This window comes from Hakea prostrata, chromosome 7 (genome assembly GCF_041222555.1).
Source record: "Hakea prostrata isolate BN-2017 chromosome 7, UWA_Hpros_2, whole genome shotgun sequence".
NCBI classification, from domain to species: Eukaryota; Viridiplantae; Streptophyta; class Magnoliopsida; order Proteales; family Proteaceae; genus Hakea; species Hakea prostrata.
In genome coordinates this window covers 68,035,897-68,107,985 of record NC_142606.1, presented here as the reverse complement: position 1 = coordinate 68,107,985, position 72,089 = coordinate 68,035,897, and the positions used below count along the sequence as shown (strand labels likewise).

The following is a 72,089-nucleotide window of genomic DNA, read 5'->3' as shown; positions in this document are numbered from 1 at the left end:
CTATGTTGGAAGGTAGGTACAGGAGATATCATAGATCTGTGGGTGGATAACTGGATCCCAACTCTACCAAACTTTGTCAAGTATATAAAGTTTCAGACCTCATTGATCAAGTGAACAAAATGTGGAACAGGGAATTGATTTTTTCTCTAATGTCTAAAAAGGAAGCGGAGGAGGTCTTTAAGACTAATCTAGGACTATTTCCACAACAAGACTCACAGTTTTAGCAGCATCTTCAAATGGTCAATTTTCAGTTTAGTTTGCATATGACAGAAATCGTGGCTACAGGTGGAGGATGAAGTTTGGGACTCAATTTGGTCATGTAAGGCTCCCCCAAAAATTAGACAGTTGTTATGGAGGGTGTGTGGGAAAGGCCTAGCAACAGCTGAAGGCCTTTGGATCAGGAATATTGATGTGAATCCGTGTTGTCCTTGATGTGGAGCAGATGTTGAAACAGATAACCATATTTTCTTGGCTAGTCCTTTCGCATGTGCGGTGTGGTTTGGCTCTCCCTTGTCATTTGTGGTTCCTCCAAATGAAGACGTTGAAGTCCATAAAGGGATACAGTCATGGAACTCTTTGAAAAATTCTACAGAAAAAGATTTCGATCAAGTTTCCAGTTTGGTGACTTTTCTAATATGGCAGATTTGGATTTCAAGGAATGATCTCATATTTAACAAAAAGATCATCTCCCCAATGGAGGCCATTGATAGAACTGCATCACAAATGGGAGATTTCATAGAAGCCAACAAACCATTCACTAAGGGGAATCCAGATACAACAAAGGGAGAAGATATCAAACTGGAGGCCTACTGATTGTGGTTGGGTGAAATTGAATTCAAACGTTGCTATGAAAGGAAATAAAGGCAAGTGTGGGTTGGGCTTAATTATTAGGGATTCTGAGAGGCAATGGAAGCTGGCGGTCTCTAAACCAGCCCAAGCCGAAACTCCTCTTGAAGTGGAAGCCATGGCATTATGAGATGGAATGATCTACACATTAGCAGAAGCATATGATTTTGTGATTCTCGAAACTGATTGTGCCATGTTGATCAAGGCGATTAAGGCACAAAAAACTCAAGGCCATTGGACAACCTAACGGTCTGGATGATATTCTCCATCTAAAATCCAAGTTCATTAAATGTAAAGTCAACATGTTTTTAGGGAAAGTAATGCATGTACGGACGCCCTATCCCGGAAGGCGCTAACGCACGTGTGGAAGCCCTATCCCGAAAGGCGCTATCTTCTTCAAGTGAGAGATAGTTTGGCATAATTCCACTCCTTGGATCCTCTCTCTTATAGAATTGGACTCCTCAGCTGTAGCTCACAATGTTCTTCTATGAATGAAGTTCTTTCTTTACCAAAAAAAAAAAATGTTTGTCACTTTTACTTCAATGAAATTCATTTCCTTTTCAACTTATATTCTCTTCTTCAGTGTGGAAGTGCCATGACTCATAAGCTGGCTTTACTTTTGACACTCGTCTTATTTTTTACTTGCCCCTTAGACACAGCATTTTAAGCTTGCAAAATACCTATCTATTGAAAGCTTAGAACAAGTCAAAAGTAAAATTTGCTACGTATGTGTAATCAGTAATTATTCAAGTTGTCACTTTTCTGTAGTAAGTAGAATAATCATCCGACAAGTCACTTAACTTGATTTTATTGATAAAACTTCCTCAAATATATGGAATTCCAAGCATGAGCAAGCACTTTATATGTTTTTATATATTTAAGCTTGTAGGTTCCAGACTGCAACTCACGAATTACCAAAGATCTTCCCACCTTGGAGATAACTTATTTCTGCCTTTTAGAATTGAGATATCAGCTTGACGGAGTACCAGATCACCTTTCCGAAAAGTCCTACTTTGTATGATGGAGTTGTAGTACTTGGCAACCCTCTTTTCAGGAGATGCTCAAGAAGTCTAATCAACAATATCAGATCTTTTGAAGCCATCAGAGATGATCAAGAAGATTTAGAAGGGGGAAAAAGACCTCACGCACAAAAAATAATTAAACACAGCTACAACAACTAAAAATTTGGCAGGAAGATCCAAAGTGCAAGTTCATCTGTTAGTACCAAAAAATTTCCGTCTGGAAAGGTTGGCATACAACATCTTTTTGGACAATCTACAGAAACGAAAGAATGGAGAATTCTGTATCTTGCACTGCTGCCAATGATGTCTATGCCTTCTGCTATGAAGTTTTACTTTCCCTTCCAATGGCTCATCCTTAACCAGTTCCGAGCAGATGCCTTTTATGATTGGTTCCTGATTTTTCCTGACAAATAGAGCAATGAAAAAGCCTTCCATGTCTTCGATGGGATCTGTTCGCAGCAAATGTTCAGCTGCATGAACAAAGGGAGGGCAAGCCCCAAATTCAGAAACACCGTATAAACAAGTCTGTAAAATTAGTGATAACCATATCTCAGATGATGAACTTACAGCCCTCAAAGACGGGTAGCCCACGACGAGACCACTGAGGCAACAGCGTTGTCAGCTGAAAACCATAGGATTGTGCAAGAGGTAAAACTGAGTTGATCACATCCTCATTTTCTTGCTGGTGAATTGAGCAAGTGCTATAAACAATTCTCTCAACTGCCGGAACTACAAGGTAAAACAGCGATAGATGTTCATGTAATGCTTAGAGCACAACACCAAATAATATAGATGCCCTGGATGCATAACAGAAACAGAAGAAAGAAAGAAAAAGAAAAAAAAAAGGGCACCAGAGTGGCTCAGTCACTAGTAGTAAATTCTTGGTAAGAACCTACGCATAAGATTTTAAAACAAAAGTTCCTGCTGAAAACAACACAACCATCACTAGGGTAGGCTGGATTTCAGGGAACAGCGAAGGCATCTCAGAGGGATCTTGGATTTGGGTGAACCCAGAAAGAAACCTGTGCCCCCAAGGAAGGGAATATACATGTTATCGGTTAATTTGAGAGGATAAGACAGGTAGATGCTGGGTTGATTTTCGGTTTTGGAAGGAAAAACAACAAAAGTGTTTCCACAAAATTTTCAGAGCTAAAAGTTGCAAGGAACAAAATCCCATACAGGAAACTGAGCACAAGAGGATAACAAACCAACGTATCTCTTCTTAAATGAAAGAGTAGGACTAGGTCATCGACCAAACTAGCTACTGGAATCATTGGTTGACAATGCAGTTGATCTGCCTGACAGATGTATTGGCAAGATTTGACTGACAGTCAGATCATCCTCATGGAAGATATGTTACAACATAGCATCAGAGATTACTTAACAGGAAGTCTACAGAGAGAAACTTACAAGATAATGCATGTGACAGAGCCTTTCTCTGAAAAGCAGCAAGTTTTCTTACCCTCTCGGTATCAGCAGCATCCACAGAATGATCTATGCAAAGTTGAAAACATACATGATTTAAGTATTGAAGAACATTGGAGAAAGCCAAACAGAAACATGTAAAATACTTGAGTACACAAAGCTATTTAATAGGATACAAAACCATTTTCCCTGGTGAAGTGAAGCCCTATGGAGTAACTGGCATGTAGCATTCTAAGGTTTTGAATAAAAAGTTATCGAACATGTAAATGTGGAACCAGTCCCTAAGAACCAAAACCAGCTCGACTTATGATCAATGTTGACATTTAAAGCCGAGAAAACCCAGTATGCATCTTAAGTAACACATAAGGGAAGATGTATAACTGCGGTTAGCTAAAAACTGGTAGATAGTGTACTGTTTTACTACATTTCAGAGTAACAATATTCCCAGTATGACTTTATGTTGGTATCTGTATCTTCTTAATCAGACCAAGATATGAAAAGATGCAAGATGAAATTAGACTACTAATAGCTATTGGAAATGATGGCTCCCAACAACAACCTTTAGTTTGCGACGGGAGCAGATGATCCAATCTGTCAGAAGCAGTTCCAGACCCGGAGCAGGAAGGATCTAGGAGAATGGCACGAACCTGCACATGTAGACACAACTGTTAAATAACGAAGCATCCCACTGTTAACATGATCATGAAATGTTGATATAAAACACTCAAAAAAACTGGGAAGAACTTGAACATCAACTAGAAGCAATACCACATCGTCAGCATGATGACCAATCTGATAAAATGTTGCAGCTCTATTTCATTTGAATATCTATTTCTGACTCACTAATCATGAATCTCAAGAAATTATAGTACATACCTTTGAATACAAAGGATCTTTTGGGTTCAGGCTCAAGAAGTCTCCATGCAAAACTTCCACATCTTGGGATCATGTTAAGGTCCTAAAGATCATGAATCATGCATAGAAATAGACTTGAAACAAAAACTCACACGCACGGAACTTAAAAAAGTTTGTAGAGGAAAACAAAAATGAAGGGAAGGAATAAAATGGCTAAAAAGGACAAGCATACATAAAGGAAGTGCTGTAGGAATTACTGGAAGAGCCCTATTCTACTTGTATGGAGTCAAGCAAGCGAAAAGGGGTGCAGACTAACTACACATGAAGCACAGATCGATGAGGACCCCACCCACCCCCAAAAGAAAAAGGAAAAGAAAAAAAAAAAAAGACACTCTTTTCTTTTTTATTCTTTTTATATTTTGTTCTTTATGAGGTGCGTTAGGAGGTGATGAGGGGCATGGTAATTGACTTCTCACTTCTACCAATCGTTCTGCTCAATACTACTTTGGGAACCTGCTCTTCAGCAACGGTGAACATCAAAATTCAGTTTCAGCAAGACAATAGGAGACAATAGGATAGATCATTCTGATCAGAGGAAGAGTATATGATCAACATCCAATTCCAAGCGAAGAAATAAAATGCCTACAAAAGAAAAGCACATGTACAAGAAAGTGCTGTAGGAATTATTGGAAGAGCCCTATTTCTGCTTACACGGATTTATGCATGAAAAATGGGGTGCAGACTCATTACAAAAGAAGCACAGAGCAATGATGATTTCCCCCACAAACACGCTCATTTTTCTTTTTCTTTTTCTTTTTTTCCCTCAGGTGGGGTGGAGAGTGATGAGGGGCCTTTTCACCAAAGCATGGTAACGACTTCTATCAATCATTCTGCTCGAAATAGAAGACTTAGGGAACCTGGTCTTCAGCAATGATGAACATCAATTCAATTTCAGCAAGACAATAGGATACAATAGGATATTTCACACGCTAAGAGGAAGAGTATCTGATCAACATCCAATTCCAAATGTGGAAACTGGACAAGGCAGACCTAATATTAAACAGTAACAGAATACTTACTAGGAGGAAGAAAAAAATACCTAAAAAGGAAAAGCATACATACAAGAAAGGAACCTGGTAGAAATAGAACACTTTGGGAACCTAAAGGGCATTTCACCAAAGCATGGTAATGACTCCTATCAACTGTTCAGCTCGAAATAGACACTCTGGGAACCTGTCTTCACAGCAAGACAATAGGAAACGGTAGGAATAGATCACTTGATTAGAGGTAGAGTATCTGATCAACATCCAATTCCAAACAAAGAAATAAAACGCATAAGAAAGGAAAAGCATACATACAAGAAAGTGCTGTAGGAATTAATGGAAGAGCCCTATTCTGCTTACATGGATTTATGCAGGAAGAAATGGGTACAGACCCATTGCAAACGAAGCATACAGTGATGAGAATCCTCCCCCCCCCCCCCCAAACACACTTTTCTTTTCTTTCTTTCTTTTTTTTTCTTTTTTTTTTTTTTTTGGGGGGGGGGGGGGTTGTTGATGAGGGGCATTTCACCAAAACATGGTAATGACTTCTATCAATTGTTCTGTTTGAAATATAACACTTTGGGAACCTCATCTTCTTCAATGGCATATATCAACATTCAATTTCAGCAAGACAACAGGATAGAGCACATGCTCAGAGGAACAGTAATCAACATCCAATTCCAAATGTGGAAACTGATGATTGACGAGGCAGACCAAATATTAAACAGAAAAGGAATATTATAGTAGGAGGAGATGATGCCATGCTGCCACCCTCATGCACTCTCTCCTCGTCCTAACAGGTGGGCCCCTTACATGAACCATTCGGCGATTCTTCCCGTGCTCTCCTATTCACTTGGCGCAGAAGAATTGATTCCATGTGGAAGCCATGGTGAAATCCTGCTACACATATGCATGTTCCAAAATTGTTCCATGCACCCAACAATATGTTGAAATCAATCTCTCTTGTCGCTTGATTAAAGAACCACAGGACACTGCTAAAAGAGAGTTTCATTTTTTTTTCCTTTTTTTCTTTTTTTAATGAATGAAAAATATTATTACCAAAACCCCAAAAGGGGAAGAGAAAAAGGAACCTCATAGAAGTTTATTAGAGCCACAAACATGAAAGGATACTGGGAGCCCCAGACCGTTTGATGGTGTCTTCCAAATATTTAACCCTTCCCTTGTTAAGTTCACATGCTATAATCTTCCCCTTGCCTCTCATGAGAGCTGCAAGGTGAACAGTTTTGTTTCCTGGGGCTGAACAAGCATCAATAACCTTCAAAAGAAACGAAAGAGATAGATTAGACAATTGATAAGGATTCCAAAAGGGAAAAGAGCAAAGAGTAAACTGCTGAAGATATTTCATTTATTACAGCAAGGATAGAATCTCATCAGGCTGAACAGTAAAGCACTGAAGACATTTCATTAACATGAACAGCAAGGAATAAGGATAGGACCTCATCAGACACAAACTTCAGGAACTTCTTTTAGCTAAAAAATTGGTAGAACAGGGCACCCCAACATCCCTTCCACCCACCAAAAAAGAAAGATAAAAGAAGCTCACACACAAAGTAGCAAAAGCAAATGAAAACTTTTGGTTGTTTATAACCACTTCCCTGGGTCCTCTTACAGCTCGCTCAATTAACTTGTAGTTCAAAAAAGCGCTTCTCTAACCGTTGTTACTGGAAAGCAACATTCTCCATGTTACTTACATTGTTCATGAACAAAAGACTTTCCCATTGTCTATCTTGAGCTCCCACTCATCCTTGGTCGGCTCACCAATCATCATCACACACCGTTGCTCGACCATATCTGCAAGAAGCTTCAACTCTGGAAAGTTAAACTTCTCTCCTTTGCCAGAAGAGTGGTGCTCATCTGTTCGCTCCTCCACTCCTCGTGTCTCTATTGGTGCGGCATTTCCTCCATTCCCAAGGCACTATCCGTACTATGGAAAGCCTCTTTTGAGCCTTTCTTTGGAAAGGCCAAGAGTTCCCCCGCTTCCTACACCCTACTAGTTGGCCGGAAATCTGCCAGCCCAAATCTGAAGGTGGCCTGGGAATTTGCTAGATTCATGATGTCAATGTGGCCTGCTTGTTAAAACTCATCTTCCAAGCATGATCCTCTTTGGGTCAAGTGGGTCTATTCCTATCTCCTCAAATCCAACTCTTTCTAGACTGTCCCCAACCCCTCCAACCCCTCTTGAGTCTAGAGTAAACTTCTCCTTTTGAGGCCGCTCATCCTTACCACCATCATCACCCACATCTCTATTGGTTCCTCAACCTCCTCCTAGCTTGACCTGTGGCATCCGATGGGCATTCTGTTCACCCTTATGGGCCCCCACATAGTGTTTGAAACATGTATCCCTAAATCAACTCCCCTCTCCACCTTTATCTCTGCTGGTTCTTAGAAACCCCCTGGGTCTTACGCAAGCTTAGTCCTCCCCCCCCCCCCCCCCCAAAAAAAAACCTTCCTGGACTCTCCCCAAGACGTCATCATTTGGCTTTCTTCCCCCTCCAAAACACATTCTCAACCTCCTCAGCCTGGAAAATTTTTTGCTCCCATTCCCCTGCTGTCCCTTGGGCCCCCTTGGTTTGGTTCAAATGGCACATTCCTCGCCACTCCCTCAACTTTTGGAGAGCCCTTACCCTCGGCCTCCCCACCCAAAGCTTCCTCATTAGCCATTGTATCCCTATCAACCCTAATTATATCCATTGCTAGAATGGTTTAGAGGACTTGGACCACTTATTTTTCACCTGCACTTTTGCTAGTACCCTTTGGAGGAAAGCCCTTGCCTCCATCTGGCCCCATTTGAGACACTCCCATGGCTTTGCGCGAGATTGGTCTTGGATTTTGAGATCTTATTCAAGCTCCTATAATTGCGACCAGGTTGGTAAGCTAGTCTTTGGTGCCACCCATCCATCACCTACGAGGAAAGTGTACCCTTAGAAGATGGATCCCCAAATCTCACTCCATAAACATGATTTGGAAAGCCATCTATTTTGATGTTTCTTCTAAGCTCGTCTCTTCCCCATCCCCCTATTGATGACACCCCAAGGAATAGGCTCATTGTTACATGGGGTCTAGGCTTTGCTCCCATTCATTTTCTCTGGTTTTAGTGAAGTTTTTCTATTCATCCAAAAAAAAAAAAAGGAACTTGACCTACAACTCAGTTGTATAATCTGACTTACTCTTTCCTTTCAAATGCGACATATGGGCACATGAGTACTACCTATAATGTTCTTTTCAGTAATGTAACTCATTACACATAGCAAACAAATATTTTTAGTCCATACTGCTCTCTTTTCATTACTATGAGGGCAATATATACTAGCAAGCATTCTCCTATGATGAATATGCAACGAACTTCTCTGCCTAGTTATTTACAGAACATGAAATCCAGGAGCAGGTTGATCAAACCGTCCTTCCCTTCAACAGTGCCTCAAGTCTAATCACTAAAAGTTCTCCATGAGGAACGGGAATGTAGAAAGCTAGCCCCACCTGGTGCTTTTAATAAATAAAAAATTGAAACAAGATTTGTTAAGTAAAAATACCACAATACCTCTTTTACATCCCCAACCCTCCCCAAAACACACCAAATAAAGAAAACGGATTCTTACAAAAGCAAATTTGAAAGAAAAAAATAATGGTAAAGTCAAATCACTATAAACCTTAAAACATATGATTGAAGCAGCCTTCTCACATTTTTGGCTGATCTTTAGAAACTTCAGTGTGTAAAATTTTGATGAAATCAAAGTCAATTTGGATCTGCCTAGCTAGAAGTGAAAGAATGGAAATAAAATGAAACTAAAAAAGCTTTCTACATCTAGCAATGAAGTTTCACTAAGCTTCTCAACTGAACTCCTGGATTTGAATAGGAAATAAAGAAGTCACTTGAAAATTTTAATTATCATATTTGGAAAGATTTGAAATATGACAGTAATGATTACAAGAGTTTCTACACACATTTTGAGATTAATTTCAGTCCTCTCATTTCTCTTCAGTTGCAACCAGATGGAGTCTTTAACGTTGTTGATACAAGAAATGCTTTCTATGTATAATCAACTATGAAATAACTAATGTATGCAGACAGTGATAACACACCTCCCATCCTGGCCTAGGTTCAAGAGCCATTGCCACCATAGAACTTGCCCTACCCTGAGAATCATTAAAGAGGAGATCGTCATAAAAGAATCAATAGGATAATAAGGAAAGAACCTTAAAGTCAACAATTTCAGCGAAACATAATTCGTGGCACCAAATTGCTTTTTCAAAGAAAAGGAAAAAGTAGAAGGCTTGAAGTATGGGGGGGAAAAAACTTACTTGGAGAAAGACACTCCCATTTACAACCAACGGATGACTATGCAAGTCAGTGCCTGGTGGTAGAATCAATAGGTCTGGAAGTAGGTCATCCTTTCTAACCTATTCCGCATGATTAACATTGCAACCACAAAACAAAAATAAGTTGTGTTGACATCATCTCAAGATATATAAGAACACCATAGTTACTTTAAAAAGCAGCAAGACACTATAATTTTACTCGAAAATTCACTGCATTCAGGCACTCTGCAATCTGCCTTGCATCAATTACTATGGTCCAGCAAAACTACATTCAACATAACAAGCATTGGCATGTTGCTTCATTTTATAACGTTACATACTAGTAGAGTTTATTTGCTCTGTTATAAATGTAACATTAACTATGGTCCAACATGGCGGAACAGTACTCAAAGTGCATATTTTAAGTTTACTGAAGCAGTAACACGAATCCATGATCATCTTGCCCAAAACAGGGCTGACAAACTTCATTTCCAAGTTGGAACTTGATTGAAAAAAGACCATGACAAAAGCCACTTAGCATGCTGTTATGCTCCACTTTCTTTACCTTTTTTTAACTCTGGAGGGGGAATATGATCTCTTGTACAGTAGAGCAAGAGCATCAGAGAATTCCTCCTATCTTCAATAGTGTCCTCTAGGGGGACCAGTAGTGGATTAAGAAGAGACTTCCCCACAGGGTGACTTTCAAATCACTAATTTAATGGTCTGAAACCTATTTTCTTGTTATTAGCTGATGAATCTACAAGTTATGGCTCAATGGCAGAAACCATACATTTAAGTTTTCTAGAATTTCTCCATAAACCTCATCTTTCCTTAGTTTCCAATCATTAGAACCAGCTCACTGCTCAAAATTATTCCATTTGTCAGATCAATTCATCTTCATACCTTAACCTACTAAGAACCTAGTTGAACTTGAAACTATCAACCTCCATTTGGAGTTCCAAATCTTGGTTGCAGAGTGGTCTTTTAAATTACGTAGTATATTCAAGCCTTGATAAGGAAAACAATACGCTCCTACTTCCACTGAAATCACCATCAACCATGCACTCCTAAAACTTAAGTCGGTTAACCCTTATCCAAGCTTAACTGTCTACTTTCAATTTACTCACAACAGAATATGTTACAATCCATAAACCCTCAGCCAACCATTTTGATCCCTTCTCACCTAAGACTTAAACCTGATTCTATCACTCAGCAACACCACAGATCTTTCCTCCCTCCAAATATTAGACTGGTGTTTGCCATTCTCGGACAATTTAGTGCTTCGTTTAACACCCTTTGAGCACTGACCATCATGACAGCCTACTTTTACCCAAGAATTGGATATACGGTGGGGTTATCCAATAATACGACAAGAAGAAGAACTCAGCCTTAAACCGACTAAGAACGGTAAACCACATGGATCCTTACCCCAAATTCCCAATCAGATATATTCAAGATCATACTTGATACATGGTCAAAGCTCTACATATCTTTCCTCACCACTTTTCCCAGAATCACTTTAGGTCTGTCCCTGCTCTTCTAACTCCTTCAATCTGAATTAAATCAGTCCTCTCTATTGAAGCATCTAAGTCCTTCAACAAACATGCTCATCCACCTTAAACAACTTTCTCATAGCCCAAATCAGTTTAAATCATACTCTCTACAAGGTTAGCAAGGGAGCAGATAATTTCAAGTAATCATATGAACCCACAGTCAAGTCCCTGAGAAGATAGTGGGAAGTAAGGCTCTTTTCATTTCTTACTTTATCCTTCCTAATTATGCCACACATCCATATCAACATCCTCATCTCTGATACCACCTCTGTCACAACCCCAGTTCTTAAAACTTGGACCCACATTACGGATACCAACCAAGGCACGTGACATTATCAACTTGTTAAAGAGCCACAAAAAATTATGCTAAACTAAACGTCTCCAAGGACGAAGACAAATAACCTATTTGACAGTTTGACTCATATATGTATACAGTCCAAAGTCCTATTTTACTTACATTTGAGTTTTCACCTAGTACCTAATTAAATACATACAACCTCAAAGGAAATATACACATTTCACAATTTAGTTTAATAAATTATCAGTTGTAAAAAAAAAAAATCCCATCCTCTTGCTTTAACTGTGTTCTTAGGTAGTAGCACCCTTGCCCTTGTCATGTATCTGGGGATTTGTCAACATTTACAATAATGAACTTTGCGAGCCCAGTGAGCACTATAGTCAACCTTTTAAGCAAACCAAATAAATCATCATGCATCCATTTATGTAGCATGACATTATGCATTTCAGTTTTCATTTCATTTTCCTTTTCCTTAACCCAAACCCAAGCTCTACTTGTAGAGAGGGCATCCTCAGTCTAAACCACACAAGTGGTATCAGACTATCAGTCTCAGTCTCAGTCTTAAAGGTTCTCATTAAGAGATTCTCTTTTCAATCTCTTGGCACAAGGCCAGATGTTCTCCACAGTCGGCTATCATTGATCTAATTTCTCTTTTCACCTTTCAGTTTTGCTTCATGCCTTCCCATTTGGGTACACTTGGTACAAGGACTTACAGAAGATGTTAACATTTTATTTCTTTTTTTATTCTTATTATTTCCTCCCTTCTCTTTTTTCTTTTTATGTTCAATTTCAACCTTGCATTACTATATCTCTCTCCTTTATTTCTCTGTTCTCTCTGTTCTTTATCCTCTTTTCTTTGAAAACCTATGGACCTTTTCCTTTTCCAACTCTCCCACCTAACCTATGCAGGTGGAAGGTGAACAGGGAAGGGGGACGTGGGAGGTGCCACCTCCTCCTTCCTTTGCAGAATTTTGCCACCTTAATATACTATATATATAGGGGCTACAGATTTCATAACCTTGTATTGAATTATGTAAACTACGGATATTGGTATGGATCCGGGCTTCATGCCATAACCACTGGTCATGAGGTTGACGACTAAAGAATCCAATATATTTTTATCATCAAGGGATATTGTTAGATTTGGGAAATGGTTAAAGAAGATTGGTCCACGACAAAGACTTGTCTCGACCGCTTCTAAAAGGGAATCATGGAATTGGGTAAACTTTTGGTCTCTAAGGACCAAAACAAGGGAAGTGTTTGATCCTTCTTGGTGGAGAGGTTTGATTACAATTTGGACACACCCAAAACGGATGTGATTGTATTGTTGTTTAAGGTTGTGTATTGTTTGTTTGTGGAGATGAGGAATTTCTTCCAATTCAGAGGATACACGTAAGATGGATTGTTGGTGAATTTCCTATATATATAAAAGGATATATTATATATTCTTATCATACTACTATTTAAAAGGAAACTCCAAACACTTGTGGTATGTATTTTACTTGACCAAAATACCCTCCTTGGACATGTAAACATACCCTTCCCATGTACCTGCTCATAAAACCGGCGAGCTACACACCCCGCCGCTTAAAAACATACCCTTCCCGCTATACACCCTGTCACTTAAAAACATACCCTTCCCATTTACCTGCTCATAAAACCCACGAGGTACACACCCCACCTCTTAAAAACTCATCAATAACTACACACCCCACCACTGCAAAACGAGGCACCTAATCAATAGCCATCATCACCAACAAATGCACCCATCCACACTCCCGCCCACTGAAAAAAACCAAAAGCTACACACCCCACCGCTGTTAACCCCAAAAAACATTTATTATTGTTGTTTTCTAAGACAGCTTCATGTCTTTATCGTCTAGGAAGCATGCCTTCAAAATTGCCCTAAACCATGCCTACATTGCGACGACACTCTCAGGAGTCAAGAACCTCTATGGCTCTATGTACACCATCAGAAACTCAAAGTTACGAGTCGTTTTTATCTCCGATCCCAGTAGCCTCAGACCCCGTTTGAGATCCAAACTTCGGCTCCAAAGACATCGCCTCCAAAAAATCAATCTTCAATGAAGCATGCCTTCGAAATTGATCCAAACCCTGGTTGCCAAAATGCTCTCAGGAAGGTTGGATCTTTTCGTCCCTTTGTTGATATGATAGATTGGCAAGGTTTGTCATCAATGTATTGAGTTTTTTTTGTGATTCATTTCTATCATTCGGATTTGTTTCTTAGATATTTAGAAGTTAACACAGAAATGCTTCGTTTCATTTCTGCTAATTTTGAAGAATGTGGGTTTTCTTTACAAGTCCTTAGAGAGGATAAAATGTTGTTTCTCCGGTAGTGTTAGATTTTGGCAAACAAGGATTTCCCTTAATTTAGTGTCAAAAGTACCAAAGTGCTTTTGGGATATCCGATCTGTACTTGCTTGGGACTCCAACTAAATTGACCGTGTGATATATCAAGGTAGGGATGGAGAGTGCCGACGAGATAAGTAGAGTGCCTGAAATCAACGGCCTAGGTGCTGGTTCGTCCTTCTCAGGCAGAGACGCTAAGACAATGGGAGGAAGAGGAGGGCATCAAGACAAAGCTCAGGCCTCAGAAGCAGATGGCGCTCAGCAGAAGAGGGGGTAGAAAACCTGCTGACAAAAAAGAAAAAAAGATTAAAAAGGTTGGGTTTCAGTCACTGCTCCGTTTCATTTCATTGTTTTACACTAATATTCCCGCTAAGAACAATGATACTAACCATTGGACACTACCATTGTCACATATTCTCAGTTACCTTTTCTTCTTCTGCTTCTCTCTTGCTGATGTTTATCGTTCATTTCTCATTTGCATTGTAACATCTTCTTCTTTGCAGTCCCGTTTTCAAATTCTGATTTCTTCAGATACAGAAAGAGTCTCATGGACTGCTAGACTGCCATCACTTCAGGTTAGAAGCATTTTGCTGATTTCTTTTTGCAATAACCTTCTCTGTTTGGTGTCCGAAATACTTGCATATGTGGTAGAAGGTCAGGTTTAGAAATTGTGCAAGGACAAATTCCAGCAGAGATTTTGACCCATAATACGGAAGAGAAGAGGAAATTCTTTCTGGATATTTGCCCAGAAACTGAGAAGAGCGAGGCGGAGGTCCAAGTAGTTTTTTTTATTCTACAACCAAAGACTTCAAAAATTGACAGTAACTCTTGACAAGGTGCTTGCCTTTCTTCCCCCAGTTAAGCCTTCCTGGTCACATTATTGCATTATGAACTTGGACTCCCTGGTTTGGTTCATTTACACCAAAAAACATTTACCCCAAGGTTATATTGGTGTCTCATTATATTTGTTGTCTAAGGATTAATACTGCAATCCGTGCAGGACTCCACTTTTGAGTCTAGCAAAATACAGGTTTCTACCGGTTCCTGTTGCCATCTTGGGTGAAGAAGATGTTGATGCTTTCCTCTCGTGCAGCATATTTGAACCTCAGCTAGTAATGCTATTCCTGTGCTTAAAATGTCTATAGGAGGCTCTAAGACACTGAATTCTTCATCAGATATATGCTGCTATGTGGTTAGAATTATGAGTTCATTTATGTCTGCAGAGATTTAATTTCTTTTCCCTTTTCTTCCCTCGCCAGATGGACAAAGTAGTTGTTAAGAACTAATAAAGATAAAAAAAAATGTGGTGATGGAACAGAGCAACGTAAAAGGGCTAGAACTGTAAAGAAGGCCAACTTCTTAATTTAAGCAAATTGATGTTCTTCCTTAAAGTACGAGTTGAAGAGAGGGTTTACGAGGATGGAACTTCAAGAAGGACAGATAGAAGAAAGCAGCAGAAAGTAAAATAAATCTGAAAATATTATATGTAGGCTTTAAACTTAGTAGATCGAACACAGAATATTTAGTTTGTAACTTTAGTCATGATCGGCCAGATGATGAGGTGGTGATACTTGACGATAAAGAGATTTCTCAGAGTGATTGTTTTAGGTACCTAGGTTCAATCATAAGTAAAAGAGGTGATTTGGAAGATGAGGTTTCCCAAAGAATTAAAATAGGGTGGATGAAGTGGAGAGGTGCGTCCGGGGTCTTATGTGATCGGCGTATTCCATTAAAGCTTAAAGGAAAATTTTATAGGACCGTTGTTCGACCAGCTATGATGTACGGTGCAGAGTGTTGGGCTGTTAAAAAGAATCATATAGATAAACTCAGTGTAGCAGAAATGAGGATGCTAAGATGGATGAGTGGCAAAACTAGGATGGATAAGATAAGAAACGATCATATTAGAGTTGGGCTGGGAGTTGCTCCCATAAGTGATAAGCTTAGAGAAAGTCGTTTGAGGTGGTACGGCCACGTTCAACGGAGACCTATAAATGCTCCTTTACGGAGAAGTGATATAATCCATATTGAAGGAACTAGAAGAGCTAGGGGTAGACCTAAGATAACCTTAGGAGAAGTGGTGAGAAAGGATATGTATAGCTTAGGCCTTGTATCTAGCATGGCCTCGAACAGAACTGATTGGAGGGCAAGAATCCATGTAGCCGACCCCATTTAGTTGGGACAAGGCTTATTGTTGTTGTTGTTGTTGTACCAGTAACAATCCCCCCCCCCCTCTTTTTTTGTGGCTGGTTCTGACTTCTAACTGAGTTGGAACATCTAGAGACAATGTCGATACAGGTGATACTTTCAGGGCTTTTTCCTTTAAGTGCTCTAATAGGTAAGACCAATATTGGAGGGTCAAAGGAACTAAAAGATAAAGTTGTAGGATGAAGAACCCAGAAGTGGTGGGAAGATATGAATGGCTTTGGGGTTGACAGCAACATGGCTGAACATGATTTAACTGTATAGTTGGTTGTTCAGGAATTCAGTTAGTGCTCAGATTTGTGAGGATGGAACTTCAAGGATAGATATAGGAGAAAGCAGGAGAAAGTAAATAAATCTGAAAATATTATCTGTTTGCTCCTTGTAGTGTATTAGAGATTATCACACTTGTAAATATTATACATATGACATATCTCTGCTTGCTTTTCATTCATTTATGGGTCTTCATTTATTTACTCCTTTCTAGAGCTTCTACACTTGCTAAACAGCTTACCAGTCCAAGTTGGTGAGCGGCCATTGGCTCTTGGAAATTGCAACGCAAGGAGAAGGATGCATGGCCCTTCCAACCAGACAGCTCAATTGATTGATTCCATTTCGATGGTTGCTACCATTTCAATGACAATTAGAAAATTTGGGAATCTATTTTAGAAATATTCTGAGTTTTTACTTTGGCTTTGACTATTGAGATCATTTTAATTCCCATGGGCTTAGCCATGATCATGTGGAAATTAAATATTTGATTCCTTTCAACCATGGTTGTAATTTGGATATCAAAAGAAAAAGGCTCTGATCATTGAAATTAAACTATAAACAACAACTCACCGATTCAATATTTGGGGTCAGTTTTGGATTTGGCAGAATAAATGATGAAAAAAGAAGTACAAAAAAAAAAAAGATCAAGATATATATTGAAAGGGAGAGAAGGATATCAAGGATTTATGTTAGTGAATGAGAATTGTGATGAACCAGAGAGATAAATACAAACTCTAAACAGAGGTTTCAGTTTATTTATGATATGAAGTTACACACATGTTTGTTAAGAAATGAAGCACAGGGTGTTAAGTTGGCTTTAAAAAAAAGAATGAATCTTTTGACAGGTTGGAAGATGGGAAGGGAACAAAAAGTAACATGGGGCTTAAGGTGTTTGAGTTATTCTCATTGCCAAGTAACTCCATTTCCTGTAGTAAGTGTGATATAGAAGTGTTCTTTTAGAAGTGGGATCACTTATCAATATAAAAACTCTAATGGACTACTACTTGTGAAACATTCGTACAAAGAAAAGACTCACAAAAGTCTTAAGCTTTCTTGGTGAGGGGGTTTGATTTGATTTATGGTTTGATTGTATTGCTGAGTTTCATAAACAAGATAACATGGATGGTCATAGATGACATCCTACCTAAAAATCAAACTTTTACCATTAGGTATACCCTTCTTCAAGTTTGATATTAATGAAACAAATTAGTTTTCTATTTACGTTTATAATTGAGGTACGTGGTCTTCAATAACAAACATCTTATCTTCTTGAGATATCTTATTTTCTATTTACTTTTACTCCTCTACCAAAAGTTTTACCTCTAATTTCCCTGAAAAGGGGAATTATTACCTTTTCTTATCCATGATATTTCAAAATGGGCAAACTACCATTTGTTTTTATCTCCTGAGTTGAATTTGTTGATTTTTAGTCCGTTTATCTTAGTTTTCTTCCTCATTTCTTTGTCAATTTTTTTTAATAGGGATTCATTATACATGACTTACATGAAAAGATTTTGTAAACACCATAAGCTTTTTCTTTCTTAATTATATAAATCTTTTAATTTTTAGGTTTTTCTTTCTCCTTTCTCTTTTTATATATATATATATATATATATATATATATATATATATATAGCGGGCCTCCTTATGGGCTTTTGGGCCCACTCTGGTTCCTTGTGTAAGGCCTACTCAGGGATGCGAATATTAATACATTCGGGTCTAGAAAATTGTGCCGATTCTTTTTTTGTCATCAATTCAGTATAACTTCGCCATATAAGAGACCAATGAATGGAAATTTGTATATTGACCATGTTATGGATCAGGGGTTCAAACATTACTAGTTACTTAAATAATCTAGGAGATTTGAAACATATCAGTACAACATTAAAATAAAGGATAGTTATTGTTGCCCCCCTGTACTTTGATTTTATTACTAATAAAACCCTGTTCTTTACAAAAGTACTGCTGCCCCCCTTCCTTATAACGGTGTTAAGTAGCCGTTAAGTTTGAATATGTAATGTCTAATTTATCCTTCATTAAAATTAAGAAATCAAAAGATGATGCTACCCCATTTATAAAAACCAAATTAAATGTCAATTTTACCCTAATCTTCATTTATTTTGAATTAAAGAAATGGGCAAAATCCAAATCCGATTTGGTTTCCCACCTTCACTAAACTTCATTTATTTCGAATTCATTTATTTTGAATTAAAGAAATGAGCAAAATCCAAATCCAATTTGGTTTCCCACCTTCACTAAACTTCATTTATTTTGAAAATATTTTAGGTGATATCCAGTTTCCAATTTGAGTTGAATTCAATTTTCCTTCCTCTTCGGTTTCTATTTGAGTCTTATTCAATCATTCTTTCTTTATTTGGTGTTTTTTTTTTTGAGAATAAAACGGATTATAGTTACTTTTTTCTCCACATTTAATTAAGGGTACTACTGTAACTTGACAAAAGGGTAAATAAGTAAAGAGATAAGTATAAGGGTATTTTGGGGTTTTTGAGAAAATATCAAGGTGCCACATCATCAATAAACTAACGGAACTTAGCAGTAGGGGGCATTAGTAATTGTAGACAAAGTTAAAAGTTGGATTAATAATCTTGAAAAGTACAGGGGATACAATAGTAATAAAATCAAAGTATAGGGGGGCAATAGTAATTATCCCTTAAAATAATCGTATAATAAGATGCGGGGCATCATATCCACTCCACCTTAAAATAATTTTCGTCCTCGAAATTTGCTTACCTTATCAATCAAAAAGTTCAGAATAACAAGTCTACAACTCTACATATCTGTCTTTAGTTCCCATGATACCTCTTGAGTCTTAACCCGAATGGTTACCCTTACAAGTGATATGGATTTGTTCCTTAGCTTCTTTTATTGTCGATCAAGGATCTTTTATGGCTTTTCCTTATATGTCAAATCTTGTTTCACTTGCAATGGTTCATAATGCAAAACATGAGATTGATCGGTGACATATTTCTTCAACCTTAATACATAGAATACATTATGGATGTAGGACAACTCTAGTGGCAAGGCAAGTCTATAAACTACAGCTACAACTCACTCCAAAATCTCAAATGGTCCTATAAATCGCAGACTCAATTTCCCTCTCTTTCCAAATCTCATAACACCTTTCATTGGCGCTATCTTTAGAAAGACTTTGTCACCTATTTCAAATTCCAATGGTTTCCTTCCATTATTAGCATAAGTTTTTTGTCTAATCTGTGCAGCTTTCATCCTCTCTTGTATCTAACTATATTTTCTCAAATGTCTGTTGTACCAAATCTGAACCGAGCAATTGCTTTTCACCAAATTCACTCCAACAAACTGGAGATTTACATTTCCTTCCATAAAGTGCCTCATAAGGAGCCATTCCTATAATAGACTGATAGCTATTATTGTAAGCAAATTCAATCAGACAGATAATCACTCTAACTTCCTTTAAAATCAATTACACAAGCCCTTAGCATATCCTTCAAGATCTGAATTGTCCTCTCAGTTTGCCCATCAGTTTGCCCATGAAAAGCCATATAAAAGTTCAATTAAGTGAACAAAGCTTTTTGTAAACTTTTCCAAAACCCAAAGGTAAACCTCGGATCATGATCTAAAACTATGGATACAAGCACTCCATGCAACCTTACAATTTCCTTCACATATGGTTTTGCCAATTTATCCATCGAATTGTTAATTTGGATAGGAAGAAAGTGTGCTGATTTGGTTAGCCGATCAACAATCACCCAAATGGCATCATATCCCAGGGAAGTTTTAGGTAAAGTAGTTAAGAAACCAATGGTAATCTATTCCCATTTCCATTCAGACACATCAAAGTGGTTGTAACAGCCCTGAAGGTCTTTGGTGTTTTGATTTTACTAGTTGACAAGTCAAACAACTCTAGACAAACTTCATATTATTCCACCAAAAGTGTTCTTTTAAATCCTTATACATTTTGGTACCACCCAGATGGGCTAAGTATGGGCTATTATGTGCTTCCCTCATCAGTTCTTGTTTCAACTCTTCATCCTGAGGCACACACAACCTTAATTTATAACTAATAATTTCGGTTTAATCAACAATAAAATTTGCCGCTTTTCATCTTACAATCTTCCCTTAATCTTCTGTAGGAAAATGTCATCCTTTTGTTTATCTTTAATCCGTTCAAGAACAGAAGGTTTTACAACCAAGGTTGCAACCAATGTTGTAACCTCACCTCCAAGTAAAAATTAAATTCCCATCTTCCTTGCATCTTCTATAAGATGAGGTTGACTAGTTATTAGAGCTGCAGAGTACCCTTGTGACTTCCTACTTAAAGCATCAGCTACCACATTTGCTTTACCAGAATGGTAGTTAATATTGTAGACATAATCTTTCACTAATTCGAACCACCTTCTCTGTCTCAACTTCAATTCCTTTTGAGTGAAGACGTATTTAAGACTCTTGTGGTCAATATATATCCTGCATTTTTCTCCATACAAATAGTGTCTCCATATCTTTAGTGCAAAGAATATTGCTGCCAACTCCAAATCATGAGTTGGGTAATTTTGTTTATGGGGCTTCAATTGCCTTGATGCATGTGCTATGACCTTTCCATGTTGCATAAGCACACAACCCAATCCACTTCTAGATGCGTCACTATATTTGACAAATCCTCGAGTTCTAGATGGTAAACTCAAGACAGGTGCAATTATTAATCTCCATTTTAATTCTTGGAAACTCTGCTCACATTCATTTGTCCAAATAAATCTAACTCTTTTTCTAGTGAGTCGAGTTAATGGAATTGCAATTTTAGAGAACCGCTTCAATTAATCTCCCATAAAAACTAGTTAGTCCCAAAAAACTCCTTATTTCAGTCACATTAGTTGATCTAGCCCAATCCATTATAGCTTGGACTTTGCTGGGATCTACCATAATACCTTTAACATAAATCACATGTCCTAAGAACAAAACCTTGTCAAGCCAAAACTCACACTTCTCAAAATCAATAAGAGAATTAACTATTTAGAATCAAGAATTACTTATATTTTCTAACCCATAAAATAAGAATCATCAAAAACTACATTTCAGACAAGTTGGGAATTGGGATATGTACCATGTGTTGTTTCCCTAATTCTTGTAGGGCTGAATCAACATCCATTTTCAGAGTATTTACACGAACATAGCGGGGTTTTGGCACACCTGCAAACAGAAGTTAGTGGTTAGTAAGTGAAGGTCATCATTGTTCTAATATGTATGCAACCAAAGCCAAAGTTATAGAACAATAGACATGAATGATCACATGTCACATTTTGCAGTGTATTATGTCATTCTCTCTTCCCTTTTTCTCAAAGAAAATGTATTTTGAACTCAAAGGCGTTTGACAAATATTTCTTAGGTTAAAAATTGAGTGGGGGACAGGTGAATCATCTAGCATTTTCTAAACACCAAATATGACCTTGTGTCATGAACTGATTATAACTAAATACATTTAAGATCTTTCCATTAGCTCTTTGGGAAACTTCTCAAAAGGTCCAATGGTCTTCTGGCTCTCATGCCCTGAACCCGAAAAGTTGTTTCTTACAGACACATGAACCATGTTCCTCCTTCCAATACCACAGCAGATACTCGTATTACTTGGCATACATTTGGTGATAACTAATAAAATAGTACAAATGGCTTCTGTATCTTATCAGAATATTTCAATAACAAATATAGGTCAAATTTCCAATAGGTATTTTCAAATATCCATACACATTACATCATTTTATTTCATACTTTCTACCAAGAAAGTTTGACCTGGCAGGTTGAACCAATGATGTAAACCAAGGAGGGTGGGAAGTAGGAATGGTCGAGCCTAGGGCAACTTCCAGAGTTTTGGGCTAGGTTTGGGAAATTTTGTAGGTCATGGGAATTCCTTGGGAGTATCTTTAAGATCCTTCCCACATTCTCTCTCTTTCTTGCCTTCTTGCATTCTCTTTTTCTTTCTTTTTTTATTCCTTTCTTTCCTCTCTGTTTTCCTTCCCTTTCTTTCTCTCTGTTTTCCTTTTTTCTTTTCTTCTTTTCTGACCTTTTATTATTCCGCCAAAACAGAGCACCTGAGAGAGACAGAGAGAGAGGGGGAGGCTTCTTGGGGGCGTTGACACGTTGGGGAAGTGGGGAATAGTTCCAGAAGGGTCTTAGGAGGGTGGGAGAGGGGTTGCAGGTCTGAACAAAAGAGGGAAGCAGTCCAAATAGGTCTGCGATGGCCTGGACTGGGGGTTTCTGGGTTGCGCATAAACAGGGGAAGGGGGGAGGAGTTGTGATGGGCAGGGGAAGGTTGGAAATACCTGGGAGAGTCTTGGGGCTGAAATCTGCAGAATGTATGCTTGCTGTTACTTGCTGCACTGGATGCTTGAAAGCTGAGACAAGAGCTGGGATTGCAGGAGCTATTGAAGAAGATCTGAATTCAGTAACTTGGACAACCACAAGGTACCCCTCACATGGTTTGAGATCTTGTGAGATATCTCGTTTTTTTCAGATGGCAAGACGAGATAAAGGGCAAGATTCTCACAACTCACTTAAGATCTCACTTATAATGCCATACCTTGCCGGAACTCTCAATTTTTGCTGGATTTTTTGCGGATTTCAGGTGGATTTTTACTTCCAACTACTCTTAACAAATCTACAACATCAAAGGAAGATCAATCATTCTAAGCTTGTCTTATGAACTTATAAGTTATGACTTATTTAGAACTTCTAGTGGTTGTATAATTTTATTATTCTATTCTTGAGAATCGAAAATGTGATACTCATATGTATCGAATTCTAATGACATTTAAGCTATTTGATGTATTTAATACACTTGATTTTCATTTATTTATGATTTGAAAATTCTATATTACATGTTGAATAACCTTCCATTCCCCAATCCTGTAACATTTTGGCTTCACACTTAAGGTCAACTTAGAACTCATACCTAGGGTTGTTTTCTCACAAATCCAAGGCCACTAGTGTGTTCAAAAAGCCTAAATTAAGCTAACCATCAAGTTTGAACCCACATGGATCCTAAAACCCACCGAGATGGGCCATCGAGTTGGTCCCAAAAGAAAGACCATATCGTTGGCGAGATCTTGGCTTTTTGAAGGGGCGAGATCCCTGGGAAGAGCGAGTTCTTGAACCATGACCTCTCAAAGGAACCCTACCAAACCTCCTTGGCTGTCAACTCTCAATTATCTTTATTCATTCAAAACTGAAAAATTCTATTTGAGGCTTCAGAATTTATAGCCTTTACAAGATTCTAGACAACTAAAGTAAGGAACTTCCTTCTCAAACTAACTCACTCTATCAAGATAAGAAACTTTAATTGGGTCTCGTAAATCAGATTAAAATCCCAGTCTGAAACAACCAACCAAATAAAGGGAGAAGAAAGAAAATTAAAAAAAAAACTAAAAGGACAAAATTAACCCTAGAGTGATGCACATGGGCTAGGAAGTGCTAAGACCCCTTGTGGCTCTTGATGGGCCTCCTTTTCGTGTTCACATCAACCAAGCAACCCTCTTCACTTCACGAAACTTTGGTTTCAAGGAGTTGTTATCAGCTCCAAAAATATTTCATAGGAAGCAGCAGTTTTCCAAATGTTCAAGAGGACAAATATGACAACTTAATGTGGTTTCTCATTTCTGTTAACATACGAACTGAAAGTGATCAAATAGTTGCTTCCTTACTGTTATTCCAACTATTATGAGCCATATCTGGTTCTTCCCTCTACTATAGAATAATCATTCAGGTAACTGAAACGTAATTGAATACTGACCGCCAGTTGGATATAAGAGCAACAAATCCTGAACATCCTTTAGCTTTTTTCTAACTAAAATCTGCGCTAAAGTCTTTTGTAGAGCATCTTTTCGAAGCAGGAGAAACTTTTCTGCATCACCCAGCAATGTAGTAGCCTGTTCACAAGAATTAAAGCACAACTATTACCAGAGCAATCCAGAAAGTTAAACACTTGGCATCCACAAGAATATTTTGATTCAGTTAGTTTCAGCATATCTTGTTAAATTGAGAAAAATTCCAACAAAGTGACCATGGATAAACTTGGGCAAACGAACAGCTCTGACAGACAAATTTCTTACATAAATTAGCAAATACAATGTAGTGATGTACTATTTAATCAACAACTTTAGTTTGCTCAACAGCAATTGCATGTTCTTAATGATGGAGTAGCTGCTTCTGTTATATTGTAAGTCATTTCTATATCACGACGGGAAGAACGATTTCAAATGTGAAAGATGAAGAGTACTGAGAAACCTGGCCAAACAACATGTCATACGTGATTATGTGCATCAGCTCCTCTTGCCTCTGCTAGAAGGAGGAGAAGGTGTTAGAAAAGCATTAGCAATATTACAACATAAGTGGAAAAGAAACTAACTACACAACCTAGAACTTTTGAACAGCCATTAATTGGAGAAGAATTCTTTTGTACCTTCCACTTTCCGTTCAGTACACGAGAAGTTTCTAAAATGTCCTTAATAATCGGAAGATCTGGAGAAGGAAAAAAAAATCCAAATCAAAATACAATTAGCAGCCAACTGTAACCGAAACTCTCTTTAACAAAGATTATCATGGTCACACGCAATGATTATGTGCGGAAATAACTCCAACTGAAGCTTAAAACTAGAGAGAGAGAAAGAGTACTGACATTTGAGGGTTTGACAAACGAGAGCTAAGGTGGCTTTCTTGTTTCTGATGGAGGGGTTGAAGACGAGAGATTTAATGGAGGCAACGGCCCTCCGCCTCTCGTCACCGTCGAGTACACACCGGAGTACTTTCGCCGCCTCCCTCCGAGCGAAATACGACGACCGTTCGGCGCTGCTCTGCCGCCGCCTGACATTCGACTTGCCTCCCTCAGCAGCCACATCGGCGGTTCGAAGCCTCTTGGGATGACCCATGAACAGCAGAGCGAGCAGGTTAACTCTGCAAATACTTTCACAGCTTTACATTCCAAACAGTAAACGAGTGAGCGAGGCCCAAAGCAGTTCGAATGTTCGGTTCCAAATTCTCTCCGATTTGGTTTTGGTTCGACGCGGGATAGACGATCCACATGAGGAGACCGGATCAAATTGGTTCGGTTCTATTCAATTTCTACTCTATTTTTTTCTGCTCGGTTCAGTTCGGTTTATATATACGATTTCCATTGATTTATTTTAAGGCGTTTTTGGCATCTATTTTCATTCTCATGTTTTTCGTAATTTATTTCATCTTAATAGCATTTTGCATATATTTTTTAGTGAAGAAAATTTTTGCATGCTTTGGTTGAAGTATCGAATACCTCTCAAGATATTTAATAAATGTAACTTACCTCAATAATTTATTCTTAAAAACCATATAGGTGGGTGAAGGGGGATTCCTTCACCTCCATGAAATGATAAAATACTCCCTCCACCAACGCCCATGCCCAACCACCCATAACCCCCCATCCCGCACACTCACCCAATCTCCCTATCGAAATCACCCCCCACCAGCCTCTCCTTGTTGAAAATTACGCACCACCTCAATCCCAAGCGATTGCCATTCTCGACCTAGATCTTACTTCATTTGAAACCCCCATCTCCCATCTCATGTCCTCTAGGACTAAACGACAATTGTAGGCCGAGGCTATATTCAATATATGCAAGAAGAATCATCTTGATGCCTTGTCCCACAAGCTCATTCATCTTCAATCTTTCCCTCACACCAAGCACACCAAGCTCAGTGCCATTTTGTAGTTCTCCTTCGGAAGTAGTTTACTTGTGATGATCCCTATATCTAGCCGCGTCTCTATCTTTTTACACAATCGATCCTTCAAAATCTCATATTTTTTCTTGCGATTAGAGAGAATATGCTAAGGCTCTTTTTGGTATCAATTATCATTATCTATTGTGCCTATTTAAAAGAAATAAATTCAAGAATTCATTATTGGTCAAGAATGAAAAATAGTTTGGTGATTTTTTTTCAAAAAAAAAGCTTGGTGTCAAAATAAAAAAATTGTTAGAAAATGATAACGAGCAAATGAGAAAAGAGGGAAAAAAATATTGTTTTTCTAAAAGAATGTGCATTGACTATTTTACCCTCATTTTAACTATAAAACTTTATATAAAATCGCACATAAATGAAGAGAATGAAGTTCTCACCATAATCATAATAGACAAAAAGTCTATTATAGATTTTGGAGGTTTTTTTTATTCTTTGAAATAAAAAGAAAAGTAATAGGGATAATTACTATTGCCCCCTATACTTTGATTTTATTACTAATGTATCCCCTGTATTTTGCAAAATTACTAATCCAACCTTTAACTTTGTCTATAATTACTAATGCCCCCTACTGTTAAGTTCCGTTAGTTTACTGATGATGTGGCATCTCCATATTTTTTTAAAATCCCAAAATACCCTTTTACTTATCTCTTTACTTATTTACCCTTTTGTCAAGTTACAGTAATACCCTTAATTAATTGTAGAGAAAAAAATAATCATAATCTGTTTTACTCTAAAAAAAAATCACCAAAATAAATAAATAATAGTTGAATAAAATTAAAATAGAAACCGAAGAGGAGGGAAGATAGAATTCAACTCAAATTTGGAAACTGAATATCTACTTCGTTAATTCCTTCTCTGGCAAGATTTTGTGGTTTCGTCAATGGTGGGTTAGTAAAGCGGTTAAAAGTCTAAACTCCCATGGGGAGGTGTTACGTTTCGTTTCCAATATTAAAAAAGCACCAGTCCCCCCAAAAAAAAAAAAAAATTGTGGTTTCCTTCCCTACGTATGCTAGAGGAGAAGGTGGGAAACCAAATCGAATTTGAATTTTGCCAATTTCTTTAATTCAAAATAAATAAGTTTAGTGAAGGTGAAAACCAATATTTTTTTAATTCAAAATAAATGAAGTTAGGGTAAAATTGACATTTAATCTGGTTTTTATAAATGGGGTAGTATCGTCTTTTGATTTCTTAATTTTAATAAAGGACAAAGTGGACATTACATATTCAAACTTAACGGCTACTTAACACCGTTATAAGGAAGGGGGGCAACAGTAATTTTGTAAAGAACAGGGTTTTATTAGTAATAAGATTAAAGTACAGGGGGGGCAACAGTAATTATCCCAAAGTAATAATAGATGCCAAACAATTTAAAATAATGAAAATTATCATAATTGAGAATGATAATTGATACCAAAAAGAGCCTAAGACCATATCCAAAAAGCTCTATGATACAGTATTTGAGCTCACCTCTAGAACCCTTCCCAATGGGGGTTGGCCTGAGCTTCTTCCCTTTATGTTCCAGTGCGTTAACTCCAATTTCCTAGGCCACAATAATTTGTATTTCGATAATTTTTAATCCGATAAGGTATTCAAAAGACCAAAGAAAATGGGGGTAAAACCTTAATATTTTGCTCCAAATTATGCCATAACTGCTACTTGTGCCTCTTATGTTCTAACTCCATCAAGAAAGAAGCTTTTCACACACCTCTATGGTTTTCGACGCTCCACTAATGGATGGTGGGTGATTTATACCAAGGTGAAGGAAGAAGCTTTTAACACACCTATATGGTTTCAAGTATAAGGTATGTGGATATTTTAGTCAAATTACATTTGTAGAGAGCTTAGGATTTTATTTTATTTTTTTTGTAATGAGCTTAGGGGTATTTTGGTTTTTTGATAGTTGCAATTTGAATTAGACTAATAGCCTTAAACGCTTTTAGTGCACTTGGGACTCATGTAGTCATCTATAATATTTTTGCATAAAAGGAATCCAACAAAAGTTTAAGCTTCACTAAAAGCTGTCTTGTTTGCAAAGGTTTAGGCTACATTTGTTTGCAAAGGTGGGGTGGAAAAAAAAACGTGTGGGTCTCATGTATAGTGGGGTGAGGGATAAGGAAATGAAAGAGTTTTGTGGAAAACTGATAGTGGTGGGTCCCACTTTTTTTTTTTTTTTTTTTTTTTTTTAACTTTTCCACAAAATTCCACCAAATTTGTGGGGTTTTAAAATGGCTTAGGGTGAGAAAGTTGGGCTACCACATCACCAAACAAATTTCCTTGATTCGATAAACTTGTCTCTCACTTTTCCACCCCAAACAACCAAACAATCTACAATTTTGGGATTTAAAAGAAAAGTAATAAAACTACACTTTTTTCAAGAATTTTCTCACCCATTTTTTCCCACCCCACTTTTATTCCATCAAACAAACGCAGCCTAAGGGGCAATAAAATCCTGCTGTGTAGAATAGTGTAGCAGGAGAAAATGACACTTGAAAGATTTAAAACCCTCTTATAAATGTAAAAAACGCTGAATTGTAGCGAATGTGATTGTTTACCCGATCATATAAACCTGATTCAACCTTAAACATAATTAGAGTTATTAATTTAGTTTTTACTAGGATAATGACAAGTTGACACAACACAAATAAAAGGTGAGATGAGATTGAGGGAGATTGTGATTGCAAATCCACAGGTGGACTGTGAAGTCGAATATGATTTGATCATTTAAAAGTATGGTTATTTAATTTTGCAAATAATTCGCGAATCCGCATTTTGTTTATTGATTCAATAAAAAAGGGGTAATTTTCATCTGGACCCCTTGAGGTTTGGTCCAGGTCACTTTTAGTCCAGTTTAAGTTTTCTTTTGCATATGGCTCCCCTGTGGTTTAAAAAAATATTAAATAAGGACAAGTTAAATAAAAACTGTCAGTTTAATAAATATTGTGACGAAAATACCCTTCTGTCTTTAGAATTTTTTTAATTTTAATTTTAATTTACTAAAATAGGTATTATAAAATAAATAAATAATAAATATTCATCGGATTCGTAATCCGATCGTTCGCCGTCGCCAATGTTGATGACGTCCTTATTTTATCCCGAGAAGCATTCTCCATAACTTGATCAGGTCTGTGTTCTGTTTACTCTTCGTTGGTTTTGAGTATTGATCAGATCTTCCCATGTATCCTCAGCTTTTCTTCTTGTTGATAAGCGCCATCTTCATCATCTTCTTCTTCCTCCCGTTGTCATCTTCCTCGTCTGAATATGACTATAGATATTCAAACTGCACGCCCTCGCTGTTCAACTGTGGAGATCTCCCGAAGTCGATCAATTACCCTTTCTATGGAACTGGAAGACAAGATTTCTGTGGGTACCCAGAATTCGATCTTCTATGCGACGAAAAACCAAATCCTACGATTACGCTCGAGAATCAAGACTATGATGTTTTGGACGTCACTATTGATAAACGAAACATGACTATCGTCCAGCATGGCTTATCTGAAGATACAATTTGCCTTACTTCTGGTGGAGGCCTTGCAAACACCAGCTTCAATTAAACGATCTTCAGTTATGCTTCTGGTTACACCAATTTGACTCTCTTCTTTGGTTGCACCAACAACTCCTCCGCCTTCCAGCTGCCCATTAATGGCAACCCGAATAAGCAAGCTCGGGTTGGTGACGTTACTTGCCCTCTCGATGGAGGTGGTGACGTCGTTCCATTTACAGTCGGATTCAACCCAGTCCAAGCGAAAGAAGAATGGGAAGCCAAAGGAGAATATTATCTATTTTATAAGATCAAGGAAACCCATATTTAATCAAACCTGGAGAACGTCGCCAATGCTGATGACAAGGGCATCCAGCACGGGTTTCCAGCAACGCTCCTATATGGTCCTGCAGCAGCAAAGTCGGCACTGTCGGATCAGTGTGAGCCTGAAGAAGAAGCCTTCGTGGGAAGAAGGCGGCGGAGGTTGTGGCAGCACCGGTGGCTGTGCTGGAGGCGGTTGTGGCAGCACCGGCGATGAATATTTATTGTTTCATTTATTATATAATACCTATTTTAGTATATTAAAAAAAAATTCAAATGATAGAAGGGTATTTTCGTCCCAAAACTTATTAAACTAACAGTTTTTATTTAACTTGTCCTTATTTAATATTTTTTTAAACTACAGGGGAGCCATATGCAAAAGGAAACTTAAACTGAACTAAAAGTGATCTGGAACAAACCTTAGGGGGTCCAGATGAAAATTACTCATAAAAAAATCTCGACTTTTACCCATATGATAAAACTCATGACTAATTATGGCCAAACCGAGTTATAATTATATGCAAATAATTCGGGTAGGTAAATAACAACATAAGAAAAGGTAAAAACCATCAATGTTTCCCTACAAACAAGTTATGGCTAGTCTTTATTTTTCTTCCTTCTCCAAAATTTCATAAACTCATTCTTTGATACTCTAGGCTTTGATCTCTTGGTGGCTTGGGTTGCGATTCGTGGTAAAACTCTTACTTTTATGTGATTTTTTCTATTTTTCTTTTTACAAAAGATTTCTACATATTTCTACCAGATTCAAAAATTATTCCTTTGCTATAAAAAAAATCCTGGAAAAATTTTTAATATTTAAATGGAGAAAAGTTGTATGTAATGCTAACATACAACCCCATTAATTAAAATGAAAATAGAATCACTAGAATGTTGGCTATATGGGGAGAAAATCCGTATGAATTTTGTTAGAGAATCACTTTATTCACCGTGAAGTTCAAAGAAGACCGGAAAATAGAAAAAAAATATCAAGACTGAACTAACCAAAGCAACAACCAACTGCACTTTGCAAATGCTTTTCATAGCTTCACATTACAAACAGTAAAAATGAGGTAAATGAGCGACGGCAATGGTAGTGCGATTCTAAATTTTCTCCGATTTGGTTTAGGTTCAACTCAGGATGGACGATCCACATAAAGAGACTATATCAAATTGGTTCAGTTGTGTTAGGTTTCTATTGTACTTTCTTCTTCGGTTAGTATATGGTTTCGATTATATTTGTTTTAAGGGATAATTACTATTGCACCCTGAACTATTGCTTAATTACTATTTAATCTCCTACAATTTTTAAAATTATTGATCTAACCTTAGACTCTTCTTATAATTACTAATGTCCCCTTGCTGTCAAGTTTTGTTAGTTAAGTAATAATGTGGTATCTTTGATTTATCTAAAAATTCAAAAATAACACTAAGATTTTACTTACACTTTAAACTAAATTATATTACTACTTTTAGTAATTAGGAAATTTTTACCATAATTTAACAATCTTATTTTATGATCAAAATAAAGTGAGCAAAGAAAATAAAAGCAAATATTGTTTTCAAAATATAAGGAAATAAAAATATGGTAATTCTTTATATTTGATGGGTTAGTTAAGTTAACCTTAGAAAATAGCAATGTTGATTGTTGACAGCAATGTTGACGGTTAGATAATGTCTATTTCTTCTTCTTCTTCTGTTTCTTCTCTATTTCTTCATCTGATTCCTTATACTAAGTAAAATTACAAATTCCACATTAGAATGCTCCAAATCATAATTTATTCTCATGAGATATTTTTTACCACACATTCCCTCACAATTGAAAACCACAAACGAACAAAAAAAGAGAGAGAGTAAGAGAATAGATAAATACTTGAAGAATTCTCTCGAGAATAATGTGATGCGCGACAATGGATAAATAATTTACTAGAAATAGTTGAGAATCCCAATCAAGAAAGTAGCGATGATTGTTGTGAGAAATATCAAGAGGGTTTGCAAGTGAGATGAGATAAAATGAGTTACCTATGAAACAAGATTTGTTTTTCACTTATTCAAGACGACAACAAAAAAACTATTAGAATTATAGGGATTTTAGTGATGAACTTATAACTTGATGAATGTAGGTGAAAGAATTTAAACAAAGCCAATAAAAAAGAAACAGACGAAGAAAAAATAGATGTTACCACCAACGAGAATCCACAACAAGTGATATTAAGTTAAACCTAACTAACCTATAAATAATGGGGGAAAATAGGTATTTTATTGAACGATTTAGATTTAGTTTAATAAATATGATGGTAATATTTAGAGCCATTTATCTAACCTATTCACACATCCGTCCAGCTACACTTTAGCCTTTATTTATTTACTTTTTAATTTGACATAATCAAATTTAGGAGGTTCTTATTATTGATAGAATTTTGTTTGTATGTGAATCCAAAATGATAAGAATCCAAGTGTAAAATTTATATTTCATATATTTTTTAAACAAAGATAATATTATTTTTTAATTTATTATAAGGACAAAATAGATATTAATCATTCAATTATAACAGTCTCTAAACACGGATAAAATTGAAAGAGACAACAGTAATTTCACAAAGAATAAGGTCCTTATATAATTAAGCAACAGTAACCGAGGCAATAGTAATTATCCCTGAATTTTAATTTATTCAATTTTAATTGCATTTCTTCTCACTTCCCCAAAAAGAAAGAGAGAAAACTTCCTGATCCCCCTGTCTCTCTCTCTGAACCGTGATTGTTCAGCTTGCTTGATTCTGATTAGTGATAATAGGATGGATACCTGATTTATGAGCTGAGACTTCTGTAAACTTCAATTCGAGAAAGCAATTTACCAGATCATCTGAAGTTTAAGAAGCCATGGCGGAAGGCGACAACGGCACTCACACTCCAAAGACGAGACATCGTCCAATCGTGCGTATTGGAATCTTCCTGATCTCGCACAGCTTCACTGTCTGGTACTTCATCCTTCTCTTCCATGTTTCAGTTAGTCTATGTTGCTTTATCCTGTGTGTTAGAGAAATACGTTTCGGGACAAAATTTGTTGCTATTTGTAACAATTTGGTGCAAACAATGAAGAAACTTATTTGAGTTTGTGGAATGGGTCAGTGTGGTTTGCTGTACTGCTGGGATAGTGGCTCTTTTGTTGCTACCTGTCTTGGCGAAGAACACATATGTTTCTGAGAACGCCCTCATGCCTGGTCAGTCCTGCGTTTCTCTTCCTTCTTTCCACCTTAATTATGCTGTTCAGTTCAACGATTATCACTAGTTTAGTTGATTTTAACATCTGCTGTAGTGATTGAATTTCATTTGATGGGTTGAAATGAAATGTTCACAATGTGCTTTTACATTCCTGCTTCTGAACTCTAAACTTAAAGAACTGATTTGGATGTGTGTTGTCCACACCATTATTTCTGGTGGTGCTTCAGTATTCCGGTCTTGACTGACTATTTTTTCTTCCTTCAGGATCAGCCGACCCCATGTTATCTATTCGAGATGTAACAGAGGCAGATAGATTGGTTAAGGATATTATTGGCTTGAAAGAGAAGTCTAGAGATGCGGGAAAGTATGTGTACCTCCATTTATTCTCCCACATCCCTAACCCTCCAGGGGGAAAAAAGTTGTTATTGTTGTTGACAGTTGATTCTTATGACACTTTTATTCTTATGGCACTCTTGCACCAAGCTGAGGGATCTTTTGCATCTGTAGTTTGTAGACATAGCTTACCACAGATTTGACACCAGAATCTATTAGAGTTATGCTACCCAATATCATTAGGTATGACTCAGGCAGGTGCCTACTTGTCAGGTGTGGGGTGCTTTGTAGTGCAGTAACTAGTCTTAAACACGTCAAGTTGAGTGGGAAATTAGCTTGTGACATAACTACCTGTATGGGAAGCAACTCGGATATGCATGAATTTCTGGTCAAATGGTCTATTCATTGACGAGAATAGGTCTCTAAAAGTGTGTGCTGATATAATTGTCAAATTTGAAGAGGGTGGTCTGAAAAATAGCAGGAATTCAAAAAGAGACATTGAAAAAATTGGAAATATCAAGGAGTTACTAAAATAGATAGCAGTTGAATAAGAAGTTCAGTTCTGGTTTTTTCTTGGATATAGCAACTAGAACCCAAATAGAGACATTAAATAGATTTAGTAACTAGGGACAGAAATAGTAAATGAATTGGACTTATTAATATGTAGACAAGTAGAAAGTAAGGATGGAGAACATACCACAGCACATAGAATCAGTCGTGAATGCCCAGTAGAAATTTATCCAGTGAACGTAATTGTTTTGCTAAATCATCACTATAACTTGATCTGAAACTTTAGTGACGAAGAGGCAAATAAGAAAAGGATATCTTAGGCTTCTCACCTACTGTGGAGGAGGAATACCACCAACTCCAGCCTTGGGAGTCTACCAAGGTTTCCTTGCTGCATCACACGGTACATCAATTCTGAACCCCACGGAATCATGACCTCTCTCACAGAAATCCGTAACATTAACTTAGCAGATTGTTCAAATCAATGGGGGTATGGTGAATTCTTTACATCTTGGTTCGTTTTTTTTTTTGGGTCGGGGGGGGGGGGGATGGATGAATAACTATCATTAAAGAGCCCAAAGGGAGGAAAAGAATGTACAACAAAAGGGACCTGGGGGGGGGGCAACAACCTTCAAGAGGGAGGTAGGAGAGTAGAGCTCAAACCCTAGGTAACAAGAATGAGCCTGTTCCTTGGGATATCTATAACAAGGGGGTGTAGAACTAATTGAAGCCTGTAGAGACATAAAAATAGATGGCTTTCCAAATCAAATCTAGAACTCTATATTTGGAAATCTGTCTCCGAAGATTACGCTCCCACCACAGATGGTGAACAATGGCACTGAAGATCAACTTACCGACATGGTCACAAATAGATGTCCTTGCAAAGGATCTCGTGATCCAAGACCAATCCTGACCAAAGCTGAATGAATGTCTGGAGCAGGGCCAAATGGAGGAGGGGGCTTTCTCCCAAAGGAATGGGTAAAGGTGAAGGTACAAGTGAAGAACTGGTAGTCAAGGTCCTCTGGACCATTCCAGCAAAGGATACAGTTAGGGTCAATAGTGATATGGCCGTTAATGAGGAAAGCTTGGGTGGGAGGCCAAGGTTGAGGGCTCTCCAAAGGGTGAGGGAGTGTCAGGGCAGATCATTCTAGAATTTTTACAGAATAGAAACTATGGCTGTATTGTAACATATCTATCCATCCCTTATAAATAAAAATGATACTAAAATAAAGAATACAACTAATTTTATTAGAAACTATAACAAATCACTTATAGGCCTTAAATCTCTCATATTTGGGTTCATAGAATTGCCTCATCATAATAGTAAATCCGAAAATACTAAGTCAACATATCCCATACCATTGGGCACCCAAAATTAAACATCTTGATCCATTGTTTGCCTATTCCAATGTGCCTGGTTTACTACTAGCCTTCTTGCTCTTCTAAACAGCATCACATCATTTGCACCTCAGTACCTTGCATTACTTCCTCAAGGAACCTTTTTTTCTCGTCTCCATCTTTGTGATTAAACTGCTTGGTTTGAATAAAATGAAGCATAAGCTGTGTTCCTCTGTCTTTTACAGCCTTAGAGTTTCTTGTTACATGATCTAACATAACTTGTGCTGCAATGCGTTCAGGTTAGGCTATTATGATGTGATCATGGGTTCTGAGACCCTTAAATTATGATCCCCCAAGAATGTTAAACAACTCAAGTCAATAACAAAGTGGTAATTATGTGATTAACATGAAAGTCATGACCAACAGAGGAAGAGAAACAAGTTATGGACTTTAAAGAAAGTGAATATTTTTAAGTTAGGGCCATGGTATAAATTTCGGTTGAAACTACCAAAATTTCGACTGAAATTTCGGTTTTCGAAAAAAATGGGACAATACTTGGGTGGAATAAAAAACGTACCAGGTTTCCACTGAAATGGTCGAAATTTCCACTGAAATGGTTGAAGCATGTGAGATTTTGCAGGTTTTGACATCTTCTGCTCAGTTTCGCCATTTGAGTTTTGACCCTCAAACCATTTTTGGTTGGTTTTTGTGTTTTCAACCTTTGTGTCACCCTAAATCAATAACTCATTTGTCAAAACTTGTTGAAACTTGGGAGAAATTGCTGGAAATTTGTTGAAACTTGTCAAAACTTGGGGGAATCCAGGTTTCAACCGAAATATCGGTCAAAATCACCATATCTCGGTTTCTTGGCTGGTCAAAACCAGCCTCAAAACGGAGATTGCGATCCTTGGTTATGGCTAATTCTGGAAAACAATAATAAGGGCAATGATTGAAATAACTAAAAACTGAAAGGGGCTTAGTTGTAAAATTAAGGGCTAAGCCTATAAAGGAGGGTTGTCTTCAATCTCTTCTCAGCAGTCCAGCAGCAGAGAGGACCTGCTTCAAAGGAGATGTCTTGCAAGGGAGATCCAATCAAGATGGGGCATTGAAGATTGAAACCCAAGTCATCTAAAATATCAAGTATTGACAAAATTGACTACTGGGGAACAAATAGAAACTGTTCTGCAATCAAATCTGGCATTAAAGAAGTACAAATTCTGATTTGTTACTTGATTTTCAGAGGTTCAGCAGGTTAGTGGAGTTGCAACTTGCAACCTGGGGCTTCACAGAAAGAGTTCCCTAGAGGTGAAAATATCTTTCTAAAGAGAAGTGGGGTGGTAAGTGGTTAGGGCAGTGTACTGTCAGTGTGGGCTGGGGAACTCAGAGAGGAATGGAAATAAAGGGAAGAGCCAAACAGGAATAGAGAACAAGAAGATCCCAGGAGAGGAGGTTTTGGAACTGGAGGAAAGAAGTAAGAAAGCCACATGGCCTGCATAAGGATACTTTATGAGGAAGAGACTGAAACTTTCAGCTCTGTATTCTATTGACATGTTCCATCTTAGGTTACATGCAACCATATAAAGATACAGAAAAATTCCTGAAAGAGGTTAGTGTAAAACTTTTCTCAAAATATGGAATTAACGACTCAAAGCAAACCTATGTGTAGCTACTAAAAAAAAAACATCAATAAAAAATTGAAATTATCTCTTATAACCCCCCTGGCAGACTATAACCTAGTTCTGGGAATCAACTTATCTGAGTCTAGTTTTCCTGCTCAGGTCTTGCTAGCTTATCAATGATAGCTCTACTGCATAGCTTACTTTTTTTTGCCTATTAGTTATGTGTTGAAGAAGTAGGCTTTGTCATCTTCAATTTTAATCACAGACTTGCTATTTGTTTTTTGATTGTTTTCAATTGTTTTTTATTTTGTATAGTCATATGATGTTATTCTAACGTCATCGTAATCATTATAATATTTCTCTCTTTTTTTTTTTTTGGGGTGGGGGGTGGGGACTAGCTTCTGATTTTGTTGTATTTTACTTTATTACTTGGTGGTTTATGTATGCTTCTGTGTTCAGCATGCACCTTGCCTGCCATCTCTTGCACTAGAAGGTTTTCGCGGTTGTCTTTTGCTCCTATCTGAATCTGATTAACATAATGAAGGGGAGACTAAAAACATTTAAGAAATTTCTTGTTATAGTTCAAACTCAGGATTACAACTTTTGCTACTAATCTGGTTATCTATTTGAGCCCAACTATTTTACTCATCCTTCAATGTCACGAGGCGTTTCTTTTTTCCTTGGAACAATAGCTTGGTACCCATCCAATTTACACCAAAATAGACACTTGAGTGACATTGATCATCTGAGTCCATCCTTCCATGTCTGTTGAACTTGGATATGTTTTTGATAGTTGTGTTTCCTTTTTAACTCTGGAGACTTCTTTCATTGAAGTCTTCTCAACATTAATTACAAAAATGAACAGCTTCAAAGCCCCTAGATGTTGAAACAAGAGGTTTAATATATGGGATATAAGAAGCTCCTGAGACTTGTATTGATGTATTTTCAATACAAGTCTCATTGGTATTTGAGTTGGATTCTTTCCCCTCCCCCTCTTGAACAAATCATTGAGGAAAACCGAAGAGCCTTTGGTGGCAGTTCTCTCCTCTCTGAGTGGGGGACGAAAGCAAAAATTTATTGATCAGTGACCATTAATTAAATCCAAACTTGGTCTAGTAGATGACTAAATATGAAATTTGCATTCTGAACTGATGGTTCAACACATGCAATGATTCAATTGTATGGTGTGATGGCCACGCACCATGGATAACATCTAGTGAGAGATATTGACAGCAAGGATGTTGCTTATTGGCTTTCTGTTCATTGTGTGGTCCATGCTTATGTTTGTTAATTGAGTCACTGGTGGTGTTAGATTGCACGTTTGACAGCATCTGGTCTTAGAGATGTTAACATCACACACTCATTTGGATTGGGAGTGGGGGAAGCTTATGATTGCTTTTGCTGAAAAATGATGAATTTGTTCCCTTTTCTTCCTAATTCCTTGGGTCTCACTCCAGTCAAATCCTTAGGCATGTTTTTTTATACTTTCATCTTATTAATTAACTGTATCTTAGTTAGTGCATCAATACAGGGAAATTCCAAGATTGATAGCACAGAATATGGGAGCGTTGGGTGTTGAAGTTTATCATCATAATTTCCATTCTAGAACATCTGACTTTCAGCCGCTGGACTTTTTTTCTGGTAATTCAAATAAAGGGAAAATCACAGAGAATAGTAGTTGTGCAGTTTATGGTATCAACACTGTTGGAATTATTCGAGCACCTCGTGGTGATGGGAAAGAAGCTATTGTTTTGGTTACACCTTACAATCCAGTGAATATTGAATTAGGTGAGGCTTTGTCAGTTTCCCTTGCCTACTCAATAATATCCTTGCTTACTCGAGTCACTTGGCTTGCCAAGGATATTGTATGGCTGGCTGCAGATTCACGGTATGGAGAGTATGTTTCAGTTGCTTCTTGGCTGAGAGACTATCACATACCTGCATTTGTTGGTGATCTGGGGAAATTAGATGCTGGCATGTGTTCAGAGACTGATACCCTAGATGGGCAGAATATCAATGTTGCAACTGAAGGGAGGATTAGTGATGAGTTTAGTCGTGCTGGAACAATGGCTGCTGCACTTGTCTTCAAAGTTGTGACTGGACATGAGAAAATTGACAAGGATGCTCTTACCATATTTGCTGAGGCATCAAATGGTCAAATGCCAAACCTGGACCTGATCAATATTATAAACTATTTGGCAGTACATAGACAAGGACTGCATGTAGAAGTGAAGAAAGTATATTCTCTACTGAATTCTGTGTTGCTCAAGGTTGTGGGCGATATTCTTCATTTAGTAGGTGAAGTTGCTAGAAGCATAAATCCACAATGGAAATTTGCTATTCCTTTGGAAGATTATCTTGAAGGTGCTGCTACACTTGCAAGTTCAATGTATCATCAAGTAAGTAGAATGAGTGGCAGGTGGTCTTTTTGTTACCTGATACAGTTTCATTTTAGATAGTCAAGGGAATAAAAAAGGAAGCAAGAAATTCAAGTACCAGATTAGTCGACCCTAAGAGTCTGCTACATATCATATATTGGTAAGTGGGGTGTATTCCCTTCAGGGAGGTAGGATGAACATCTGTATTTGTTTTTGTAAATGGCAAGAGAATAAGTATAAGAGAAAAGGAGAACAAAAGAGAAACTTGAGAATCTCAAATCTTAATGTTGGACCTCCCACTTTGTTCACTGTATAAAGGGGGCCAATATAAGAAAATAAAACAAAGGAACAAATACCAAAACTACCCTAACTATCTTGGTATTAGCGCTAGACACTTACACTGACACTACAATCCCGACTAGCAATTTTTAGAATATCAATCATAATGTTGGGCCTCACACTCTATTTGGTATATAAACTACAGGCAAGAACAAAAAAGACAAGATAAATAAAAGAGCAAATTGCACTGGCACCCCAAAATGGAGGCCTTAAAGCACTGACACCCCACTTCATGTTTAAAAAGCATTGAGACCCCAAAATTGGATTTTCATTGGATATATTTGTCCAATTTTTCACTAAAAACCTTTCAGACATTGTTTATTATAGGGATATTTTTGAAAATAAACAGTGATTTAACTGTTTTCAGTGATAAATTTGACAAATATATCCAATAAAAATCCAATTTTGGGGTCTTAGTGCTTTTTAAACATAAAGTGAGGTATCAGTGCTTTAAGGCCTCCATTTTGGGGTGCCAGTGCAATTTGCTCAAAATAAAATAAAGAACAAAATTCTAAAGCCACCCAACTATCTCAGTAAAAGCAGCAGGCACTAGTTCGGAGACCATACTCTTGGAAAACAGTCATACTCAATCACCAATGCAGCCCATAATTTACTGACGTCTTTGTAATCACATTTTTTAAGGTTGAATGCTTCTCTCGTCTGTGCTCCAAACAAAATTGCCATATTTTTTAAAACATTTTTGTTGTTGTTTTTTCTTTTTTAAAGTTAGTTGATAGTTTGGACGTTCTTTTTCTTCTTTCCTCCCCTTGGGTTTTGAAGATGCTGATGCTTATGAATTTTCCTTGGTAGGCACTAGGTCTACCCACTGGTCCGCATGGCGCTTTCCGTGATTATCAAGTTGATGCTGTTACTCTGGAAATTTCATCCAAAGTTTATTTGCTTAATAAGTCTGTGAGATATGATTTTCTTTTACGAATTGGCAGGTTTGTTTTCATTACCTATCTGTTTCCCTTAGATTTCCTTAGCCAATTTACTTTTGAGTGGTTAATTACTTATGCAGATCTAGTCTCAGTGGCTGGTTTTGATGAAACCTCTGGCTGCTAGGAAAAAAAATGCCATGCATAATGGGTATTTGGTTTTTAAAATGGTAGAAACCATATTGGAATGATACAATTAGGCCAATTGATCATTCTAAACTTAGCAGATGAAGGAAAGGGATGGAGGGAGTTGTTGCATAAACTCTGACTTATTCTATGCTGAACTTGATGAAGATCTAGCCCCTAATTAAGGATCTTAGACTTGCTGTGCTGCCCTTAGAAGCCCAAGTGAAGCCCCTGGGCTTGTTGCTTAGCAGCTAGGGCTGCTGCCAAGTAGCACTCCAAGTCATTATTGTTTTTCCATGCTCCCCCCACCCTTTTCAGTTTAGTGATTGTTCCCACATTAAGTCAGGGACAGCAAGGTCATTCAGGTTTTGGTCTTTTGTTTAAAGTCTGTTTTATATTCCAGCTTTTAATTCATGTGCTGCAGCTCACTATTAGGCTTGCTAAGTTAATTAGAAATAGGTTAAATGCTGTCCTAGTTTAAGTCATTTAAGTCTTCATTTCACTAGGACTTCTGAAGGCTATAAATGGCTGACGATCAATTAGAGCAGATGACAGTTGATTAATAGATTATTTTCCCTTCAAGCTTGAGTGCTTTTGTGTGGTTGTGCTGGTACACTGTTGGTTATTTCAACTTAAGGTTCTTGGTGTGGTCTTGCTATGGCTGAATAGACAGCCTTCAAGAAGCCATTCGATTCCCTCCCAACTCGACTAGGCTCCCCCATCTAGGTATCTGGCAGCTTAGACCACGTCCCACTTCTCTTTTCACTCTTTTTTTGTAAAATATGTTCCAATAATTTTTTCCTTAAAAATTTCGGATCCTCTTAGACATCAAAAATTTCAATTTTCATGTCAGCTGTGCACATTGACTGAGACCAAATCAGCCATCAGCTTTTGCCAGTTTTCACACCATATTATCCTTGAGACCTGCATACTAATACCTTTGAAGTTTTATTTAAATCCAAGCATTGGAATACCCAAAACTCTTCTACCAAAAAAGAAGAAAGAAAAAAAGAAAGTCCGAAGCGACCGTCTACGGCCTAGTTTAAAAATCTGGTTTTGGTCTGATTTCATTGAAGATATTGGAAGAACTAGCACTTATTCAGTTGAGGTTACATTAGATCTATTTACCTTGGTTTGTTTTGCCCGGAAAATTAAAAGAAATAATTTGCCTAGGATTGAATATGTATATATGGTATTTAGATAAATGGAAAAAATATAAAGCCATTGGTTTATCAGTAGTTAAAAAAATTGGTAGCAGTGCATAGCAATATATATATATATATATATATATATATATATATATATATATATATATATATATATATATATATATATAATTTTTTTTTTTTGGGGGGGGGGGGGTTGTGTTTGGTGCCTCAAGTTAGAATTACCCTTGGCAGGTTGCTTGTGGGTCCACTTGATCATCACACAGATAATAAGAACCTTGATCAAACACCCATTTGAATCAATAAACCCCTGCAACAGGTCTCGGCAGCAACCTGGAGTTCACTCCCTCTAACACACACATACAGCAATGGAATGGCATAAACCAGATCTGAAAAGGAAACGTAAATGACCAATACTATAAACCCAGCAATAGAACTCCATTACAGAACTTCTCCAGACCTGAAAGCACCATTCAACATGCCCTAACTGAGGATCTTTCCCTCACCCACCGGGTATGCTCATCCTTTTTCTTATGCAGAAATTCCCTGGCCTTCCCCCACAAAACACACACACACACACACAGAGTCCCTCTCTTCCCCTTAAGCCCCAGCACAATCCTAAGACAACCTTAACAGAATGATTTCCATGACTGGACCTATCACAATCTTAACAAACTAATTACTCTATTGATTGATCCCATGCAAATCCCTTGTACTTTACTGCTACAGTTTGCACCCCTCAATATTGGTGTCCTAACAACAGCTCAACAAGGAACAAAATATCAAAAGAAGTAAATGACTAGAATTTCAAAGTCTTAATTAGGAAGGTAAAGAAGAAAGAACGTAAAGGGGTTACCAATTATTGTGTTGGGACACATATGGAAGGAGAAAGAATCAAACGATAGGTAGTTAGTTACAATCTGGATAAGTAAAACTTGGTAGAATAAAAGGGAAGAACTGGGACAGGAGTTTGATAGGGAAGAGGGTATTTTTGGAACAAAATGGAAAATGAAAATAATGGATGGATAATCTTGGAAACTAACGCTGGTTTTGCTTGTATAGATCTGGATAGAAAAAAAAGAAAGGAAAAAAGAAGTTTCTAGATTGGAAAAGGAAAGAAAAGAAATGATCAGGGAGGAATATAAATCAAAAGGAAAAGAAATTCTTTTTGTTTGGTTTATGTAGAAATGGATATAAAGGAGAGACTTTGGGGTGTTTTCTTGTCAAAATGTCGAGACTTATTTTGTAGATGGAATAGAGATTTGCAAATCCCAATGCAATTTTAAACTTTGAATTTGGAATTTGGTTTCATCTCGAGGCAAGCAAATGCATATAATCTTTTTTTTGGGTGAAAAACGCATAGAAAATTTCGAGACCTATGACTCTGTACTTTTTTCTTTTCTATCATATCCATCCCCAGACAACCAAACACAGCCTAACGAAAGATGTGTTGAGAGAAAAAAGAATTGAGAAACAAGGGGAAAGGAATCTTGCCTTCTTCAACCTCGTGACTTAAACATAAACAGCAGAATAATTCTGGTTTAAGGAGATGTTGCACGTTGGAGTAACAATAATTCAAAAAATTTAATGTTAAGCATCTTGTTCACCCAGAGAAACGTTAAGCATCTTAATGAGTTACTCTCATAGTTACAGTGTGTGTTAACCTGAAATGATCAAGTCAGAACTTGTGACCTATTTCTGAAGGAATACTTGACAGTATAACAAGAGAGCCAATGTTGATTTCAGTTTGGCATTTTTCCACATGGAAAGACTTCAGGTCTGAGATTCAAAGGCTGAAACTGCCTGGAGCAGGTAGTCCTGAGCCTTTTTTTTGGGGCCAAAGTCCTAATCCTAAAAGATAGGGGAAAGAAGGGGTGAACTGATGGTACTGATGTGTGTCAGAACAGAATACTGGAAAAGGAGAAGCATAAAGAAAGGAGAGAGGAGGGAGGGGCAGGCTTACATGAGTAACATGACTGTTGCTATGTACCAACTGGCTGATGTAGTTTGCCTGCCTAATTTAACCGCAGGTGTCCTGATTTTTCCTACACCAGCACCAAAATCATGGGTATTTTATTTTTAATTAGTCTTCTCATTAAGTCATCATTGGAGTTCCAGTCCTAAATAGGATTTGACCATTGAATCCTAGTTAGGAATTGCAGTTTAAGTTTTAGTCCTAGTTCCTATTGTGAGTCCTAATATTAATTTGAGTGCTATGTCACCAATTGTGATAAATATAGATTTAATTGCTCTATTGAGCCCATTATTTGATAAATAAGATTTTATTTTGAGGCGTTGCTGAGTTGAGAGAGCTGTTTCCTCTTCATCCCTGCACCCCATTGAATTCTACAAGCCCTAGTTCTCCCTCATTGGATTGTCTTGAGAAACACACTAGTTCCTGGAATTTCTCTGCAAGATCAAGGTCTTTTTTAACTATTCAAACCTTCTGTTCAAGAAAAATTTCAACAAAGAATAAGGTGAATCACTCCCAACCACAATTCTTCTTCTAATCCTAAGTTTCCTCTTCAAGTTTCCAGACACTCAAATCCTGTCCAGAGTTCAGATCTATCCAGCCAGCCACGAAACCCCAAATTTGGATCAAATAATCCCTTGCCACACCAGAGCACTTGATCTGAAGCTCAGCCCTGAAAACTCCTTCCAGGTTTTCTTCCCTAAAACCTTAAATTTTCATCCAGAGATCAATTTGATCCAAATTCTAATTGAAGATTCCCCTCCCTCAGCTGGAAATTTGATTTTTGCCTTCCTTTTTGTGTTTTTTGTTTTCTGGTGTAACCAAAAATATGGGTCGGGGGTTTTTGTAGGGAATATTAGGGGAGGAATGGGTTTATAGGATGATGGTTCTGCTTCTTTTTCGTTTGGAACTTTTGAAGAAGGTTGATAGAGGATCCTGCGTAAAAGGGATGATGGTGGGGAGTTGGCTTTTGGAATTGAGATGAACAGAATGGGGTTTATTGACCAGTGGATTGTAGGAGAAAGAGACAGTGATTTTTAAAATTTTTCTCTATCAAAGTAGTGAAGGACTAAAGACGTGGTTGCTGTTGCAGAGGGAGTCAATGGGGCGAGGATTGCACAGGTAAAAGGAAGGAATGGTGGGTGAAGAGGTGAGGGAGAAGGGGACTACCCACAGAGAAGTAACAGAAGGAGAGCTGGTCTTTCAGGTTTGATACTGATAGTGGAATCAGAAAAAGTGGAGAAGGAATAGCAGGGAAGAGAGACCGATAGGGTGAAGAACCTGATGGAGAGATTTGCTCAGGTTTGCACTGGTATCAGATGGTAGGAATGAAAAAGTAATGAAGAAGGAAAGAAGATGAAGGAGGGGAGAAATTGGAAAACCTGAAAAGAATCGGAGTTCCACGGCGGAAGAAGAAATAAGAGGGGAAAGATGTTAACACAGAAGGAGGGGGAGCACAGAAGAAGGGAGAAAGAAAAGAGTGCACATGCACATATACTCAATTAATTATTCTCTTATCTGAGAAGAAGGATAAATTAAGAGACTCTTAACCTAAATAATCCTGATCCTTACCTAAAAGTCAAACAGGACTTTAAAATAAAAATTACAATATAACTCAATTGGTGTTTTGGTAGAACAATATAACTCAATGAATATATCTAAATAATTAAATATCCTTTTTAACAATAAACTTAATTGGACCTAGTTCATCTTTGTTTGGATACCAAGGGGGTTTGGGTCTGTACAAAACTGTGCTGCATCAATATTGATTTTGTGGTGGGATTACTCTGGTGGATCAGTAGCCATTTTTGGGCAATATGCTGTTCATAGTTGTCCGAAGTAAAAGAAGCTTTAAGGAGGATGAAACTCGACAAGACACAAGGTCCTGATGAAATCCCAATTGAAGTATGGATGAGCTTAGGAACCCATGGACTTGTATGGTTGACTAAGTTGTTTAATAAGATTATGAGCACAGGGAAAAATGCCAGATGAAGAAGCGTCGTGGTTCCAATTTACAAAAATAAAGGAGATATTCAAAGTTGTAATAACTATAGAGGCATTAAATCGATGAGCCATACTATGAAATTATGGGAGAGAATAATTGAAACCCGTTTGAGACACTTAACTACAGTTATGGAGAACCAATTTGGGTTTATGCCGGGAAGATCTACAACTGTTGAAAAAACTAATAGTGGTAGAATGGCTTATTGATCAATGATCTCAAGCCCTCTATTTATAATTAAGTGGAAAGTACATTATTACAAGGAATAGAATTTTACATGAATACAAACTTTAATTTAACTCCTATACAAACTCTAATTGAACTCCTAGTAGAATCCAACACTCCCCCTCAAGTTGAGGCATAGATATTAGTCATGCCCAACTTGCCTACAATAGGAAGGAAATCTCTTTCTTTCAAACCCTTAGTGAAAACATCTGCTACTTGGTCTCCAGATCTTACAAAAGGCATACAGATAAGCCCTTGTTCCAACTTTCCTTTGACAAAAAACCTGTCAATTTCAATGTGCTTAGTTTGATCATGTTTCACCAGATTATTAGCAATACTAATAGCATCCTTGTTGTCACAATATAACATCATAGGGTTTGGAACTTGGACTCCAGTATCTTGCAGCAAACCTTTCAACCATAGTAGCTCACAAACTTCACGAACCATAGCTCTATATTCAGCTTCTGTACTAGATATAGCTACCACATTCTGTTTCTTACTTCTCCAAGTAACTAGATTACCTCCAACAAAGGTATAGTAACTTGAAATTGACTTCCTGTCTGGAGATCCAGCCTAGTCTGCATCAGTGTATGCTTATACTTTTAGATTATCAATGGGTGACAGAAGTATTACTTTTCCAGGAGTTCCCTTCAAATACTGTATTATTCTAGTAACAGCCTTCATATGAGCTAAATATGGATCATGCATGAATTGGCTCACTATCCCTACAACATAAGCGATGTCTGGCCTGGTGTGGGACAAGTAAATAAGCTTCCCTACCAGCCTTTGGTATCTTCCTTTGTCCACTGGTTTTTCCTCTTTTTCTTTAAGTTTAGCTTCAGCTTCAATAGGAGTATCAACTGCTTTACACCCCAACATTCCCACTTCTGATAATAGATCTAGGACATACTTTCTTTGGGATAGGAATATACATTTCTTTGATCGAGCCACCTCAATCCCTAAGAAATATTGTAACTTCCCTAGATCTTTAATTTCAAACTCTTTGCCAAGAATGTCCTTCAACTTTTGAATTTCTTCACCATCATTCCCTGTGATGACAATATCGTCTACATAGACAATGAGAAGTGTGATGTTAGTACCTGACTTCTTGACCAATAGTGTATGATCAGCATTGCTTTGCTTGTACCTAATAGAAGTCATTGCCTTCAAGAGGCGTCCAAACCGGCATCTAGGAGACTGTTTTAACCCATAAATTGACCTCTTTAACCGACAAACTTTCCCTACAGTATTGTCATCGGAGAAACCATGTGGGATTTTCATATAGACTTCTTCTGCTAACTCCCCATGTAAGAAAGCATTCTTTACGTCTAGTTGGTGTAAGTTCCAGTCTTTGTTCACAGCTACAGACAACAGAACTCTGACAGTGTTTAATTTCACAATAGGGGCAGAGGTCTCCTGATAATCAATCCCATAGGTCTGGGTAAACACCTTTGCAACTAGTCTAGCTTTCAACTTGTTGACTGATCCATCCATATTTTGTTTAACCACAAATACCCATTTGCAGCCCACTGGTTTTTTTCCTGGAGGAAGTGTAACCAGCTCACAAGTGTCATTTTTCTTCATTGCATGCATTTCCTCTACCATAGCTGCCTTCCATTTCTTATCAACATAGGCTTCTTGCCAACTTTTAGGAACAGATACAGATGATAAAGAGGATATAAAAGCACGGTTGGAGTCAGACAAAGAGTTATAAGAAACATATTTAGCTATGGGATGTTGAGTACAAGATCTGACCCCTTTTCTAACAACAATAGGAAGATTAGAAGAAGATACCTTAAGGGGAATAGTAGAATTTGATTTTGGAGCAGGAGACTGAAGTGGTAACGTATCACCTTTCTCCACCTGCTTTAGCCGGTTGTAATTCTTCCTTTGATAAGTTTGCACCTCCTTATTCTGGTCAATCTGATTTTGAAAGACCCCAACAGTGTGTCTCACAGGATTGGTCTCCCCCTGGCTAGGTTCTTCACATGGTTCAGAAAACGAAGGGGGAGGATTAGAGTCCTCAAGTATACTGGCTGAAGTCTCCCCTTGGTCAGGAAACTCTTTTGGGACTCTTAAGTTGTGTTGGTGTGTGATAGGAAGATCTAGAGTCGGAAAGAACACCTCTCCTCTAAGACTTTCCCCTTGGAGAGCTGTATAGTAAGGGCAAGACTCATGAAAATTACATCCATGGATACAATGGTTTTCCTGGAAGGAGGATGATAACATTTGTACCCTTTCTGAGTAGTAGAATACCCCAAAAATATGCAGCGTAGGCCGCGGGGAGCCGGATTACTCTGGTGGGCTGTGATTCAAGCATAACACACGCATCCAAAAACCTTGGGGGAATAAGAAAAGAAGAGGCTCCCTGAAGAATCTCATTAGGACATTTAAAACCAAGTATCCTACTGGGCATCATATTTATAAGGTAAGAAGCAGTGAGTATAGTATCACTCCATTATTGGTCAGGTACATTCATAGCAATCATAATGGAACGGGCTATCTCTAAGAGATGCCGATTCTATCTTTCGGCAACCCCATTTTGGGCAGCCGTATCAACGCAACTGGTCTGGTGTATTATGCCAGAGTCAGAGAGATATCTCTGAAATTCACCATCAATATACTCTGTGCCGTTGTCACTGCGAAGGATCTTTACAGTGGCATTGAACTGAGTTTTAATCATATTATGAAAACCACGAAAACATCGGAAAACCTCATTTTTTTTGTTTTAAAAGATAAATCCATGTAGAACGAGAGTGACAATCAATAAAAGTAATAAAATACCTATGGCCAGTAATAGACACATTTTGGCAGGGACCCCACACATCAGTATGAATTAGCATAAAATGAATAGTTTTTCTATTATGAAGAGAAGGCAAATAAGTAGATCGAGACTGCTTCGCAAAAATGCAGGCTTCATAAAAAAAATCATCCTCATTACAAGAAGAAACTAAATCAGGAAATATTTTCTTAAGAGTTCCTAGAGGGGGGTGACCTAGCCTACGGTGCCACTGATGAAGGTCTGATATTACCGAGGACCTGATTAGAAGATGTAGTCAGAGCAGAAGTAGATCCTTCAATCGGCTCGAGCAAATAAAGTCCATCGTCTAGTTTACCACGTCCAATCTCCTTCCTCGTGACTAGATCCTGGAAGACACAATAAGATGTGAAAAATGTCATTGTACAATTCAAGTAATGTGTAAGACTACTAATAGAGAGCAAGTTAGTAGAGAAAGAGGGAACATGTAAAACTTTAAACAAAAAAAGTGATGGAGAATGTTGAATCGTCCCTTTTCCAGCAATGGAAGAATAGGAGCCATCAACAATTCAAACTTTATCTTTTCTAGAAGTTGGAGAATATTGTAAGAAAGAGGAGGATAAACCTGTCATATGATCTGTGGCTCCTGTATCAATGATCCAAGGAGTAGAAACTGAAGAAACTTGAAAACTTGTAAAAGTTTTACTTGAAGTAGCAAGGTAGGAGTTGGTATGGGTAGTAGAGGAGGTAGTGGTCGAGGCTGTACCAGTAGTAGAATACTGCAGAATATGTCGCAGAGTAGCGAACTCCTGTGAAAAACCAATGTCTGCAGAGAGTGGTGGATACTGTCTCAGAAAGATTAGCCTTTGGTTTTCCCTTTCTTTGTGCTCATATTTGCTCAAAGTCAGCAGGCTTCCCATGCAATTTCCAACAATTTGCCTTGGTATGATATGGTTTGTGACTTTGCTCATACTTGACAATCTCCTCAGCCGGATCAGATTTAGTGCGAACAGACTGTAAGGCTGATTTCTCCATAATAGGAGTATGAAGCATCGCTAATCGACTTTCCTCACACTGAACAAGAGCATAAGACTGTTCTAGTGTAGGAAAGGGAGAACGACTTAAGACTTGCACTCTGATCTGATCGTACTCTACATTCAAACCTGCCAAGAAGTCATAAATCCGAATCTTATCAATGTGCTTCCTATATGTAGTCACATCATCTGGGTTAGTGGGATGATAATCCCCATAATGATCCAACTGCTACCAAAGAGATCGCAAAGCGGCATAATATTGGGCCACAGTTAGTTCCTTTTGGGTAGTCTCATAAAGCTTCTTTTGTAGCTCATAAACCTGTGCATCATTCCCCAACTGTCCATATGTTTCAGTAGTAGTCTTCCAGATTTGGGTTGTAGTATCAAGTAATAGATATCCACAGATAATATTTGGAATCATGGAATTCAAAAGAAATGACATAATAAGAGAGTCATTTGAGATCCATTTATCCTGTGAAATGCTTGTGGTGGTAGTAGGTTTGATAGTGGTGCCCGTAATGTATCCAACCTCTTCCAGCAATAGTCAGGTTAGCAGATCGGGACCAAATCAAATAATTTGTCCCATCAAAGCTTACCGAAAGAGGATGAAGAGTGGCGTAATGTTCGGAGCCAGTGGGAGTAGGAGTACTATTAATAGTTGTCATGTTGACAAAATTATTTGCAGTTCTTTAGGCTTCAACCTTTCGAAGTAACATATATGTCGCAAAATGCAATAGTCGAACAACCCAAACAATTCTAAGTAATGATAACACGTGAAAAGTATCTCCTTAGGTTATCTCCAATAAGTATATTGTTGAACCAAAGTACACCAGGAAAGATTGGAGGGACAACCGGTCTGCTTAAATACCAGACTCCTTAGACAAAATTTTCTTAGACATGCACTTAATCACCCAATATACATTTTCAGGATACCTGAAAAGAAAACAAACACGTGAATAGCGATTTTTTTTTCTTTTTGGGAAATTACAAACAAGTCCCTAGAAAAGCTGAAATTACAAATAAGTCCCAAAAACTATTTGAGTTTACAAATAGTCCCTAGAACTATTTGAATTTACAAACAGACCCTTGGAATTATGCAAATTTACAACTAGGTCCTTGAAAATTTGTAAATTTGCAAATAGATCCCTGAAAATATGCAGATTTACAAAAATATCCCTAGGAGAATGTAAATTTGCAAATTAAAGCCCTCAACCATCCTGTTTATGTTTTATGTTGGGCTAATCGAAGCTAAAAAACAGTAGGTGTATGAGCAGAGTCAGGTCTTCATGATCTGCTCTTTCAACGAAGAACAAGAGAAAAAAAATCGAAGAAATAACTCACTAATTGAAGTTGTAGAAGCAGCGGTAGTTGCAGGAGCTGAAGCTGTTGCAGTTGCAGGAGCTGAAACTAAAGCTTTTGCAGTTGCAGAAGTAGCGGAAGTTGCTGATTTCTTCTTCTCTTCTTCTTTCCTCTGTTTTCTGTTCTTATTCGTCGAATCGAGACGGAACTCTTCTTTTTTTTTTTCTAGTTGACGACCAAGACGTTACTGAAAAATTGCCAACAGTAGAACTGAAGATTGGCGAATTTTTTCCTCTTTCCAGTTGACGACCAAGACGTTACTGAAAAATTGCCAGCGAGAGAACTGAAGATTGGCGATGGGTTTGAAAAAAAAACTAGAAGAAGAAGGTAGGTCGCTTCCCTAGTCGAACGATAGGTTACAGAAAATTAAGAATTTCTGTGATGGTTGCAGAAAATTCCTGTGACCGTTGCAGAAAAGTCTGCGCAGAAAATTCTGCAACGATTGGAGAAAATCTGCGATGGGTTTTGCAGAGAAAAAAAAAGGAAGATCCTAATCGAGCTTAGGTTCTGATGCCATGTTGAAAAAACTAATAGTGGTAGAATGGCTTATGGATCAATGATCTCAAGCCCTCTATTTATAATTAAGTGGAAAGTACACTATTACAAGGAATATAATTTTATATGAATACAAACTCTAATTTAACTCTTAGTAGAATCCAACAACAACGGAGGCTATTTTCCTAATTAGGAGACTTATGGAAAGGTATAGAGAATGTAGGAAAGACCTTCATATGGTATTTATTGACATAGAAAAAGCTTATGATAGAGTCTCTAGAGCGTTAATTTGGCAAGTACTAGAGAAAAGAAGTGTTGCAAGTAAATATGTAGATATAGTTAAGGATATGTATGATGGTTCGGTGACTAGTGTCAGAACAGTGGGGGGACAAAGTAATGAATTCCCGATAACAGTTGGGTTACATCAAGGGTCAACTTTAGGTCTATATCTATTTGCACTGGTAATGGATGAATTAACCAAAGACATTCAAGATGAGGTCCCCTGGTGTATGTTTTTTGCGGTATTGTGTTGATTGATGAGACCCAAGTGGGGATTAATACCAAATTAGAATCATGGAGAGTAGCTTTGGAATCAAAAGGCTTTAAACTTAGTAGATCAAAGACAGAATACCTAGTTTAGTCATGATCGGGTAGATGATGAGGTGGTGATACTTGATGATAAAGAGATTCCCCAAAGTGATTGTTTTAGGTACCTAGGTTCAATCATAAGTAAAAGAGGTGATTTAGAGGATGAAGTTTTCCAAAGAATTAAAATAGGGTGGATGAAGTGGAGAGGTGCGTCTGGGGTCTTATGCAATCGGCGTATTCCATTAAGCGTAAAGGAAAATTTTATAGGACCGTTGTTCGACCAACTATGATGTACGGTGCAGAGTGTTGGGCTGTTAAAAAGAATCATATAGATAAACTCAGTGTAGCAGAAATGAGGATGCTAAGATGGATGAGTGGCAAAACTAGGATGGATAAGATAAGAAATGATCATATTATAGTTGGTCTGGGAGTTGCTCCCATAAGTGATAAGCTTCGAGAAAGTCGTTTGAGGTGACACGGCCACGTTCAACGGAGACCTATAAATGCCCCTATACGGAGAAGTGATTTAATCCAGATTGAAGGAACTAGAAGAGCTAGGGGTAAACCTAAGACAACCTTAGGAGAAGTGGTGAGAAAGGATATGTATAGCTTAGGCCTTGTATCTAGCATGGCCTCGAACATAACTGATTGGAGGGCAAGAATCCATGTAGCCAACCCCATTTAGTTGGGACAAGGCTTATTGTTGTTGTTGTCGTTGTATGCTGTTCATAGTTGTTGATGTGTCACAGAGGTGCTGCACTCTAGGCAATAGGCATCTATGTTTTTTCTTTTTTTATAAAGGCAGTAGCATGTCTTGTCGACACTAGACTCATTTATCATTTTTGCTTTTTAATGAATGTGCTTATACTATAATTTGTTTTTATTTGGTTTACTCATAATTATGTCATATTGCGTTGATCGGTAGGTGGTTTGTGTCCTAGGTGGATGACTTGTCTAGGTTCGTTTTCAGTCTGTTGATGAACTGCAGCGATGTAGATGGCAAGCTTTTTGGCAAGAATATAATAGAAGAGTTGAGAATAATTCCGCTGGTTCACTTTTGAACCCACTCCTTGGGCCATAGGACCAAGTGGTTGCATGGCTGGGCCTCTTGGAGAGCCAACACACTGTTCACGTGAGCAGTAATGTGAATAGTGTCAGAACCTTGTTTTGGATCTTAATAAGCAGACTGTGGAAGATTTGATGGGACCCTCTTGCATCTATGGCTTAGAGGACCGAAGACTTCAGTAGATTTTATTTAGTTTTTGTTTTAGTTGTTTTCTAAGTTCTATTTTATTATTCATTCATGTGGCTGATTTACAAAGCACAGATTTTTTTTTGCTTTTGTTTTTTGTTTTAGTAAGTTTATATTTTTCTTTTGTTGCTGAGAATATTAGCTGGATCAGCAAAATATTCTCTGCCTGTAGTTCCGATATTGCATATCTTGGAGAGAAAGTAGTAGGACCCTATAATTATGTAATAGGCTGTTCTCAGCTCACAGATTTGTGAAATTTGATCAATGAAGCCTTGCTTTCTGTTATTTTCTTGTCTGTTCCTTGAGCGATAAGAAGGGTGAGGACCTTGTTGTTTGAGAGCTAAATACTCGGGGTTGAGGAACCTAGCTGAGAGAGCTGAACTACCTTTACCCCATTACGTTCTATTTTCTCATATTTCTTCTATACTTCTCTTGTTCGAGCTCAACCTGATTTCAAGACCAGCATCAGCCGTTGTTGCTTTGAGAGTTATCTACCTGTTGAAGCCCTCGAACCAGTCCACCTTCATGATTGTGAGTGACCTTGAGTTACTAATTTCTGTCCTTAATTTTATTTCTCTGTTTGTGGGTTGTTTGGGGTAGGGGTTGTCAGCTTAGTCCAAACCTCAAGGTTAGTTTGTTCAGGCATAAAATTATATCTTAATACGATTAAATATCAAATGTAATAAGATTTTGTACTTGCACCCCACCCCACATTGTATTTTATTTTATCTTTAACCTTGAAAATTTTGGTTTATGGCATTTTGAATCAAGGGTTTTGTGGGTTGCAAATAATTGGGAATATGTAGGCTGTAATTATTACTAACTAGAGTTGTGTGAGCCAACCCTGAGTGTTCCCTCAAGTGTAGTGAGCATGGAACTGGTCCCTGTATGTCTCATGGTCCACCCTCTCAAACAAGCTTGCCTTATTTACTGCTGGAACCAATTTGGATGGATATATTTTGGTCGTTTGATTCGATGTTTTGGTTATTTTTTATTTTTATTTGTGCAGATTGGTTGAGGGAGTCATTCGGTCAGTTAACAACCTCCTCGAGAAGTTTCACCAGTCATTCTTTCTTTACCTCTTGACCTCCCCAAGTAAGTTTGTTTCAGTTGGAGTATACACAATTGCTTTTGTGCTTCTTGCCGTGCCACTTCCGATTGTTGCAGCTGCTCTGTATACTGGTGCTAATGGGTTGGGTTGTAGCCCGAGTGACAAATCTAACTCTGCCTCTCCTAATGGACTTGACACTGCACTTGAATCTTGGAGATGGCTTCATGCTGCAAAGGTGGTGTTCATCATGCACTTATGGGGTGCCATTGTTTCTTTACTTCCCTACCTGATCTGTCAACTGCATGGGATGACTCCAACAATGAGTATGCTGTCTTGGGTTTCACTCTCCATTTGCACCCTCCTTATCTTGTATCGGATTTCTGGTCCTCCTTATTCATCTTCCAGTATGCCTCAATCACAAAACAGACAATGGACTATTATGAAGGCTGTGATGATAGCTGCTGCAGCTATTGGCCTGGGTATCATGTCGATCATTAACTTTGCAACAGCTATGATTGGATCTCTGCTGATGGTCCCTATGTGTCTCATGGTCTACCCTCTCAAATTTGTGTACAAACTTGGACGGTTGAGAGCTCTCGCCTTGATGGCCTGTAATCTGTTTCTTGGATTTGTTGGATTCCCTCCGGCAGCATTACTGGTGTTGAAGATCTGGTCTGAAGGTATCAATGTTGTCAGTTTGGGAGACTTTTGGATATGGCTAGAGTCTCTTTGGGCTTGGAACAGTGCCACTTATCTCTACATAGGTCTGGTTCATCTTCCTTGCTGGTTATTATGTGTGCATATTATGTTTCATCCATGTTGAATTCCCTTGTCAATGGAAGCTGATCTTTCGGGTCATTACAAATGAAGATTATGTACTATGCTAGGCAATTATTCTCCAGGTTGGAAATGGAAATCCAGTCTGATTTAGTTGCATCCCAGATCATGGATATTATGCCTCGGAGTTTCTTTGTGTACCGATTGATGAAGGCGAACAGCCATGGGTCTGATAGACTGTCATATCCTCATTTGGATTTCCGCTGTGATGGTACCTAGTCATGAATTGCTTGATCCCCCCCCCCCCCCCTTCTCTCTGATTTTATTGCTTTTTCAATTTTGGCACACAGAGTTTAATTGGAATATGCGCAACAATACTGAAATTCTATGCTTGCCTTCAGGCAAGGATAATCAGCCACTCTTGTCAGGGTGTGCGTGCAAAGCGAACAGGGGGCTTGGAACACCTTGGAACTCACTGCCTTTTCCTCTCATGGGCAAAAGGATTCAGTACTTGGTTTTTTTTTTCTTGGGGGGGGGGGGGTGTTGTTTTTCTTTGATTGTGAATTACCTTTTTGCTTGCAAGCTTGCGTGACAGTTTATGTTTTAAGGCAAAGAATTTGAAGCACGCCAAGGAAAAATGAGGCTGATGAGACCATATAGTCTCATATTTTTATGTAACTAACAGCCACCATTACCTTGTCACCAACAAAATAGACCAGAGTTGTATGGACTTGGCGAAAGAAGGTGTGACAAGTGTCTCCTTGTCCTCTAATATCAAAAAAAATGTACTACTGTTTTCTCCTTTCATTTTTTTGGTCATAAGTTCTCCAGTAAATAGCCAAATGTCTGGTAGCATAGTTTATTAGAGTTCACAGACAAAATATATTAAGGGGCCCCTCTTCCTTTCTTTTTTTTTTTTTTTTATTTATAAAATTTTTTTACAACTTATTTGTGGTCCTAGAAATATCGAGTTCCATCACATGTTGTACGTCTCATTGGACATGACATGTGCATACCACTTCATGCAGATATGTTGGAGGTTGGCCTAGATATATGCAATTCCAAACTATGGCTTTGTCACCTTTTCTCTTACTTTAATTTGATGGAGACAATATCTTTATGTGTTTCTCTCTTTTTGTTGAAGATTGAACCAAGATATTTGAAATGAAACATTCACATTGTGGTAACTCTTAGGCATCTCAATTTTACCCCATCATCTTCTCTCATGTTTTGATTAAAGTTGCAGTTAATTTATTTTAACTTCATTTTGCTTATTTCAAGCCTTCTTGATTTTACCCAAAAAAGAAAAAGAAAAAAAGCCTTCTTGATTTGAAACTTTGAACTCTAACAAATTATGCTATACCTCATATCAGGCTCTTAACTGGACAAGCACATGAAGATCAAATGACAAAAGAGGAAAAGAAAAAATTGCCTTCTTGGTCTTACAAGAGGATTCTTCTCCCAGTTCTAACTTAATAAGTCTTTTCTAGTGGTTTTAGTTTCTAGGTTTTCTTTCAGTAATCTAAAGGAAAGGATTGTTGAATTGTCAGTATCTTATTTATTTGTTTGTATTAAGAAAGAATACTTCTGGGCAATGTGATGCTTATTAAGAGGATGAAATGAACGTAAAAAAAAACAGCAAAACTAGACAATATAGAGATTTAATGTAATTCACACATTGACGTCGAGAATTTTCATTACGTTTGAAGGAAGATTACAGTAGAGACACCTCAAAAATATCTAAAATGGTGTTACAAATTCTTACATAAAACCTTTGGCTTAAATATGGCTAAACGGCTGTGTAAATACATCTTACCATTAAATTTATTGAACTAAATCTGAACCGTTCATGATGGACAATCTAGATTTAATCTTACCAAATTTAATGGGAGGATTTCTAGGGCCGTTCAGCCAAATAATTTACACGGCCGTTCAACCACCACCTTCCAAAAATGTTTTGTTTAAACTCTCGAAATTTCACAATGACTTTATAAGATAACATGAGTAAATATATATAGTATTTCAATCAGGTAAACTGTTCGACCCTTTAGATTAAATCTACTATCTACGATGCTGACAGGTCTTCTGCATTCATCATAGATCAATCTTCTGAGTAGAAAAATTCGAAACAAACATAACAGAGCATCCTACATCCTGCAAAATGAAAATGAAAATTTAGATTGTTTTTCTTAGAATTTTTTATATATTGGGTCTCTTTAGCTGTTTTAATAAACAAATTTTTTTTTGAAACATACGTTTTTTATATATTGGCAGTATTAAATGCTTTCATAAACAATTTTATCGGCTTATGTTACCACATGGGGCCAAGGTGAAGAAGCATTGCAACTATCTGTTTGTGTGAACACATTTTGAGTTGTAGTTTTTTCATGGATAGTTGATTCATTACACAAGCCACTTGTCAGCTCTTTAACCGCATAGCTTTTCTTCTTGTCAATTTAACCACATAGCTTTTCTTCTAGTCAATTGAGAGTCATTTGTCCATTTGATAAAAGCTGTCAGACAGACAACACTGGTTTTGTTTCATCTTGAGTCAACCTTACTCGAGATAGACTACAGTTTTGGAGCCTTCTTTTTCCTTAGATATATATGAATAAAAATAACTCAAAAATTACAAAAGAAAAGAAAAAAAAATGGTGAAAAGAATGACAAATCATGGAAGCATAAGAATAAATAACATGTAATAACCCAATAACTTTTTATTGCAAACATTGAATAAAATACTATGAAGAGATATTTTGATTGATTGTGGATTTCGAAATGTATTTGTCTTAGTTTTTTTTAATGTGTTTTATCATTTTTTTTCGAAGAATTTACAAGTATGAAGAACAAACTTCCAAGAAAAAACTAACCTTAGTTACAATTATTAAAACATTTTTTTTCTTTATTAGTACAAGAATTAACTTTTTTTTTTAGGTGAAAGGATAAACTTTATTTAAAGGAAAGAACCAATATTACACCCAAACCCTAACATATCAAACAACATAATCCAACGAACAAGCAACAGAGGGTTCTGAATAGTACAGAAAGCTTTTCGGATTAATGCTGTCTCCTTTACTAAAGCATCCACAACAAAAATCAACTTATGAGCCATCAATGGAGATAATCACTTTTCTTTTACTCTCATTATAATGTGACATTAGAGTATAAAAAATGAAAAGAAGCCATGGATAAATAAGAACACAATAATAAGAAACAAATTAAAGAGTAATTTTTTTTTTCGTGTAAAAAACAAAATAACTTCAAGGGCTGGTTTAGTTGGCAAAAGATCAAGTTCAAGTTCATAGTATGAGGTCAAGAGTTTGAATTTCTTTAAAGTAAGAGCTGAAAATTTGTTGTAATTTGAGAATGTACTGGTGGCCTCGATGAACCTCAAATCCTCCCCCCCAAAAAAAAAAAAGTTAAGAAAATGGGGAAGAGCCAAGAGGGTTCTTCTGTGTATCGAACTTAAGACCTATGTAATAAATGTACATGACACGTTTAGTGGAATGTGTATTTATCGGATTGACATCTTGATCAAGATTTTGACTGAATAGTAATGCACATTTTTTGAAGCAAAATCCGCATTTTAGTTTTAAAATTGGCAATCTTAAAGAAGGAAGAAGCCTTCATGGTGTGAAACAACCCTAAGGGACTTACTTAAACAGTGTGAACACAAAAACGAATAAAGTTCGAAGTCTTCCGAGGTCCACATTGACTGGCCCCACGTCCACCGTGATCTTCTCCTTTTTTGGCCTTTTTATCTTCTCTTGAGCTATATAGATGGGCCACAAGCACTTCAGTGAGGCACGTACAGACGTAGTAGAGAAACTCTGAGAGAAACTTCCTTCCACCTCAAGGAAAGTTCGAAGCAAAGCACTTAAGATCAAGTGCCATGGCTTCGAAGTTTCAGGTATCATCAACTGTTGACTGAGGAAGACTTCTCTCTCGACTTCTGAATCATCTCCTCCTTGTGTGTGTGTGTTTGTGTATCTCCGTGTGTGTCTGAGAAAAAGAGAGAAGACCCAGATGTCCGATTCCACTTTCCAATCTGCAAACTCTACAGCAAATGAGTTCGCTGAAGCTTGTGATTTTGAATTCCCAGACTACCTTGCCTTAGATGAATGGCTAGAAGGAAATACTGCTGCATCCATGGCAACAGTGCTGGGTTCACTTCATGATTCCATTTCACCCATGCCAAGTGTGGATGATTCCACCAAGGGCAGCAGTCAACCTGCACAAACCAGTAGCAGCAGCAGAATCCAGTAAGTGTGATCTTTAGCTTCGACTAACCTTTGAAATTCTGGCACTAATTTCTTAGTATTTGAAAGTTAAATGTTTGTGGGTATTCTTTTTTTCTTTTGGGTTAATAGGAGGTTCGGAAACGAGGAAGGGAAGACTAAGAAGGTAGCTAGAGAGAAAGTTGCATTCAAGACAAAAACGGATGTTGATATAATGGATGATGGGTTCAGGTGGAGGAAATATGGGAAGAAGATGGTGAAGAACAGCCCAAATCCAAGGTAATGTTTAGGTTAAGAACACTCATATACAGTTCTTTTGATCAACATTTTTTTCATTAGGGTTTTAATTAATACGAAAAAATGCATTTGAATTCTTATAGTGTAGGGATCTCTTGTTATATGTCAAGTGAGGCCTGATCTAGTGTTTAGACTCTCAATTTGGGCTGGCTTAGTATGGTATAGGTTAAAAATAGTTTGATCTAAAATGCTTCGTGATCTCTGGAGGTTTTGTGTATTATTCAAGTACCTAACATTTCTACTACAATGTGGGATAAATAATTCAATCTTTTTCTCTTTGTTTGAAGAGTGAATTCAAACCTTAAACATTTCATTTTATGCTTACCAGGAATTACTACAGGTGCTCAGTTGATGGCTGTCCAGTAAAAAAGCGGGTTGAACGCCAAGCTGAAGATCCGGGATATGTTATAACAACATATGAGGGTACCCATAACCATGAAACTCCTCCACCCTGAAGACATTTTCCCTCTTCCTTCACTCATTTCTGATGGTATCTTAATCATCCAGTTGTATATTTTACTAAGTACATGATACAAATTAATATTTAACCATGTTAATCTCATTGTTTGCATGGTAGAACAAGTGTAATGGATGTCTATCCATATGAGAAGGATTAGACATATATAGATGTTGCAATTATCCTTCAATCTTAAATGGTTTCAGTCCTCTTTATGAATTTGATATTTAACCAGGTTTAGGTCAACAGCAATTGATGGCACAGGTATGTAGAGGAGGACCCATATGTGAAAATCTCTCTTAATTACTTCTTCTCTAATGGTGCTTATATATCAATTGTGGTGCAAGGGTTTTTTATGATATTATCTTCTTAGAGGAGGCCATATGGTGCTTTCACATTTCATGACTTTGGCTTGTTTTTGTTCAGCATAGGTTTCTTGGAAAAAATTGCTGAGGTATGTCTGCAAACCCCCCCCCCCCCCCCCCTTTCTTCCCTGGATTCTGTTTGTGCAAAAGCCTTTGGACTGGGTTTTATAGGTTTTTCAGTGAATGTAATCATGTCAGCTTAGAAAAAGTAGTGACAATTAATTGATTATATTTTATGTCAATACAACCCTAATTCACATGGATTTCATTTCCTTGATGTGTTTACACACCTTCTAGATTTGATCTGTTATCTAAAATGATATGATTATTAGGGTTGAATGACAGACTAAACACAAATACAAAGACATAGGATTTACATGATTCGACCATGCCGCATACATCTATAGAGTAAGATCTAATCTTTCACTGAGTCAAGAGAAGAACTCCAATCCTTGCATTTTGATTCTTTAACCCAAACCCCTTTGTACAACCTTCTCTCTCTTGTTTCTCTTTCACTGAGTCAAGAAAAGAACTTCAATCCTTGCATTTTGATTCTTTAACCCAAACCCCTTTGTACAACCTTCTCTCTTGTTTCTCTTTCACTGAGTCAAGAGAAGAACTCCAATCCTTGTATTTTTCATTATTTAACCCAAACCCCTTTGTACAACCTTCCCTCTCTTGTTTGTCTTTTGTTTGGCTCCAATCTTCTGGAAGACTTAACTTCTTCTCTTCTTGGACCCCAGTTGTAGACTAAACTTTTTTTTAGAAGATTCCACATCTTTGAAGACTCCCCCTTAAAGGACTCAACTCATGTGAGACCTCTTGGAAGCCTCCATTCTCTTCATCATTAGGAAACTTAATGAACAATCCATCTAATGGTCTAGAAAGAATTAACTATCTCCATCTTGACTTCTATCACAAACACCATGAAACTCTATGTTATGACAATTTATACCAAGTATCTGAGCTCGGTGCTAAACCAGTGGTTGGACCAAAGTAGATGGCATTCGACCTATAGTACCAAGAATGAGCTTTGGGGGGAAGGGGGGGCTCGACCTCGGATCCATAAATGAGCTCAAGAAGGGGCTCTAGTCATGGTGGTGATGCTTCGGTCTTGGGGGCTCAGCCCAAGACCTCAAGATGTAGATCAAGACGTGGGAAAGATTGGTGTTCGAGAACATGGATCTAACCTCTCTCAATAGGTCCATACACTGGGGCTCGAGAAGACATTAGCCATCTTGGAGGTTCCCAAGCCCATGTCAGACAAGAAACATGTTGACCCAACAACATATCCATCTCGAACAACACACCCGTTGAATTGTTGGCTACATGTGGCATGGCCTGTCTTATTAAGCCATAACTGTCACTTGCAGGAGCTGACGTGTCAAGGAAACCAACTCATGCATATAAGGGTGTCAATACGATATCGAAACCGTTTAATCGTACCAAACCGCGCCAATTAAAACCACACCGTTTCAAATTCGGTACGGTTTGTACCGAAACGGTTTTTTGGAATTCGGTACGGTACGGTTTTGGTTTCAAACGGTGTACCGTTGGTATATACCGTATACCGTACCGAATTACCAAATATCGACACCGTACCGAATACTATTTTTTTAATGTTTTGAAGGTTAGTTTTGTAATTTTATTTTAAAGTTTAAACCCTAATAAGTTATTACAATAAGTATATGACAAGACACTGTGTTACTTCTCTTTGTCCAGCCCTTTGCCCCTTTGTATGTCTTCTACATCATGCACAACAAGAAGGAGCTAGCTCCAAGGAATTCGAATTCCAGAAGTGAATCTGGGTTAGTTGAACAACCTCAAGGATTTGATTGAAGCTTACTGTGGTATCGTTCTATCTTTACCCATCTAAACTCTAAAGGTTTCTCGTCAAGTTACTGATAAAAATCAAGCACGGAGGCACAAAAAACAACACGATTAAAAAAAGGCATCCATTGACCAGATCAAGTTCCCAACAAGTTGCTTGATTAACACAATTTACTCGGTTGCAAGTTGCTTGCAACCATGCTCTTCCAAAGATTGTTCATATGATATACAAGTTTCTTTTCAAATTTATATTTATTCTTTAATTACAAAATAGAAAGCACGAGCCTTGAATCCCTTGATGTCATACATGGAACATAAGCAACTGATCACTACATCCCGTCGAATGGATCAAATGATCAATCTGTTGAATCACAAAAAGAAACAATGAGACTTGATGTCATGGAACATCAGCACATGACCACTTCCCGTAGGATGGGTCTCTATTTAATGACAAAAAGAATGGGTTTCATACTTTCATACCATAACAAAACCAAACTGTATACCAAACCGTGCCATTTTTTAATATAGATTTCATACCGTACGTACCATTTTCTAAAATACCATTTTCATATCATATCGTATAAATTCAGTATGGTACGGTTTCGGTATGAGGTTTTCAAATTCAATACCGTACCGTACCATACCGAATTACTGGTACCGAACCGAATTGACACCCTTACATGCATCTAATGTGTCCACCTCAGAAGAGATCCAAGCCAGCTGAACAATAAGATGATCCCAATTGGACAATTACATTATAAATACTCTTCACTTACCTCATGTGGTGGTAATGCTCGTTTACTCTCCCATTGCTCCTTAAATATTCAGTTCAGAGCTCTAAAATCCCATCCTCGGAGTGATCTTGTTATTGAATCTGCCTATATTATTGAAGGTCCTAGCAAACCCTTGTTAGTTCGCTCTCACTTTTGTTTGTGTGAATATATTCTTACTTGATCAACTGGGCTCAACCACAGTTCACTTGGAGGGTTAGATCTGATCATTCTTGATCATTCTCTGGCCTCATTAGATCATAATTAGATAATCCTCTAGCATCTAACACTAGGGAAAAAAAAAAAAAAAATCCTTCCCTCACCTTCTACTTGGCCTGGGGATTTTCATTGTTTTCCAACATTCCAAAGTGTCCAGAAAATGAGCAACACTGTTACTGCGTTGGTGATCATTCTCTTAGAAGACTCCACTATCTTCTCTTATCTATTAAAACACTCAAAAGGACCACACTGTTGACTCAGACAATCCAATGGTCTAGTCCGAGTCTTTTAACAACACAATCATGTGATTTGATTCAAAAGCCAAACCCAGTTGTGCACGCTTCTCTCCTCCCTCTTATACTCTCTACATTGGGGTTTTCACTCATATCTTCTTGTAAGATTTGTCACCTTATATATGATTCATCTTCTTTGACGGCTCCACCTTTTGAAAGACTCCACTTTTTTTTCAGTAAAAATGAAAGAGACCAACCAAAATATTTTCCTTTCCTTCTTTAACATTCAAATACAATTTATACTTTGATTGCTTTCCACAATTTAAATTTTGTCTAGTTTGCCAAAGTGAGTATCACAAGACTTGCATCATGAATCATGATTGGTGCAAGGAAAAGTGATGTATAACAATCTTGTCATGTAATATTTAGAAAATGGTAACATTTTGAGAAAATTGCATGTTTAGCTTCCTTAAAGTTTTCTTTTACAAAAGTAATCACTTAACGTTTCTTTTAACAAAAGTAACTAAAATTAAGTTTGAATTTATACAATTAATCAAATTAGTGATTTTTCATCCCCTTTGGACATTCTTACCTCTAAAATTAATTTATATTGACATATTAAGCAATTATCGTCTTCTTCCTGCAACACCAACCTCTCCATTCCATTTATTTTTCATTGCTTTCATAGTTGTTTAATGTCGGTATGATTATTCTAGGAGTAACTGGAAGGTGAGATTCTGGCGTTAAGGGAGGGCATCTTACTTGCAGTTGAGGAGGGGTTTCGTAATGTCCCGTTGGAATCGATTCTTGCGGAAGCTATTAAATGCTTATCCACATCGGAACTGATTCCAGTGGACATCCAAAACCTTGTTTGGGATGTTTTGTCCTTGGCTTCTCGGCTACAAAGTGTGTCTTTTCTCCATGTTAATAGGGAGTGTAATGCTATAGCAGACTTCCTTGCTGGTGAGGCTGTGTCCGTAGCGTGCCGGACTCTTTGGCCTATTGTTGATCATTGGTTTCTTGATTTTTGTAATCTGGATGCCTTGCGTGGGTCACGCGTTAATATATAGACCCTTTTCTACCAAAAAAAAAAAAATGTCCAAAGAAAAAAAATCACTATTTTAATTAGTTTTGTAAACTCAAAGTCAATTTTGATTAATTTTGTTAATTGAAGCATTGAGTAATTACTTTTATAAAGAGAAATCTAATAGTAACTAATCATGTAATTTTTCATAAATTTTTTCTAATCATCTCTCATGGATTGGCATCTCCCAATGAACAGTTATCTTTTGCAAACTATATTTTTTCCAATAATTTTTAAAATTTTGTTGCGTGACAAAGCATGTTTTGCTAAAAATTGAAATATGAGCATTGAACCATAAGTTATCTACAATCCTTTGGCATTTCTTCTTAGAAAGTTAGGATTTTATGTTAAAAGGAGAAAATAATGCTTTAATGAAATAAAGGCAGTCCCTACCTAATAAAAAGACAAAGTAAATAGAATAACTTTTATTGGGACCCTGAGGTTTGATGTATTTGTATAGTCTTTCTCTATGTCATAGGGGAGACAAATATAAAATATAATATATTTTGAATAGAAAAAAATAACATGAGTAAAGCCTCTAAGTGTCCAAGAGAATATACCCAAGCAAACTAGTGCCCACCTATGACAAATGTTTGCTCTAACCGATCTCTAAGGTGGCAACTCTGAATCTCCACGAACCTGGTCAGACTAGAAAAAGACCTACATTCTGAATCACCATTTAGTGTTATACACGGCAGGGTAATCTAAAAAAAATCTAACTTGCTAAACAAGATGGGCATATTGATTTTCAGATCACAATGCTACCATTTATGGCTCTTTATTGTCTTGTGGGAGAATGAACACCACTCAGTTGTGCAATTACTGAGGTGATCACACACTCGAGGCTTTTCATTCAAGAACTTTGTTTGTAAATATTGTAGGTAATTTTCATCTGAACCTCCTGAGGTTTGGTCCATGTCATTTTTAGTCCAAATAAATGAACACTTTGCATCTGCCTCCCCTAAAGTATTCAATAAAATCAATTAAGGACAATTTGTAAGTTTTATGACCAAAGTACCCTCACATCTATTCTACCGTAAGATTTGCATATTTTCTTCACAATTAAATCCAACGGTGAAGATCAAAAGAGTGGGCCGTTAGATTTTAGACACGTGGATCATTCCAATCGGATGAACATAAATCCATCTGAAAAACACATTTCTAATTCCCCAATTCTCTCTCATCTCCTTCATCGTCTCCGGCATCACCACCATCTCTGCCTTTTTTTTCTAAGAATCCCTCATTTTCTTGCTTCTCTTTTGGTATCGGTGCTTCTGGTTGTTTTTGATTCCTCACACATCATGGTAGACGTCCGAGAATCTTTGTCTTCTCCTCCATGGTATGTTTCTTCTTCTTCTCCTCCATGGTATGTTTCTTCTTCTTCTCCTTGTGGATTTGCAGGATTTTGTCCATATGGGCATGATAGAACACGTTTCTTTGGTAATAATGTTGTCCTCTTTCCCTGTTTTCTGCCCTTCTCTTTTCCTTTCTCCAGAATGGCTGGGTTTTCTTTGTTGCTGATTTGGGTAGATTTTTGTTTTCATGTACTAGAAAATTGCTAGACGGTTATGGCCCTTCTTTGCCCTCCATGTTTTTCAGTTTCATTATAGTTCTTACCAGGCATTGCTTTCGTCTTTCCTTTGTTTGTTCAGCATTTGGTTTTATCCCACAGAAACGAAGAGGTTTTATGTTGTTGTCTTTATTTTCATCCTTCATTTTCTTTGTATGTTGTTCTGTAATCTGTCTTTTTTCCTGAGGTTCCCCATTTCCTGTTTAATGTTCCTAATCTTATTTTTTTTCCTCTGTGGAGTTCTTTACTTGTTTCCCTTTGTTTTAGCAGTGGCCACAGTAGCTGTTTCATTTCTTTCTCAGGAAAAAACCCAGAAACCAAGGTTTTCCCTGCTCGGGATTGAAAGGCTCGGCTTCCTATTTCTGTCTCCTCTCAAGGTAAAAGATTGAAAATTTCCATTTTGAAGTAGCCACATTTTCTTCCATCTGTTTTTGTTGCCGGAGTTGAAGAGGAACTAAAAGGCAAAGATGGCGGTGACGCTGGACCGAAGATGGAGACGATGAAGGAGATGATCAGAGAGAATTGGGGACTTAGAAATGTGTATTTTTTCAGATGGATTTATGTTCATTCGATTGGAATGATCCACGTGAAGAAAATATGCAAATCTTATGGTAGAATAGGTGTGAGGGTATTTTGGTCATAAAAATCACAAATTGTCCTTAATTGATCTTAATAAATACCTCAGGGGAGGCAGATGCAAAGTGTTTATTTATTTGGATTAAAAATGACATGGACCAAACCTCAGGGGGTCCAGATGAAAATTACCCAATATTGTAATGAAAAAAACATAAGAGTTTGTTGCTTGGGCTAAGCAGAGTGAAAGAATTCTGATATTTGGTTTTGAATGCTCAAGACTTCACATTAGCTTGAGTATTGTATTTATAGTGTAATCAATTACATGAATAGGAAGTTGAGATATATAGGGAAACAAACTTAAACAGAATACCAACTCTTAAATAACCAAGTGAAATATAATTCAAACTTTAAACTAAAGAGTTTGTCTCTCACTCAAACTCTGATTTATCATCCCCTCGCAAACTATGGGGTGGTAGCCATAATAGTTTGGAGCGTAGCTGCAGAAAAGTTGTTGTAGGTAGACCTTTGGTAAAAAAAAGAAAAAATGTGATACGCCCACGTTGTTGTTGGTAGTACTGCTGTTCTAGAGAAGATTGCGGTTGCTGTTGTTGTAGTCAGTGGTGCTGTGGTTGTGGCTGCAGAATTGGTTGTGGTTGTGGCTGCATTGTTTGTTGTGATTGTGGCTGCATTATTTGTTGTGGTTGTGGCTGCTGCAGAGTCTATTGCATAAACCAGTTGTGCTCTATTGTGGTTGTGGTTGTGGTTGTCACAGTATTGTAAAGCTTAAACAACAAGAAGAATTAAAATTGCATAAACGAGAAGAAGAATTAAACCAGGTGGCTCATACTAGTTTTGCGATTGATTACTATGCAGAACTTGAGAATTGAGCACAGACTGCGGCTGACATGGATAACCTTGATTTATAATGATTTGAGGCTGCATTGCAGCTGGTTGGATTTGTTGCTGTGGGGAGGCATGCCTACTGTTGAGGCTGCTGAAGTTGTGGATGCCCGTGGAAACCATAATTGGCATCTCCAGTAGATTGTCTAGCTTTGTTCATACGACGCCATTATGGTTTCCACGAGGAAACTACTGCCATTGAGAAGTTTGAAAGGGAAGAAGAAGAAAAAAAATTGCAGGGTTTTAGGATCATTGGCTGTGATATCATGAAAGAATTCTAATATTTGGTTTTGAATGCTCAAGACTTCACATTAGCTTGAGTATTGTATTTATAGTGTAATCAATTACATGAATAAGAAGTTGAGATATACAGGGAAACAAACTTAAACAGAATACCAACTCTTAAGTAACCAAGTGAAATATAATTCAAACTTTAAACTAAAGAGTTTGTCTCTCACTCAAACTCTGGTTTATCACAGAGTGAGAAGGGTATTCCATGAGATGGGAAATGCAAACCATTAGCCCAAGCACACAACATGAGATGGGAAATGAAAACTATTAGCACAAACACAGAGAGTCCCCTGGATGCACATTTGAGATGATTGCTTTACCCTATATATACAAGTAGAATTTGAAGAAGCTGTCCAAGTTTAGATTTCACCCAACTGATACATACCACCTAACATCCAATGGACAACCAGACAGATAAGCTCCATAAATAAAGGTATAACATGAAATCCAATCTCTAAATTAGAATTGAAGCAGATAACCCAATCACGCTCACTATTTGAGCATCCAGATGGAAATCTAATAAAAACACAAACATACCCATTTTTAGTTCCTTAGATTTTCTATTGAATCTAGCATTCAAGCCTAGGCTACTTTATAAAACAAAGAATATACATGTAATCTGGACTGAAAACAACTGGGAGAAAAAACTGAAAATATGGATTAGCTAAACAATAGATAATGTTTGAAATCCAGAGCAAAACCTGTCGAAATTAGACACAAAAAATTCTGCATCTCCCAACCAGACTAAAGCAAGCATTGGGGTGCCAACAGGCTCATAGTTACGCAAGGGATCTCGAAGCTGCACCATTAGTGCCACGGTGAAATTGTTACCTAACAATCCATACCTTCTACCAGAGCCTTTGCCACGTTTCTTGCCTCCCTTCCATCCTCCAGTAACCAGGTCCATGCTATTAGCATGATGGGCTGAAAGAACTCTAGAAGTTCGCTCACTGAATTGATCTTCATCAACAATTCCAGAATCCAATTTCATCCACTCATCCAGCGTTATGGACAGGTTCATTTATCCAGCAACATCATCCCCACCATCTTTGATGTCCAACAACTGCAATTCTGCAGCTCCCTCCAAACCAAGAGAGCCCCTAATGTTGGACCTCTTACCTTCAAGGGCGGAGAATTCTCTTATTGATTGAGGGCATATGTTTGAAGGTGCATCTTCGTCTGACATGCCACATTGTACACGCAGACCTTCTACAGAGAGGGCTTCAATCTTGTCCATTGCCAAAGGAGCAAGGTCTTCCAGAGAGACATACTCTGAACCTGTCTGTGTGCTTAATAAGATTTTGTACTTGCACCCCACATTGTATTTTATTTTATCTTTAACCTTGACATTTTTGGTTTATGGCATTTTGAATCAAGGGTTTTGTGGGTTGCAAATAATTGGGAATACGTAGGCTGTAATTATAACTAACTAGAGTTGTGTGAGCCAACCCTGAGTGTTCCCTCAAGTGTAGTGAGCATGGAACTGGTCCCTGTATGTCTCATGGTCCACCCTCTCAAACAAGCTTGCCTTATTTACTGCTGCAACCAACTTGGATGGATATATTTTGGTCGTTTGATTCGATGTGTTGGTTATTTCTTTATTTTTATTTGTGCAGATTGGTTGAGGAGTCATTCGGTCAGTTAACAACCTCCTCGAGAAGTTTCACCAGTCATTCTTTCTTTACCTCTTGACCTCCCCAAGTAAGTTTGTTTCAGTTGGAGTATACACAATTGCTTTTGTGCTTCTTGCGGTGCCACTTCCGATAGTTGCAGCTGCTCTGTATACTGGTGCTAATGGGTTGGGTTGTAGCCTGAGTGACAAATCTAACTCTGCCTCTCCTAATAGACTTAGAACTGCACTTGAATCTTGGAGATGGCTTCATGCTGCAAAGGTGGTGTTCATCATGCACTTATGGGGTGCCACTGTTTATTTACTTCCCTACCTGATCTGTCGACTGCATGGGATGATTCCAACAATGAGTATGCTGTCTTGGGTTTCACTCTCCATTTGCACCCTCCTTATCTTGTATCGGATTTCCAGTACCGTTCTCCTTATTCATCTTCCGGTATGCCTCAATCACAAAACAGACAATGGACTATTATGAAGGCTGTGATGATAGCTGCTGCAGCTATTGGCCTGGGTATCATGTCGATCATTAACTTTGCAACAACTATGATTGGATCTCTGCTGATGGTCCCTATGTGTCTCATGGTTCACCCTCTCAAATTTGTGCACAAACTTGGACGGTTGAGAGCTCTCGCCTTGATGGCCTGTAATCTGTTTCTTGGATTTGTTGGATTCCCTCCGGCAGCATTATTGGTGTTGAAGATCTGGTCTGAAGGTATCAATGTTGTCAGTTTGGGAGACTTTTGGATATGGCTGGAGTCTCTTTGGGCTTGGAACAGTGCCACTTATCTCTATATAGGTCTGGTTCATCTTCCTTGCTGGTTATTATGTGTGCATATTATGTTTCATCCATGTTGAATTCCCTTGTCAATCGAAGCTGATCCTTCGGGCCATTAAAAATGAAGATTATATATGTACCGTGCTAGGCAATTATTCTCCAGGTGGGAAATGGAAATCCAGTCTGATATAGTTGCATCCCAGTATCATGGATATTATGCCTTGGAGTTTCTGTATACCTATTGATGAAGGCGAACAGCCACGCATCTGATAGACTATCATATACTCATATGGATTTCCACTGTGATGGTACCTAGTCATCAATTGCTTGATTACCCAAGGACTTTGTATTTTTCTCAATTTATTGCTTTTTCAATTTTGGCACAGAGAGTTGAATTGGAATATGCCCAACAGTACTGAAATTCTATGCTTGCCTTCAGGCAAGAATAAGCAGCCACACTGCGTTTTCCTCTTATGGGCTATAGGAATTAGTACTCTTCTTGTTGTTTGTTTTTTTTCTTTTCTTTCAAAGCTACACCCTACGAACATTCTCTCTAAGGGTCTATGACATGGGTATCCTTGTATTCTTTTTATTTATTTATTTATTATTATTATTTTTTTTTAATTTTTTTTATGAAAGAAAATTACCATTAATTAAACATTTTGAAAGCACATACAACTATTAGATAATGTTCTATTGCAATCATCCGTTAGATTAGATGCTATATAAGCTAACTGTTCAAAACAAGTTTGGAGCATAGAGTTTGGGATTTTGTCATAGTCGACTTCTTTTGTTGTGTTGGCAAGCTTCATCAACATCTGTAATTCCCCAAGAAGCTATGTTCCTCTTCACTGCCAAGGTAGAAGATCTAATAACTGTTGATAGTTAGTCTATATTTCTTCTATTTGTATACCATCATTGATTGCTTTATCGACCCCTAATTGTAACCCAAAAAGAGTTGCTTCCAACAATGCCTTTTTGCTTTGTCTTCAAAAATTGATAGACTGCAGATGTCCATCTTTACATCTCTTGATGCTCCATCCTGCCACTCCTAGCTACTGGTTAAAAATCCCTGCACAAATCAAACATTTTTGTTATTTTGCGGTATGTTTGTGCAATAATTTCTTTCTATTTCTTGAGGCACCACATGATTAATGTACATTGGTATATTCACATTCTCCTCTTTTTGTAGTTTTAAAACTACAATCCAGTGTTGTATATTTGCTAACACCTGGGGGGGGGGGAGGGTAATTTCTGATTAAACACCCTATCATTTATTTCTTTCCAAATGAAATAGCATGAAATTATGAATATAGACATAAACCATTTGATACTGGACAGATTTGATTGTGAACATATGTTCTGACGCAAACTCAATAGAGATGTATCACTCCTGTTTTCCGTGCGTAACCCCAATGGTCCTGCTGAGTGAATAGTAGTAAATGCCAAATTGTTTCAAATTCCTTCCTGCAGAATGTACACTCAGGCTGAGTATGCGACCATTGAACTAAGTTTGCTCGCACCGGTAGCCCTGCATTTAGAACACTCCAAAAGAAAACTTTAAATTTTGGGTGTATTGGTAACTTCAACATATGTTTCCACCAATTTGTAAATGGGTAGTCATT

At 37.6% G+C, this 72,089-nt stretch overlaps 3 protein-coding genes across 4 annotated transcripts; 2 read left to right on the top strand and 1 right to left on the bottom strand.

Moving 5' to 3' along the window:
- Positions 1-1,430: 1,430 nt before the first annotated feature.
- LOC149011820 (S-adenosyl-L-methionine-dependent methyltransferases superfamily protein) lies at positions 1,431-25,189 on the bottom strand. The gene is made up of 13 exons (XM_089161221.1): positions 24,861-25,189; positions 24,645-24,703; positions 24,470-24,520; positions 23,976-24,111; positions 21,297-21,382; positions 9,512-9,610; positions 9,293-9,346; positions 6,323-6,467; positions 4,170-4,231; positions 3,853-3,940; positions 3,279-3,362; positions 2,436-2,597; positions 1,431-2,338 (listed from the first exon to the last, which is right to left on the bottom strand). The coding sequence occupies exons 1-13, from the start codon at positions 25,108-25,110 to the stop codon at positions 2,058-2,060; spliced, it is 1,557 nt and encodes a 518-aa protein (XP_089017347.1). The 5' UTR covers positions 25,111-25,189; the 3' UTR covers positions 1,431-2,057.
- Positions 25,190-32,428: 7,239 nt separating this feature from the next.
- Positions 32,429-55,533, top strand: LOC149011819 (GPI transamidase component family protein / Gaa1-like family protein). 2 transcript variants are annotated; one of them, XM_089161189.1, is made up of 6 exons: positions 32,429-32,728; positions 32,880-32,971; positions 33,237-33,336; positions 38,301-39,168; positions 40,297-40,430; positions 54,411-55,533. In XM_089161189.1, exons 1-6 carry the CDS (start codon positions 32,631-32,633, stop codon positions 55,273-55,275), a joined length of 2,157 nt encoding a protein of 718 aa, XP_089017315.1. In that variant the 5' UTR covers positions 32,429-32,630; the 3' UTR covers positions 55,276-55,533. The 2 variants fall into 2 exon arrangements, with proteins under 2 accessions (XP_089017315.1, XP_089017316.1); XM_089161190.1 differs by lacking the exons at positions 32,429-32,728; positions 32,880-32,971 and having other exon boundaries at positions 33,249-33,336; positions 38,284-39,168.
- Positions 55,534-59,056: 3,523 nt separating this feature from the next.
- LOC149011818 (putative WRKY transcription factor 51) lies at positions 59,057-60,433 on the top strand. The gene is made up of 3 exons (XM_089163905.1): positions 59,057-59,491; positions 59,600-59,746; positions 60,093-60,433. The coding sequence occupies exons 1-3, from the start codon at positions 59,256-59,258 to the stop codon at positions 60,217-60,219; spliced, it is 510 nt and encodes a 169-aa protein (XP_089020031.1). The 5' UTR covers positions 59,057-59,255; the 3' UTR covers positions 60,220-60,433.
- The last annotated feature ends 11,656 nt before the right edge of the window (positions 60,434-72,089 follow it).

What these genes read in the sequence shown, in the direction of transcription:
- LOC149011820 (XM_089161221.1), bottom strand. Translation starts at nt 25,110, where the DNA reads ATGGGTCATCCCAAGAGGCTTCGAACCGCCGATGTGGCTGCTGAGGGA. An exon ending in CGTTTGTCAAACCCTCAAAT is followed by an intron (nt 24,704 to 24,860) that starts GTCAGTACTCTT and finishes TTCCTTCTCCAG; the next exon opens with ATCTTCCGATTATTAAGGAC. An exon ending in TACTGAACGGAAAGTGGAAG is followed by an intron (nt 24,521 to 24,644) that starts GTACAAAAGAAT and finishes TCCTTCTAGCAG; the next exon opens with AGGCAAGAGGAGCTGATGCA.
- LOC149011819 (XM_089161189.1), top strand. Translation starts at nt 32,631, where the DNA reads ATGGCGGAAGGCGACAACGGCACTCACACTCCAAAGACGAGACATCGT. An exon ending in TCGCACAGCTTCACTGTCTG is followed by an intron (nt 32,729 to 32,879) that starts GTACTTCATCCT and finishes GGAATGGGTCAG; the next exon opens with TGTGGTTTGCTGTACTGCTG. An exon ending in CAAGTTCAATGTATCATCAA is followed by an intron (nt 39,169 to 40,296) that starts GTAAGTAGAATG and finishes TTTCCTTGGTAG; the next exon opens with GCACTAGGTCTACCCACTGG.
- LOC149011818 (XM_089163905.1), top strand. Translation starts at nt 59,256, where the DNA reads ATGTCCGATTCCACTTTCCAATCTGCAAACTCTACAGCAAATGAGTTC. An exon ending in AGTAGCAGCAGCAGAATCCA is followed by an intron (nt 59,492 to 59,599) that starts GTAAGTGTGATC and finishes TTGGGTTAATAG; the next exon opens with GAGGTTCGGAAACGAGGAAG. An exon ending in AAGAACAGCCCAAATCCAAG is followed by an intron (nt 59,747 to 60,092) that starts GTAATGTTTAGG and finishes TATGCTTACCAG; the next exon opens with GAATTACTACAGGTGCTCAG.